The 69,294-nt window shown below is 40.8% G+C and overlaps 10 protein-coding genes and 1 non-coding gene across 31 annotated transcripts; 2 read left to right on the forward strand and 9 right to left on the reverse strand.

Moving 5' to 3' along the window:
* Positions 1–203: 203 nt before the first annotated feature.
* LOC138392377 (keratin, high-sulfur matrix protein, IIIA3-like) lies at positions 204–587 on the reverse strand. Its single transcript, XM_069483142.1, has one exon. The coding sequence runs from the start codon at positions 585–587 to the stop codon at positions 204–206; it is 384 nt and encodes a 127-aa protein (XP_069339243.1).
* Positions 588–9,363: 8,776 nt separating this feature from the next.
* LOC138391561 (keratin-associated protein 4-6) lies at positions 9,364–10,338 on the reverse strand. 8 transcript variants are annotated; one of them, XM_069481374.1, is made up of 3 exons: positions 10,141–10,338; positions 9,689–9,987; positions 9,364–9,577 (listed from the first exon to the last, which is right to left on the reverse strand). In XM_069481374.1, exons 1-3 carry the CDS (start codon positions 10,336–10,338, stop codon positions 9,418–9,420), a joined length of 657 nt encoding a protein of 218 aa, XP_069337475.1. In that variant the 3' UTR covers positions 9,364–9,417. The 8 variants fall into 8 exon arrangements, with proteins under 8 accessions (XP_069337475.1, XP_069337477.1, XP_069337479.1 ...); XM_069481376.1 differs by having other exon boundaries at positions 9,794–9,997; positions 10,073–10,338; XM_069481378.1 differs by having other exon boundaries at positions 9,364–9,778; positions 10,199–10,338.
* A 4,524-nt stretch (positions 10,339–14,862) lies between these two features.
* Positions 14,863–15,405, reverse strand: LOC138391564 (keratin-associated protein 4-12-like). Of its 2 annotated transcripts, XM_069481389.1 has the most exons (2): positions 15,018–15,405; positions 14,863–14,948 (listed from the first exon to the last, which is right to left on the reverse strand). In XM_069481389.1, the coding sequence occupies exons 1-2, from the start codon at positions 15,403–15,405 to the stop codon at positions 14,863–14,865; spliced, it is 474 nt and encodes a 157-aa protein (XP_069337490.1). The 2 variants fall into 2 exon arrangements, with proteins under 2 accessions (XP_069337490.1, XP_069337489.1); XM_069481388.1 differs by having other exon boundaries at positions 14,863–15,405.
* A 4,314-nt stretch (positions 15,406–19,719) lies between these two features.
* Positions 19,720–23,638, reverse strand: LOC138391562 (keratin-associated protein 4-12-like). Of its 7 annotated transcripts, XM_069481379.1 has the most exons (3): positions 23,501–23,638; positions 21,542–21,549; positions 19,720–20,239 (listed from the first exon to the last, which is right to left on the reverse strand). In XM_069481379.1, exons 1-3 carry the CDS (start codon positions 23,636–23,638, stop codon positions 19,720–19,722), a joined length of 666 nt encoding a protein of 221 aa, XP_069337480.1. The 7 variants fall into 7 exon arrangements, with proteins under 7 accessions (XP_069337480.1, XP_069337484.1, XP_069337481.1 ...); XM_069481383.1 differs by lacking the exon at positions 21,542–21,549 and having other exon boundaries at positions 19,720–20,196; positions 23,543–23,638; XM_069481380.1 differs by lacking the exon at positions 21,542–21,549 and having other exon boundaries at positions 23,511–23,638.
* A 1,115-nt stretch (positions 23,639–24,753) lies between these two features.
* LOC138391565 (keratin-associated protein 4-12) lies at positions 24,754–25,401 on the reverse strand. 3 transcript variants are annotated; one of them, XM_069481391.1, is made up of 2 exons: positions 25,226–25,401; positions 24,754–25,150 (listed from the first exon to the last, which is right to left on the reverse strand). In XM_069481391.1, the coding sequence occupies exons 1-2, from the start codon at positions 25,399–25,401 to the stop codon at positions 24,754–24,756; spliced, it is 573 nt and encodes a 190-aa protein (XP_069337492.1). The 3 variants fall into 3 exon arrangements, with proteins under 3 accessions (XP_069337492.1, XP_069337493.1, XP_069337491.1); XM_069481392.1 differs by having other exon boundaries at positions 24,754–24,931; positions 25,112–25,401; XM_069481390.1 differs by having other exon boundaries at positions 24,754–25,401.
* Positions 25,402–31,089: 5,688 nt separating this feature from the next.
* On the reverse strand, positions 31,090–31,662 carry LOC138391566 (keratin-associated protein 4-12-like). Of its 2 annotated transcripts, XM_069481394.1 has the most exons (2): positions 31,382–31,662; positions 31,090–31,336 (listed from the first exon to the last, which is right to left on the reverse strand). In XM_069481394.1, the coding sequence occupies exons 1-2, from the start codon at positions 31,660–31,662 to the stop codon at positions 31,090–31,092; spliced, it is 528 nt and encodes a 175-aa protein (XP_069337495.1). The 2 variants fall into 2 exon arrangements, with proteins under 2 accessions (XP_069337495.1, XP_069337494.1); XM_069481393.1 differs by having other exon boundaries at positions 31,090–31,662.
* A 7,789-nt stretch (positions 31,663–39,451) lies between these two features.
* On the reverse strand, positions 39,452–40,042 carry LOC138391567 (keratin-associated protein 4-12-like). Of its 4 annotated transcripts, XM_069481398.1 has the most exons (3): positions 39,900–40,042; positions 39,780–39,854; positions 39,452–39,743 (listed from the first exon to the last, which is right to left on the reverse strand). In XM_069481398.1, exons 1-3 carry the CDS (start codon positions 40,040–40,042, stop codon positions 39,488–39,490), a joined length of 474 nt encoding a protein of 157 aa, XP_069337499.1. In that variant the 3' UTR covers positions 39,452–39,487. The 4 variants fall into 4 exon arrangements, with proteins under 4 accessions (XP_069337499.1, XP_069337500.1, XP_069337498.1 ...); XM_069481399.1 differs by having other exon boundaries at positions 39,452–39,698; positions 39,780–40,042; XM_069481397.1 differs by having other exon boundaries at positions 39,780–40,042.
* Positions 40,043–46,104: 6,062 nt separating this feature from the next.
* LOC138391568 (keratin-associated protein 4-3-like) lies at positions 46,105–46,692 on the reverse strand. The gene has a single exon (XM_069481400.1). It carries the CDS (start codon positions 46,690–46,692, stop codon positions 46,105–46,107), a length of 588 nt encoding a protein of 195 aa, XP_069337501.1.
* Positions 46,693–53,113: 6,421 nt separating this feature from the next.
* LOC138391570 (keratin-associated protein 4-12-like) lies at positions 53,114–53,584 on the forward strand. The gene has a single exon (XM_069481402.1). The coding sequence runs from the start codon at positions 53,114–53,116 to the stop codon at positions 53,582–53,584; it is 471 nt and encodes a 156-aa protein (XP_069337503.1).
* Positions 53,585–60,510: 6,926 nt separating this feature from the next.
* Positions 60,511–61,231, reverse strand: LOC138391569 (keratin-associated protein 4-1-like). The gene has a single exon (XM_069481401.1). The coding sequence runs from the start codon at positions 61,175–61,177 to the stop codon at positions 60,563–60,565; it is 615 nt and encodes a 204-aa protein (XP_069337502.1). The 5' UTR covers positions 61,178–61,231; the 3' UTR covers positions 60,511–60,562.
* Positions 61,232–64,322: 3,091 nt separating this feature from the next.
* LOC138392814 (U1 spliceosomal RNA) lies at positions 64,323–64,486 on the forward strand. The gene has a single exon (XR_011235080.1). It is a non-coding gene; the product is annotated as a U1 spliceosomal RNA (small nuclear RNA).
* The last annotated feature ends 4,808 nt before the right edge of the window (positions 64,487–69,294 follow it).

A 69,294-nucleotide genomic window follows, 5' to 3' on the forward strand; every position in this document is an offset into this window, starting at 1 on the left:
TTTACTATATGTGATGACTTCTGCTGACTTGGCTGAGGGCGATGATGGACAGCCACTTGTATCAGACTGCATCCAGATGGTGAGATATAAAAGTAACTATTGTCACCTTGTGAAAAGGAAAATCTACCCTTCTTTGAACTTGACTAAAACATCAAATAAGTGTTTAGGCTCTGGTGTGTTGCTCTGTGGGGACAGTGGGGGTCTCAGCAGCAGGGGGAGGTCCTGCAGGTGGTGCGGCAGGGGGCCGGCTGGCAGCAGGGGGGCCGGCAGCAGGGAGACTGCACAAGGACAGGCTGGCAGCTGCTGGTGGCCCAGCAGCAGGGGCGGCAGACCACGGCCGTGCATGACGTGGGGCAGCAGGCGATGGGCCGGCAGCAGCCCTCCTGCAGGCCGCAGGGGTCACAGCACACGGGGCGGCGGCAGGGCTCACAGATGGGGCGCGTGCAGCGGGGCACGAAGGTCACTGGGCGGCACACGGTGGTCTGGCAGGACACTGGGCGGCAGCAGCAGGGGTCGCGCCAGGACTGGAAGCAGCCTCCTCCGCAGCTCAGGGAGGAGAAGCTGGGGCCACAGCAGGAGCCGGTCATGGTGGTGTGTGGGGCTGGGCTGGGGTGTTGAGAGGACCTGGGTGTGCTCAGGTGTGATGTCCTCCTCCTGCTCTGGGCCCTTTATATACCCTGGCCAGGTGTGATGACCCTCAGGACACAAGATCATTTCCTTGTTAATCTTCTGGCCAATTAAGTGAGAATTCAGCATTGACTAATGGCATTTTTGGTCACCCTTCACCTCATACATGTCCATGCGTGTACACCACAAATATTCCTTCATTTTCTTTCATCGTTCGTTCATACCAAATTTAGACCTTGGATTCAATTCTCATGAATTTGCCTTTGAACTATTCCTAACCCACAGGAGAGAAAAGAATGTGTTTTCTAAATTAGTATCTCATCACTCTAAAGTTAGCATTTTATTTCTTGTCTTCAAAGACACAATTATCACCCAAACAGTGACTTGCCTCATTAATACTCATGGACATGACAGCAGCAGGTTAATAGCATCATTCTAGCGCAGACCAGCAGTCATCTGCTTCCCAGGTATCTCTGTCCGTGACTCATTGAAGGCAGGTGTGTGGGTGTTGGTGTAAGGAGGGACCACACGGAGCCCTGTATCCCTGTCACACTGGTCTGGTCACTCTCCCCTGAGTAGGACCTGGGCTTTGCTGCCCTTATTTTGATGTCTCTGTTCACCTGGAATGCCCTCCTCATCCTTCCCACCCACACTCAACTTCTACCTGAATTGTAAAACCCTCTTCAAGGATCCATTGCAGTTTTTATCTTTGTAATTTATTTGGGATTAGTCATAGCATGTGTAGAATCTGGGAAGGGATTGTAGAGTATATAGGTCCATGCCCTCATTTTACAGCTGAGGTGGTGAGGGTTTACCAAGGTCACACGATGAGGTCACAGTAGGAGGTCTGAGGTCCAAGTCTCCTCATTCATCCCTAAGTGGCTTCTACTGTGGGTTTTATGCTTACTGGGCTCAGTAAACTGTGGCCTATGGATGGGGGAGAGAAGATGTATGAAAGTAAGTAGCAAGGTCCTTTTCTCATTTCAGCAGCATCATTAGAAGTGATATTGGAAGAGAATTAGGATAATGTTTTACCTCAATGAAAGGGTCTCAGGACTTCCATGCGGGGCCTGTGTTCCAGCTCCGTGGTTTCTCTCTGAGGATCGATAGAAGTTAACTTCTTATTGACCTGCTTGTTTCTTTGAGGTCAGTGTCAAGGTGTAGTCTGCTTTCCCTTGGTAACACATTGTGGAACTGTGAGATACGCCCTTGTCTAATTCCTTTGCTGTTATTTATTTGTACCTTCACCTATAAATTACCCTTTATGATGAGTTCCATAAATGTACCTCCTCCTTTTGAAGTAGATCTACACTTTTCCTTTGGATCTGAAAAAAAAAGAAAAAGAATCCTGTCCAACCGACCCCTACTTACTTTCTATGATCACTAAATGAAAACAGAGGACATAAAGCTTGCAAAATACTACTCAGATGCTTTTTAGGGATCATTTATCCTGGTATTACCCCTCTCAAGCTGCCAGGGGCAGGTTTTTTGTTGTTGTCATGAGGGAATTAGTCCTGTTTTTCTTCAGAGATACCATAGAAGATATCGTAGATGTGAATCTTATCAAACTCATTCTCTCTCTTTCCTCATGCCCAAGATTCCCTCTTGCTTCCTTTATAATATTAGTTTATTTTTTACTGTACAGACTAAGTAATTTTCTGAGATAATTGGCTAGTGTTACTTGCAATATTCTAGGCAAAATCATATTATGATTTGGTAAAAGAATAATATTTTCTAAATATTTGTACCCCTGTAAGATGCCGAAATAAAAAATAAATAAATAAAATATATATTCCGTAAAAAATAATATTTTCTGATTTGTTTACAAATAACCTTTGTATTTACGACCAACTTACAAAATTATCATTTATTGAGTACTTGGTATATTCCAGAGACTGTAGCTAACAGGCACTTTACATAACTTATCTGATTAATCATAATGATCAATTGAAGTAGGTATTATACCCACTTTATAGATGAGAAATCCGAAGGTTAAAGGTTAACGATGTGCCCAAGCTCACACAGCTCTTAAATAAGAGAGTCTGAATTCAAATCCATGTATGTCTAACTCGTAAGCCTGTGGTTTAACAAATATGCCTACAGAAACCAGTGAGATTCTCCTTCAATTTAATATAAATAGGCTTCGTGCTACCCATTAGAGCTTAATTTTATCTATAAAGCTAAAGATTTATTAACCTATCCCCTCCAGAAAATTTATTAGTATTTAAAATAAAACCAACCCTGTCATAAATACTTGAGTGCTCCGCATTTTTAAATTTCTTTGTAGGAAACTATGTGCTCACCTTTGCATACTGATTGGTATATCAAGCTAGTTTCTCATTGTTATTGTGGTTAAATTAGGCGGCTATTGCTGCATAACAGGCAATGACAAACCCTCAAAGCATACGACAAAAAGTATGTATTTCTTGGTCACATACCTGCAGGTCAGTTGGGGTCTTGCTGACTAAGAGTGGGCTTTGGTATCGCCACTGTCCATCTGACAGCCAAGATAGCTATTAAGTGATTAATGGGTGGATTGGTATACAGCCTGGATACACTGGACAAAGGGATGATTCTGGTCCTGGGTGGCATGAGATTTTATCACTACTCAGAATGGCATGCAATTTGAAATGTGTGAATTGTTTATTTCTGGAATTTTCCAGTTAATATTTACAGACTGCAGTTGACTGTGGGTAATGGAAACTGTGGAAAGTGAATCTGCAGATGTGGGGGGGCCGACTGTAATAACGTGAACAGAGCATTGAGGGCAATTCTGGTAAAGGCTCAGATGAGAACAGCTGTAGGAAAAGTCTGAATCTTCACAGAGATTGCTTAAGTGGTTGTGAGCAGAACGATGGTAGAAATACAACCAGTAAAGACTATTCTGAGGAGGTCTCGGGTGGAAATGAGGAACAAGGTATTGGAAACTGGAGTAAAGGTCATCCTTGCTATGAAGTAGCAAAGAATTTGCCTGAATCGTGTCCATGTCCAAGAGCTTTATGAAAGGCAGAATTTAAGAGCAATGGACTAGGATATCTGGTAGAGGAAATTTCTAAGGAAGATGTTGAAGGTGCTGAATGGCTTTGTTTCAGTGCATATAGTAAAATGCAAGAGGAGATAAATGATTTAAAGACAGAGTTTATCATTAAAAGCAAAACAGAACATAATGATTTGGAAAATTCTTAGCCTGGCCATGAAAAGAAGGAAAAAGCATGCAAAGGTGTGGCCAAGTGACCCTTTGGTGAAGGGGTTACAATGGCTAGAAGGAAGGCAGGTGCTGTACTCAAGACAGTGGGAGAATGACCCTGAAGGCATTTCGGGGATCGGGATCCTGGAGGCTGCCCCTCCCATCACAGGCTCAGAATATTAGGGCCTTGAGAACAGAAAAGTCTCATTTCTCAGGACTGCTTTGAGTCTCTGCTCCCCACATTCTAGCACAGGGACCCTTGATCGCCCCAGCTATAGCTCAAGTGGGCCCAGGTGCAGTTTGTGCCGCCACTCCAGAGGACGCAAGTGGCAAGCTTTGGCAGTGTCCATGTGGTGCTGGCTCTACGAATGCACAGAATGCAGGAGTTTTGGGGCCCTGGCGGCCTCCACCTAGATTTGAAAGGGTGTTGCAAACAGCCTGGAGACCCAGGCAGAAAACTGTCATTGGGTGGAGCCACTGCAGGGAGGCCCTACCAAGGCAATGCCCAGTGATACTGTGGGGTTGGAGCAGCCACCGAGACCACCGAGACTATCAAGACCCCAGAACTGTACCAGTGTGCAGCATCTGCCTGAGGTATGTGCAGCTGCAGGCATGACACTCCAACCTGTGGTAGCTGCTACATGGGCAGAGCCCAGCAAAGCCATGGTGGCGGGAACTGCCCAGGGCCTTGGGGGCCGAACACCTGCCCCCGTGTGTCCAGGAGGCAAAGATTGTTCTGGAGTCTTAAGATTAAATGTTCACCCTGTTGGCTTTTGGACTCACTTTGGACCAGTTATCCCTCTTTTCTCCCTTTTGGACTGGAAATGTCTATCCTATGCCTGTTCCATTATTGCATTTTGGAAGTAGATATACTGTTTAATTTCACAGGCTCACGGCTGGAGGAGAATTTGATCAGGATGAATCATGGCTTGAGTCTCACCCATATCTGATTTATGTGAGACTGTTGACTTTTGAGTTGATGCCAGAACAATTTAAGACTTTGGGGCTATTAGGATGGAATGATTGTATTTTGCATTTGAGAGGGATATGAATTTGGGAGACCAAAGGTGGAATGCTATAGTTTGTATGCATCCCCCCAAGTTCACATGTTGGAAACTTGATTCCCAATGTGGAGATTTGGGGAGATGGGGACTAATGGGAGGTATTTGGATTATGGGGACACCACCTCCTGCATCTGATTTGGCCCAACGACTTGCTGTAATCAATGGAACATGGTAGAAGTGGTGTTCGTGATGCCATATGAGTTCTGGAACAGAAGCCTCAAGCCTTGAAGCATCACCTTTGCCCTCTTGGAACAATTCTACCATCATACAAAGAGCCTAGTAAAGCCTGCTCGAAAATGAGAGGCCACATGGAAAAGAACCAAGGCACCCTGGCTGAGAACCAGTCCCAACTAGCAAACCAGTGAAGAAGACCATTTGGGACCTTTTAGCCCCAGTGGAGCTTTGAGATGATGCAGTCGCATGAGTGAGCAAGATCAGCAGAAGAATGCCCAGCCAATGCACAGAACGGTGAGAAATAGCACACTTTTATTGTTTTCAGCTATTAAGTTTTGGGGGTGGTTTTTAACATAATAATAGGCAACTGAAGCAGTCTGTTACATTTTCAGTTTATTTATACATGGGAGCAATTGCCCTTGTGGAGATGGTGACCTGGGTGTCCCCTTCACATGAACTCCTGCAGTCCAGCTTCTCTGATTAGGAAGTTGCATAGAAAAGTATTTAAATAGTTGAGAATGTGTGAGGCTGTGATACTGCTTTAACTTTCAGTTAAATTTTTTGTTTGACTATTTTTATCAATAGTTATAGAACATTATTGTAGAAAATAATTTGTGGTAGTATCCAAAGCTGTTGCAATTTCAAGTTCTATGTCAGGACTTGAGAAATGTAGACATTGTTCACTGTGTCGATTTTGATCTCCTTTGTAGAATTCTCACTTCAGTTCTTCAGTGTGGGTAGGTAGAGTCTTGCGAAGGAGTAGATTCGCAACAGATTGGGAGGGGTCAGGTCTCAGGACTCCTCAGCCTCCATAATCAGGTGACCCAATTTCTTACAATAAACCTGCCTATCTGTCTATCCATCTATCTATCTATCTCTCCTATTGATTTTTCTGGAGAAGCCTGACAAATACAGCCGTTATATAATATTGAATTATTTTTCTCTAGCTACTGATATGATCGTATAGTTTTTCTCCTTACATGTACTAATATCATAAAATTCATTTAATGATTTTGTCACTTTGAAGCATTCCTTAACTTCTAGGAAAAATTCTAGTTTTCCTAGAAAATAGGATGAGTTATTTCTTTTACATATTGCTAAATTTCATTTACTACTATTTATTAAATTTTTGCATCTAAAATCATCAAAAATATATGCCTATAATTTCCCTTTATCACACTGTTCTTGTCTGCTTTTGATATTATGGCTATACTAGCCACATAAAAATGAATTGGGCAGCTTTTCCTTTTTCTCTATTCTTTTTTTCCAGTTTGACTGGGAGAGGACTTCCTTTAAGGTTTAGTAAACTTACTTCTAAATCAATGTGGGTCTGGTTTTTTTAATATCAATGAGTGTGGAGGGTCGATTTTAGATCATAAGGTTACTTTCTTCAGGGGTTATTGATTTATTTATATTTTTTATATCTTCTGGAATTAATTTTGTTAATTTATATTTTTCTAGAAATAGTAAATTTAGTCATAATTTTCAAACATATTGGTATAAACTTGTACGTAATGTTCTAGCTGGTTTTTAAAAATCACCAGTCTTTTGGTAACAGGTTACCTCCCTTTCCAAACATATTATTTGTCTGTCAGCCTTTTAGCCTTTCTCTCTCTTTCTCTATGAGGTCAGTTTTGCCAGCCTTTTTCTATTTTATTTGGTCTCTATCTTTATTGTGTGTAGAGAGTTGATTTTATTAAACTTTCATTTAAAAATATTTTATTACTGATTTCTACATTTCCCATGGGAACTTTCCTTCCCCATTGGGTTTATGGACCGATGGGGTGGGACGGGAACGCAGTAGAAGGGGGATCTCAGAGCCTGACTCCAAAGCCTGACCTCAAGTGTGAACCCATAATGCTGAACTGCTCCGGTGTCATTGATAAGCTAAGATAAAATACAAGCTTTTCATTTTCCCAATTTGATAAACAGAAATAGTTTTGGATCTGTAAACCCCCCAGTATTGTAGTTTATAAATTCAGCCATAATTTCAGAACTTACGATGTTGTGATAATACTCCTAAATGTTCCGTGTCAAATGTAAATTATATTTCATCCAATTGTGTTCCATCTTGGTTTAAATCAGTTAAAGGCAGATTCCAAATGAGTTATATAAGGAGCGTATTTTATTATTTCAAGAAAGCCTCATGACTGTATGATTACAATCTGGGTAACATTTCTCTAAAGTCACCTGAAGAAACGTGCAGCTTATCAGTGATATCTGAAAAAATAATCTTAAACCTGATTGGTTCAATAATTTAGGGCCATTTCAAAGCTTGTTAATAGGCTAATCTCAATATAGGTAAAAAGATCAAGGGCAGGTGCGCCTACCAGAGGGCCATGCCATTTAAGATCAAACTTGACTCAAGCATAACATAAGCTATCCATGTAACCAAAACATTTGTACTCCTGTAACATTTTGAAATGATATTAAAAAAGAAATTAGGAAAATAATAATAATAATAATAAAAAGATCAAATGCAGATACCAGTCCTGGAGATTCTAATTAAGATCTAACCCCAGCTGAGAACTACTCAAGCCTATGAACTGATTCCAATTTAAAAAGTCCTTAAAAAGAGAAAATGAGTTTTGAAATGTCAGCTTTCCAGTGGTAATATATGTTAGAATGTTAAATGTGGAGATATTTGAATTATCAGGAAAATCTTAAGAGACCACACTCAGAAATATAACATATCATCCTGGTGAAATACAATTCAGTATGCATTTCTTCTCAACAGAACTAAATGGTAAATAAAGCCCACTTAGTGATGATAAATTCCAAAATATTATTTATTGAATGAAATGAACTGAGTATATTAACATTTTTATAAAATTTTTGTAGGGTATTTTTCTAGTTTCATTGGCATAAGCTTTTTATTTTAGAAATTTGGTTTTACCCTCTTTTTCCAGAATAGGGCCAATGGTATCAAGAGGTATAATGTGTTAAGGGTATGATGTTTTAACGAAGACATGAATTAAATCTGTCCTAGTTTAGGATTTTTTTTTCCAATTTCGATACATTTGTTAACTTAAGTCCATTGTTTACATTAAGTTTCACTCTTTGTATTGTACACTCTGGGGATTTGACAAATGTATAATGACATGTATCCACCATAAGAATATTATACAGAATAGTTTCACTGTCCTAAAAATCCCCTGTGATCCATTTACTCATCCCTTCCCTCTTTCTCTCCTTCCCATATGATTCCCTGGCAATGATTGTTCTTTTTACTGTCTCCATGGTTTTGACTTTTGAATAATAACATATAGTTGGAATCACACAGTATGAGACCTTTTCAGATTGGCTTCTTTCACTTAGCAATATGCTTTTAAGTTTCCTCCATGTCTTTTTGTGTCTTGATAGCTCATTCATTTTAGGTGCTGAATAATATTCCCTTTCATAAATGTATGACAGTTTGTTTATTCATTAATCTAATGAAAGACATCTTCATTGCTTCCACATCTTAGTAATTATAAATAAAGCTACTACAAACATTTATGGGCAGGTTTTTGTGTAGGCCTAAGTTTTCAACATATTTGGGTGAATACCAAGGAATGCAACTGATGGATCATATGGTAAGAGTATGTTTAGTTGTGTAAGAAACTGCCAAAATGTTCTCCAAAATCATACCATTTTATATTCCCACCAGCAATGAATGAGAGGTCTGTTGCTCCATAGTTTAGGATATTAAGACAAATACATATGCATGCACACACACACACACACACACACATACTTTTGTTCTAATATCTTAAAATTACATATAGTTGATATAGCATTTATTTTCAAAGTGATTTCAACATGGATTGCTCTTTTCTGTATTAGTATAAAATATAATTGCCTAGTTACTGAGTAGAATGATTGTGAAAACAATAGAGAACCATGCAAACAAATTTTTATGTGCAAAAAAGTTTATTAAATAGCAGAGAAGTAACAAAACTTAACAAATTCACTCTGGGAGAAAAGATAAGATATAACTGGACCCCTGATGTGAGGGTGTGAAATCCGTGCCAATGCAAGCCCTGCAGACAATGTCCACCTCTTTGGGAAGGATAATCTAGAGCCCCAAAGTGATAAGGAGAATGAGAAATTTAGAGGATTGGAATAATTTCTTAGCTAGTGGATTACAGATTAATTTACATTTGGTGCCATCATTGGAAGGGAAAGAAAGCGAGAGAGGGAGTTTAAAATGAACCAGAATGTTCTCACAGAGCCAGTGGGATGGTGATGGGCTCATTGGAAACATGAGTCCATCCCATGGAGTGACGTCAACCAGACTCCATGTGTCCTAATGGTCGGCACAAAAGAAGGGTCTATGTCTGTGGGGACAGATGTGAAGGAAGAGGTGGGCCTAGGGCAGTGGGCTCAGCAGCAAGAGGAGGCGCAGCACAGGGGGCGGGGGCAGGTGGAGATGACGCAGGTTGGGCGATAGCAAGTGGTGTGGCAGGAGACTCGGCCACAGACTGGACGCAGGCAGCAGCTGGGACGGCAGCAGGTGGGCTGGCAGCACTGGGGCTGGCAACAGCTGGAAACATAGCAGCTGGGGCGGCAGCAGGTGGGCTGGCAGCACACAGACTGGCAGCACTGGGGCCTGCAGCAGCTGGACACAGAGCAGCTGGGGCGGCAGCAGCTGGACACAGAGCAGCTGGGGCGGCAGCAGCTGGAGATGCAGCAGCTGGGGCGGCAGCAGGTGGGCTGGCAGCACACAGACTGGCAGCACTGTGGCCTGCAGCAGCTGGACACAGAGCAGCTGGGGCAGCAGCAGCTGGACACAGAGCAGCTAGGGCGGCAGCAGGTGGGCTGGCAGCACACAGACTGGCAGCACTGGGGCCTGCAGCAGCTGGACACAGAGCAGCTGGGGCGGCAGCAGCTGGAGATGCAGCAGCTGGGGCGGCAGCAGGTGGGCTGGCAGCACACAGACTGGCAGCACTGGGGCCTGCAGCAGCTGGACACAGAGCAGCTGGGGCGGCAGCAGCTGGACACAGAGCAGCTGGGGCGGCAGCAGGTGGGCTGGCAGCACACAGACTGGCAGCACTGGGGCCTGCAGCAGCTGGACACAGAGCAGCTGGGGCGGCAGCAGCTGGAGATGCAGCAGCTGGGGTGGCAGCAGGTGGGCTGGCAGCACACAGACTGGCAGCACTGTGGCCTGCAGCAGCTGGACACGCAGCAGCTGGGGCGGCAGCAGGTGGTCCTGCAGCAGGTGGTCTGGCAGCAGCTGGGTTGGCAGCAGGTCTCCTGGCCACAGCTCTGGTCAGAGCAGACGGAGCCACAACAGGAGCTGACCATGGTGTCAGAGGGTGGAGGTTCTGGATGGGTTTCCAGGAGAGTGAAGATCTTCGGGTTTGGAAGTCTTCTTGGCCATATCCCCTTTTATACCCTGCTGAAGGTCTGTTGTCACCATGTCATTATTTCCTTGTTATTATTTACCCCACTGGAAAACTTAATCATTTAATTACATAATTGTGTGTTTCTAGTTAAATACTCCAAAATAGAGAAAACAGCACATTTCCTTTTCCTGATGTGCTGCTGTGTTTCCAATTGACACACTTTAACATTTCTTCCTTAGTGGGAGGCACCTGTCTCTGGCCTATGTGTGGTCTTTGACAAAGCACTGGTCACATGACCCTCTGACGTATTGTTTTTGAGTGTGACATTTCCTCCTATCTGTACCTTGCTCCCTGCAACTCATGGAACACGGTTTTCACAATGCTAACGTATCTTTTGTTGTCAAAGAATGGTCTGGTCAGGTGAAACATTGGAAAGGAATTAGAAGGAAAGGCTCATTTGGGGGAAGATGTCCCATCTCTAGTGGGAATGGCTGTGATCCTATATGGGCATCTTGGATGGCCAGGGTGGTGGTCAGACCCCAAGGAGGTTTTACACTCTGTGCCAGATGTCATTCCATGAGCTGAAGCACTTATCAATGTCTAATTGTTTCTAAATAGCAAAAACACATTTTTCTGTATATCTTCCAGGATAGGCATTAAGAGTAGGAAGTTTTGATTTATCTTTTGATCACCAAAATCACACAATGGATATTTCACTTACAGAAGCATTTGTTATATATAAACAAGATTTAGAATGATAAGCCTTCGATAATTAATATATATCCAAGATATTCTGTTGGCTACTCTGGGTGTAGAACAAATAAACCCTCTTCTCTTTCCTATAGATACTTGAACAAGACAAATGTATAAGAAACAGAGTTTGGCAAAAATTAAAGGAATTACAATTATTTTCATTAAACAACCAAAATCAAAGTGTATAGTATGTGGATAAATTCCATATGCCTTCAGTATATATGGTATCATTTGTTAAGTGTTCACTATTTACTAGACATTGTGCTAAATATATTTATTTTGTTTTGTATCTTAATATAACTCTATGAAGTTGTATGTATTCTTACCACTCTTTTAGTGGAAGACTCAAAAGAAGCATGAAGAGCTTAGAACAAACAACCAACTTATCCAAGTTTAAAGAGAAAGTAAGCTTAGTATGTCTTAATGTAGCCAAAGAAAATGGGTGGAAAATATAACTTGCAAGCCTTGCTAACGCTGTTTCGTCTTCTTGGAATGTTTCTTTTTTCTTGGCAGTTCTGTGAACTCCTACTCATCTGTCAAAACCCAGTTAAAATGCTTCCTCCTCATTGATGATCTTCCCTGATAAACGACCCCATTTATGTATAATTATTCCCTGCATTGTGCTCCTAATTTGTCACATTCTACTGTGTCATAGTTATTTACTTCTGTCATTCCCCCCTGTGCAATGTAAATACCCCACCACTGCCAGGCTATGACATTTATTTTTGTTACCATGGTACTCAGTACAGAGCAGGGGACAGAGGGCACTGGTGATAAATGTTTGTGGAGTGAATGGAGGCTTTTGATGACATGGGGCATGTAGTCGTTCTATAAAAATATATGTCTTTTGCCTTCTGGAGAAAAAAGGGGAAGGCATTCCAAACAAAGGGATCATAGTCCCATTTGAGGAAAACTACCTTTATTTATGTAACATGTCACCTGATAAATAACATATGTGGAAAGTTGTGGAAATTAAGATTCAATTTATAGAATTAGACTTGTTTACAAATAACCATGAATACTGTGCTTAACACACACACCTATATTCACACAGAAAAAAGATAGGAAGAAGGTGAACACCAAACGGTAACCCTGGTTCTTCTTTACCTCCTGACCTCTAAGTTTTATTCTTATTGCTAGAAATAATTACTGTTGCCAGTTTGATATCAATAATCCAGAAATATTTGTGGAACATCCATTGTCTTAGCTTGAATTCTCCCCAGTGCAGACCCAGCGACAAGGACCAGATAGAGTGCAAATAGGTTACTCGAGTGGGTTGGGGTGATTCCAGGAAGCACAGGAAAGGAAGAAAACCCAAACATGTTTGCATTAATGATGGGTTAGCACTGTGGGCAACTGAGGAACAACCATGAGGACCTGCCTCAGGCCGGAGGCATTTGGCTGCCATGATTGTATGCTTAGAAAACCCTAGAGAATCAACTGAGTATTAGTATTAACTGTGAAGTCAGATAAAAGATGAATTTATAGAAATCAATAGATTTCTTATACACTAGTAGTAATCCTCTATAAATGTAATGGGAAAAAAGTGTGCTCACAATTCTCAACAATAAATATAAAATTAATGTAAATAAATCTACAAAGCAATATACGAGGCCTGCATGGAGGAAAGTAGTAAGGACATAAAATGATATTTGAATAAATGTCAGAACAAGAAATGTACAACTAATGCCAGGTTTGTGAAAAAATACACACATGTATTACATATGCATTTAATAAGGATGTATCTCAACTTGTAACAATCAGTCTTGAATGAGATTGATAAAGATTAATGATGGGAAACTCGCCATTGGTCACGTATTCTTTTGTACTGTTTAAGTTTTGAAGGGCATGGATTTGTGTATGAATGATATAAAAGTCCTTAAAAAAGAATAAATGTGATTTATGTAAACTTCACGATTTTCTCTGCAGATTATGTTAAATGTGTTTTCTGCTATTGTTACTACTCCAATTTCTGTCATGCACTAAAAGATTAAAAGTACATTTCAGTCAATCGTTTCAGCTTTAAAATTAGCTGTCATGAATTTCAAATTGGTTTTGGGGACAAGTTGGAATCCCCAGGAAGCAGACACTGAGATGGAGATCAGCGTGCAGGAGGTTTATCAAGGCATGCTCTAGAGTTTAACACTTGTGGAAGGGACGAGAAGGAAGCAGGATTGGGCATTGGGAGGAATCAAACTGGGAGGCAGTCTCCGTGGAGGTCTCAGCTGAACCTACAGGGAGTTCTGAAGATGGGATGATTCATTAAAGGCAGCCCTGGTTGGAGAAAGAAATGTGGGTCTTTGTAGTTCTATCCTGAAAAGAGGGCATTACCTTGGACACACACACACAAAAATCAGCCTCGAGCAATACCTCTGCACTTTCCCCAGTTCTCCTTCCTTCATTTACGTCATCTGCCTGGCCTGAAGGCGGCCCCTCTACAGGGCAGGATGAGCTCCCTACTGCAGCTCTGCCAGTCGGGATAAAGGGAGATCCCCTGCATGTGTGGAGAAGACTCATTGCACACGACTGAGTAGAAAATACATAGATTTTGCTAAAACATCTATTAGCTGCTTTTATTGGCAAAAAAATATGACATATGGTATTTTATTTTTATTTCAGAATATAATGGGGGTACAAGTGTTTTGGTTACATAAACTGCTTTTGTACCATTTGAGTCAAAGTTATAAGTGTGTTCATCACCTAGATAGTGTGCATTGTACCTGTTAGCTGTGAATTTATCCATCCCCTTCTCCCCACTCCCACCTGCTTGATTTCCAATGAATGTTATTTCCATATGTGCACATAAATGTTGATCGATTAGTTCCAATTTAATGGTGAGTACATGTAGTGTTTGTTTTTCCATTTTTGTGATACTTCACTTAGAAGAATGGTCTCCAGTTCCATCCAGGTTGATACAAGAGGTATTAGTTCACAATTTTTTATGGCTGAGTAGTACTCCATGCTATACATACACCACATTTTATTAATCTGCTCATGTATTGATGGGCATTTGGGTATTTTAAAAGATGATCAATTGTGTTCAATCTTTCCAAAAGTTTCTTGTAATTATATTCATGGAAACTCCATGATTTTGGTTACACTCTTTTTTTCCTAAAGACTACAAAATGATGAGTTAATTTGGCTAAGACTAAAAAGACTTTTCTAGAGAAAACTTGGCAGTGATCAATCTCCATTGACTTCTGTTGGAGGGTTGACTAATGTGTGCTGTCTGCCCTGCAGGTGTAGGCAAAATACAATTACCCAGGACCCAAATACAAAACCTTTTTAAAAAGAGAGCAAAAGTCACATTCAATTTTCAGTGCCAATAGAATAGAGGTTTATTTTGGTACATGGAAATAACAAGATACAAAAAATCTTTGCAAAGGACTATAAGGGAGAGACTTCATTGGACTTCAGTGCCAGAGGGGTTAAAATCTGCGGTCCTGCAGGTTTGGAGGCAATCTTCAAATTCCTTAAGCATGAAGAATGGTTGTCCTGAAGAGAAAGGGAAAAATGTTTTGGGGAAATTTATTAGTTTATTAGGAGATTCTCAATGAATTCATTTGGAAGGAGTTTGGGCAGAAGTTAGGATGTGGACACTGAATTACTAGGAATAAGATTTGCTTATGGGACTCAGATCAATTTTCTTGAGTGCTGCACATTTTTAAAAAGAAGATCTTCATCTGTGGGAAAGGAGGCAATAAGGAAGTGGTGTGTTCAAAGCAGAGATTCAGCAGCAAGAGGAGGCACAGCACAGGGGGCGGGGGCAGGTGGAAATGACACAGGTTGGGCGATAGCAAGTGGTGTGGCAGGAGACTCGGCCACAGACTGGACGCAGGCAGCAGCTGGGGCGGCAGCAGGTGGGCTGGCAGCACTGGGGCTGACAGCAGCTGGACACATAGCAGCTGGGGCGGCAGCAAGTGGGCTGGCAGCACTGGGGCTGGCAGCACTGGGGCTGGCAGCTGGAAACACAGCAGCTGGGGCGGCAGCAGGTGGTCCTGCAGCAGGTGGTCTGGCAGCAGGTGGGGCGGCAGCAGGTGGGCTGGCAGCAGGTGGGGCGGTAGCAACTAGAGATGCAGCAGGTGGGACGGCTGCAGGTGGGCTGGCAGCACACAGACTGGCAGCACTGGGGCCTGCAGCAGCTGGACACACAGCAGCTGGGGCGGCAGCAGGTGGTCCTGCAGCAGGTGGTCTGGCAGCAGCTGGGTTGGCAGCAGGTCTCCTGGCCACAGCCCTGGTCAGAGCAGACGGAGCCACAACAGGAGCTGACCATGGTGTCAGAGGGTGGAGGTTCTGGATGGGTTTCCAAGAGAGTGAGTATTCTGAGTTTGATCTCAGCTTGTTCTCGCTTGCCTTTTATACCCTGTGGAGGGCTCCTATGACATGTGAAGAGTCTTTTAGACAGTACTAATAGGAAATCAGTTAGTTTTAGTAAATTAGATAATTGTGTTTATCTGATAAATATTTCTATATATAGAAAAGACATCACTTCCTTTTCCTGTTGTATTATGAGCTGTCCAATTTGGTTAAGCCAAGTGAATCAGCTCCCATCTTCTTCCTTGGTCTGGTGTATCTTCTAAAGTAGACCTATTACATGGCATTGTTTTATTGGACTTTAGAGGTGTTAATTCTTCATTTACGTATTTAACTTCAGGATAATGTATAGAGAATAGGTTTTTTTTTTTTTTTTTGAGACAGAGTCTCACTCTGTTGCCCAGGCTAGAGTGAGTGCCGTGGCGTCTGCCTAGCTCACAGCAACCTCAAACTCCTGAGCTCAAGGGATCCTCCTGTCTCAGCCTCCCGAGTAGTTGGGACTACAGGCATGCACCACCATGCCCGGCTAATTTTTTCTATATATATCTTTTTAGCTGTCCATATAATTTCTTTCTATTTTTAGTAGAGATGGGGTCTCGCTCTTGCTCAGGCTGGTCTCGAACTCCTGAGCTCAAACGATCCGCCCACCTCGGCCTCCCAGAGTGCTAGGATTACAGGCGTGAGCCACCGCGCCCGGCCGAGAATAGGTTTTATGATGACTAAATCTCCTCTGCTGTCGAAGAGGTTAAAAGTAAGTCATATGGAATGCTGGTAGATAAATAGAGTGTAAGACACATCTTTGGGTGGTGGAGGGAGCTGACTTGTGTGTAAGGAGGAATACTGTGATTCCTTTGGATTTTCTGAATGGCCAGTGAGATGCGAAGGATCCCAACAAAGTTCCTATCTGTTTTGTTTTATTGAATCCATTCAATTTGAAACAGTTACTATGCAATGATTCGTTACTTTTAAATAGGAAAGACACATTGGCATGATGGGTCCTTTTATAATAAAATTACTGAATTATTATTGGCATGTTCTTCAGAGATAGAGCATCATAAGGGAGCATTTTGACCTATATTTTTTTAGGTCCACATACCCAATGAATATGCATAACTGAAGTGTTATTGAAAGTATATTTTCTCATTTTCTGAGCTATTGTCTCTCAACAACGTATGTTGGAGATATTTTGCTTGATACCCAAGGAGAAAAAAAGGGTTAAACTTTACTCTCTGTACAATAGACACTTAAACAAGACAGACAAGGCACGTGCATAGGAAAGAGTTTGGCAACTATTTAGAGTATGGTGTGATTAGTGAACAAAATAACAATTATGTATTTAAATCTGCACACCTGCCATGAAAGATGTGGTAATAGCAACAGTTACAATTTGTTGAATGCCAACTGTTTGTCATGAATTTTCTAAGTTCTCTATAGCTGTTCCTTGTTTATGCTTTATAAGGACTCTGTAAGGTAGACAACAATTTTTCTGAATTCTTTACACAGGTACTAGGAGCCCAGATAGACTGAAGTCACACAGTCAATAGGGGAGGTGGTTCCTCTCCCAGAATGTTCAGGAAGGTGTGAAGAATGATAATCCCATGTCATTTATCATGCCATTCCATTTGCCTAGAATATTGCTTTCTCCTTTGTCAGTTCAGCAAACTCTTGCTCATATGTCAATGTCTTTCTTGACATCTACTGCATTCAAAATGAATCCTTCCCTCTCCTTTGCTCCAAGATAAGCCTCTGACCCAGGGTATCATACTTTGCCATAATTGTTTTATATACCTTTTTTTGCAAACCTTTTGCAAACATGAAGTCAGATACTATGATTTATTCATATCTATATATATGGTGCCCAGCAAATGCCCTGTTAGTTGTCAGTATTGGCAATGTTATTCCAAGATTGTCATGCAAACATTATATAATAAATAAAATGAGTAATTATATTGAAGAACTGTTATTTTTGGCATGAGAGAAAGGAGATTTATAATTAAGGTATATGAGATTAAGTAAAAACTCTGGAGTTCTCGCTAGAAACTCTGATGTAGTTTATCTTTTAAATAAATACTCTTTAGCTGTGGACACTGAAAAAGCTGAGAGAAAATAAATTACTTAGTAGTGATGAACATTCTTACATTTCATTTTATGGTCTGAAGTACCATTTTTTCACTAAGAGGAACTGGAGTTCTTTGGAGAAATGGCAGATTATAAGTCTGGAGAAGAAAATGTACAAAGGTGCTTGGAAGATCTTGTTATATTGAAAAGCAAGAAAACTTTTAGAGACTATTAGATTCATGTCAAGAAGACTCAGAGGCTAACCTGAAGTTGCTTATTTGAGTGTCAACAGGGATATAACTGGAACGGACTGCTAAGTATCTTGAAATCCATGAGTTCATATTGACACGAACTTTTAAAAGGAAAAAAAAACGTTTTGTTCACCTTTGGATGATGCAAACTGGTAAATAAAGGGAAAGGATCAAGCATTTGTTTTGCTTTTCCTGTAATACTATTCCCAGGGTAACCAAACATTGATGAGGAGAAGTTTCTCTATGGAATTATTCCAGCTAATACATAGCAAAGGAATAATACAATTGCAGTATCACAATTTGCCGTGCCTAATGAGTTAGTGGTTCTAGGCAATGATGGTCAACAGCTGCCAACAGCACACAAAGAGAGAGAACTGGATGGTACGTGCCTCCCAGTGGAAAAGCTCGCCCCTGCCTATGAGGTCGTCTTTGAGTCCTGCAGCTCCCTTGGGGTACAGCCTCCTGTGAGCAGGTTCAGCCATTCTCTGGGTAAAGTGCGCCATAACTGAACTCTAGTTATTGGTATATGGTAAAGAAGAGTGTTGCGAAAAGATACTGAGGGGAGTCTGCATTGTCTTTCAAGACTGGGGCCTCTACATCAGTGGTCCCCAACCTTTTTGGCACCAGGGATCATTTTTGGGGAAGACAATTTTTCCATAGAGCAGGCGCAGGGGGATGATTTCAGGATGACTCAAGTGCATTACATTTATTGTGTACTTTATTTCTATTATTATTACATTGTAATATATAATGAAATAGTTATACAGCTCACCATAGGTGGGGAACCCCTGCTCTACATCATCTTCAAGAAAAAGGGGGAAAGGTATTAGACTTCAATAGCAAGGACTGGAACACCTCTGCAAGCCCTGTTCACAGAAATTTGGGGATTCCAAATCTTCACTTGCATCCATTCAGACATTCCCATCCCATATTTTGGGTTCCCATTCTTTTGCAATTAGGGCCTTGACCTTGGCCAGGCAGAACTGCTGAGGTTGAGAACATCCGTCTCTGGAGCTCTGCTACTCTATTCCTAAGTCCTGGCCTTGGTCCTTAGCTTTCTCTGCCCTTTGGCTGCAGGAGATGAGAGTTGATAGGTTGTCTTAAAACCTCTAGCTTTCACATCTGTCTTTTTTGTTTTGACTTATCGCCCTTTAGCCTTTCATTACATTTTCCTATATCATCAATGTCCCCCAGTTATCGACATCCAATTCCATTATCCTTATAATTACTATACGCTGCTCTTACAGATATACAATAACAAAAGATGTTGTTCATAGAATGTTGTTGACAGTTTTTCCAAAAAGTTTTTTTTCTTTGAATTCCTTCAATTTTACCAAAGGACTAAAGAGACCCCTAATGAAAGATAGACTGTTATAAATGTGGCTAGACCTCTACTATGAAATTTACAAAGCCATGTTGTCTGTCCTACAAGTATAAGTAAAATGTAATTATCTAGACTAAATAGAAAATATTAAAGAAAAGTACAATCACAATGAATTTTCTATACAGGAAAGTGGTAGTTTATTTTGGCATATGGTTATAAGAATGTTGTGGAATAAGAATTATAAAAGAACTTTCATTGGACAATTAAGAGAGAGAGAGACTATAAAAATCCATAATGCAGAAATACTGAAATCAACCTGTGGTCCCTTGAGCTTAATAACCTGGTGCCTAAAAGTTAAGAAGGAGAATTTGGGAAGAATTGGCCAGGTCATCACAACAGTTGGTATGTGGTGAGCAAATCTGTACTTGGATGGGAGGAAGAGATCCACATGGAGAAGCTGGACTGAGGCCAGGATGTGCTCACAGAGTTACTGGGCCTGTGGTGGGCTCAGTAAAATCATAAGAGCCAACTCAGTGCAGCAACATCAACCCACTGCATGTGTCCTAATGGTCGGCACAAAAGAAGGGTCTATGTCTGTGGGAACAGGGGTGAAGAAAGAGGTGGGCCTAGGGCAGCGGGCTCAGCAGCAAGAGGAGGCGCAGCACAGGGGGCGGGGACAGGTGGAGATGACACAGGTTGGGCGATAGCAAGTGGTGTGGCAGGAGACTCGGCCACAGACTGGACGCAGGCAGCAGCTGGGGCGGCAGCAGGGGCGGCAGCAGGTGGGCTGGCAGCACACAGACTGGCAGCACTGGGGCCTGCAGCAGCTGGACACATAGCAGCTGGGGCGGCAGCAGGTGGGCTGGCAGCACACAGACTGGCAGCACTGGGGCCTGCAACAGCTGGACACAGAGCAGCTGGGGCGGCAGCAGGTGGTCCTGCAGCAGGTGGTCTGGCAGCAGCTGGGGCGGCAGCAGGTGGGCTGGCAGCACACAGACTGGCAGCACTGGGGTCTGCAGCAGCTGGACACACAGCAGCTGGGGCGGCAGCAGGTGGACCTGCAGCAGGTGGTCCTGCAGCAGGTGGTCTGGCAGCAGCTGGGTTGGCAGCAGGTCTCCTGGCCACAGCCCTGGTCAGAGCAGACGGAACCACAACAGGAGCTGACCATGGTGTCAATGGAACGAGCGGAGTTCCTCAAAAGGGTTTGAGTTGGTTTCTAAGAGAGTGAGTTCTTGAGTTTGAAAGCCTCCTTTCTCCTGCCCCCTTTTATACTCCATTGGTGTTCCCATGAGCAACATTTTCATCTTGTTGTTTTTTCCTACTGGGAAGTTAATTAGTAGCGTTATGTTATAATTATGCTTATCAGGTTAAATATGCCAATATCTAAGAAAAGCATCATTTCCTTTTTCTACAGTGTTATGATTCATTGAGTCTTGTGAAACCACTTTCATGTTTCTACCTCTTTCCAAGGTGTCTTCTAAATAGATAATCTCATATGATATTCTATTACGGAGTTTTGACACATGTCACTCTTCTTTTTTTGTGTATGTCTCCAGGATGATACTTTGAGGATGGCTCTCACAATGTAAGTCTCTTTTTATGTCATAGTGGGTAAATGCATGGCACTGTCAGGTAGAGTGCTGATGAGGAAACGGGGAAAGATTCATCACTGGAATTACTTGTCTAGGACAGGGAAAGACAGCAATATCATATGTGTTTCCTGGTTGATTGGAGAGACTTGCACTTGCCAAAGACCTTCCAATTGCATTATAATGACTCTATCTAAAGACTTAGCCTTGAATCATTCCTTTTCAATAGTAAAAACTCATTTAAGAAAATGAATTTTTCCCCCAAGAATGTTTCCCAAATATATATGAAAAGTCAGTGGGTTTAATCTATCTTATGACAAATTAATGTGTGCAATAAATTCTGTATTTCATTTAAAGCATCCTTTTCTCGTGTTCTTTCAATAATATGAGTTCAAGACATTCTGCTTGAATAAAGAGGATCTAAACAGATAAGCTTTGCTCTTAAGCACCACTAGCCACTTAAGCATGATATAGTACAAGGAAAGATTTTGGCAAAAATTCAAAGTATCATAAGATTAGTGTCCAAAATAAGCATTATGCATTTAAATTACATGTACTTTCAGCGAAAAATGAGATAATACAGACAGCTACTGTTTGTAAGTGCTTGCCATGTGCCAGATCTTCTGTTGGATGTTTTGTAATTTTTGTCTTAGTTTTTCTTCTCAAAGAACCCATGAGGTACTCATTATTCTCTATGTGTTCACATAGAAGTAAGTTAAGGTTTTCGTGTCCGGTAATAGTGTACAAAGAGTAGACAATACTTATTCCACATCTTTGTGCTGTTACGTTTCATCCCCTTAGAATGTTCTTTCTTCTATGTCGACTGGGAGGGTGTGGGGTGGGAGGGGCGGTACACCCACAGCTAATGGAAACGGGGCACACTGTATGGGGGAAGGACATGCTTGTAGCCCTGGTGTGGGTGAGGCAAACGCATTTCATGTAACCAAAATGTTTGTACCCCCGTAATATCCTGAATTTAAAAAAAATAAAATTTAAATTTAAAAGAAAAAGAAAATTCTTATTCTTCCTTTAAGTTCCAGCCCAGATGCCACCTCCCCACTGATGATGTTATCAAAACCTCATCCTGTCCTCCTTTGCACTTGACACTATGCTGGTGAGCACTCTAATTTAGTGCCTCCAGCTGTCACCTGATTGTGTTTATCTGTCTGTCTGCAGTGGGGTGGTGAATACCTGAGGTGCATACTTTATCCATATGTTGTTATCATCATGCTTGGGACTAAACACATCATCAATGTTTTCTTTTTATTTCTAGAAATGATTTTTTTTAATTTAATTTTTTTGGTAATTATGTCAGTTATTTACAGTTCCAAAATAAATTTTACAAAATGAGGCATATTCAAGGAAGTTTTGCTTTTATTTCTGTTCCTTCCATGTATTCCCTCCCTTTTCCATAAATAATCTTTTTTTAATTTCAGCATATTATGGGAGCACAAAAGTTTAGGTTACGTATATTGCCCTTGCCCTCCCCCCCAACCCCGAGTCAAAGCTTCAAGCGTGTCCATCCCCTAGACGGTGCACATCACACTCATTATGTATGTATACACCCATCCCCTCCCCCCACCCCACATCTGCCCGATACCCAATTAATGTTATTCCTAAATGTGCTCTTAGGTGATGATCAGTGAAACCAATTTGATGGTGAGTACATGTGGTGCTTATTTTTCCATTCTTGGGATACTTCACTTAGTAGAATGGGTTCCAGCTCTATCCAGGAAAATACAAGAGGTGCTATATCACCATTGTTTCTTATAGCTGAGTAGTACTCCATGGTATACATATACCACATTTTATTAATCCACTCATGCATAAATAATCTTTTTTAAAATTTAAGGTTTTCTTTCACATTGTTATTTTAAATATAAGTGTATCTGTATTTACGTATTTATATGTCCTTTGTTTCTTAGATAAATGTTTGCATAATATAAACACTTTGTTTCAACTTGCTTTCTTTCACTTGTAGTGATATATTGTTCACTTCACAGTAGTGTGTGCAGGTGTTCCTCATTCCGTTTTCAGCCACAAGGTCTTCTATTTTGTGGGCATAATATAGCTTAGTGTCACAGATACCTGCATCTAAAGAGGTGCTCCAAAGCTCAATCTCATTCATATAAATGAAAGCACAAACAAAAATGCTGTGTACAAACCTGAGTATATAAATGTACAGGAAAGTATTTGAAAGGAAACACATCAGTGATTTTTGTTGACAAACCCCACTAGAATGTAGTCTCCATTAGTGCAGAGAATTTTGTACGTGTTGATTCTGGCTGTTACTCCAGTACCTATAACAGGATCTACCACATAATAAATGCTCAGCAAATACTTTTTGAATGAATGAATGAATGAAGAGATTGGCACCTGGGAGGATGGATGCAAGCAGAGTTGCTTTTCAGTGAGCCCGTATTTCCACATGGAAACAACTGACAGAGCTGAGTAGTATTTTCTCATATGGTCTTGCAGCCTGCAGTTTGCCACCGTTCCCAACAAACCAGTTGTCTTCTCTGGGACCTGCCTCACTCAACTAGGTTGCCTGTCTGTCCCCTGAGTGTATTTGGATTTGAAATATTTCTATTGGAAAGTAAGTCATGGCTGAAATCCTGTTGTGATTAGGGGCAGAATCAGTGCCCGCTTGCTGTGGACAACACCTTAATTGTTGAGTATGAGTCCGAATACCAAACATGCAAGCTGTCTGATATGGTGCATGAAGCATGTATTGTCCTCTTTTTGCTTCTGTATTCATGGAGCCCTCCAAGCATTTAGTTTTCCCCATTTTGTTCCTTTCCTAGGACAGATTCATAGGGTTAGGTGATTTGCCCAGCTGGACACGCAACAGCTGAAGCCACAGCAGAAGGTGGCCCTGCAGGAGGTGGTCTGGCAGCAGCTGGGTTGACAGCAGGTCTCCTGGCCACAGCCCTGGTCAGAGCAGACGGAGCCACAGCAGAAGCTGACCATGGTGTCAGAGGGTGGAGGTTCCAGGTGGGTTTCCAGGAAGGTAGGTTTGGAGACTTTGGAAGTCTCCTTGCCACAGGTTGCCTTTTATACCCTGCTAAGGGGCTGCTGTCATTAGATGCAGCACTCTTTCCTTGTTATTGTTTTTCCTGATAAATAGGCAATTATCAAATCAGGCAAGTTTGTTTTCCTGGTTAAATTTTCAAAGTGGATGGAAAACATTTCCTTTCCTGATGTGTGAGTTTTCCTCTAATCAGCTTTTCCTGAATCACAACTTGTGCCCTTCTTGCTTTAGCTTCCTCAAAGAGAGCCACCACATGACATTCTGCCTCTAGGTGCTATGTGCTTCAGTCTCCTACTGCTGGTACCTCATGTAAGGCCTTGGGTGATGATGCTTCTGATAGGCCCATAATTCTTTCTGGTGACTCAGGAGGATAGAGCTGTGTTGTATTCTGATGGCTCTTCCATTATGGGTTAAGTGGGTAGTGAGGATTTAAATGTGAAACAGGTGACCACTGGCATGAGACTTGAGTTGTTTTATGTTATTTTTTTTTTTTTTTACTTCAAGTCACTTGTTGAAAATTAAATCCCAAATCAAGTTGGGATTTTCCTGAAGGCAAGAGCGGGAATTGGAAAGCTTCATTCAGTTGTGTTTTGAATATAATCTCCCAGCAACCGAAGACAATCATTACAAAGCAACAGACACAAGATCAGTGTATTTCTAGGCCAGGAAAGTGGAGCTTTATTCAGAAGCAATAACAATAAGATAACAGAAACATCACCATAAAAGGAAATAGAGGATGTGACATCCTTGCCCCACAGGCCCTGCAGGAATTTCCATGTTTGGGACAGGAGGATCTAGCACCCAGAAATCAAAAGGTAGGGTGTAAAATTTGGGCAATTCTATTATTATTTTTTTTTTTTACTATAAATGACACCTAATTTCATACTTTGGGTCAACATGGGGGAAAGTCAACAAAGGAGAGAGTTTGACCTAAGGCCAGGATATGAACACATAGTTGGTAGGAACGGCCTCTCCTGACTCATCTATAAGGTGCACAAGGACTGCTTCTCTGATGAATAAGGGGAAAGGGAGAGGGTGGGTCCAGATAAGGGGCTCAGCAGCAAGAGGAGGCGCAGCACACAGGCTGGGGGCAAGTGGAGATGACGCAGGTTGGGCGATAGCAAGTGGTGTGGCAGGAGACTCGGCCACAGACTGGACGCAGGCAGCAGCAGGGGCGGCAGCAGGGGCGGCAGCAGGTGGGCCGGCAGCACACAGACTGGCAGCACTGGGGCCTGCAGCAGCTGGACACACAGCAGCTGGGGCGGCAGCAGGTGGGCTGGCAGCACTGGGGCCTGCAGCAGCTGGACACACAGCAGCTGGGGCGGCAGCAGCTGGAGATGCAGCAGCTGGGGCGGCAGCAGGTGGTCCTGCAGCAGGTGGGCTGGCAGCACACAGACTGGCAGCACTGGGGCCTGCAGCAGCTGGACACACAGCAGCTGGGGCGGCAGCAGCTGGAGATGCAGCAGCTGGGGCGGCAGCAGGTGGTCCTGCAACAGGTGGTCTGGCAGCAGCTGGGGCGGCAGCAGGTGGGCTGGCAGCACACAGACTGGCAGCACTGGGGCCTGCAGCAGCTGGACACACAGCAGCTGGGGCGGCAGCAGGTGGTCTTGCAGCAGGTGGTCTGGCAGCAGCTGGGTTGGCAGCAGGTCTCCTGGCCACAGCCCTGGTCAGAGCAGATGGAGCCACAACAGGAGTTGACCATGGTGTCAGAGGGTGGAGGTTCTGGGTGGGTTTCCAGGAGAGTGTGTTCCCTGAGTTTGGGAGTCTCCTTGCCACAGGTCCCCTTTTATACCCAGCTAAGGGGCTTTTATGATTACGAAAAGACTATATCCTTGTTTTTGTTTACATGACACAAATGCAATTAGTTATATCATGTGTCTTTCTAGCAAAAACTTCCAATATATAATTGTTTCCCTTTTCTCAAGTTCCCCAGTGTTCTCACATGAATCACTTCATGTATTTCTTCCCTTGGTTCATGGTCACATGACGTCAGTCCCTGGGTATTATGTGACATGGGAGGGTCACTGTCTCTTGTCTGTTTCTCGCCTTGAAATGATTTGGGGAGGGCTTACGATGGGGCTAGGATCCCTAGTGGAGAAATGTATGTCTCAATCAGATGGAATGCTGGTAGGAAAAAGGAAAGTAAGCGCCCGTTTTTGAGTGTGAGAAATGAGGAAGCTTATGATTCATTGTATATATTTTGGGTGGTCATTGAGCTAACAAAATTTACAGGACGTTCCAAGCTGTGTTAACCCTCATCATCCTAGCACACCTTGAAACAATTAGTATCAGCTCAATGTTTTTAAGGAGCAAAGAGTCATCTGGGATTGATCTGTGTCTATCTTTAGAAATGTCCCCCAGGCTAAGATAATTTGGATGATAATTTTTGATCTACTTTTTGAAATATCAAACTGTTTCATAGTTATGCTTTATTGGCATTTTATTAAAATATTTTTTAAATGCTGTGAGCTAAAAAGTCTAACAGTTTTTGTAGTATCACTTAGGCCTACGTTGTTTTTTAGAAGTATTGAGGGGAATATAAAAGACATACTCCTTATCTTACATGTATGTATACAAAAATTGCATCCACAGAGAGTTTTTTAATCAAAGCTTCTTGTGATTATAGTTCTAAATAAAGGGCCTTCTTTAGTGCCATAGACTTTCAGGGGGAAAAAACAGTTATTCAAGAAAAGAAAAAATGACCTTCATGATATTCTCTCTGCCTCGGAGAGAGTGGGTCTTTTAGCATTCTTTTAATCATCTGTTACTGGTGAGTTCAAATGCCATTTTTCTCCATATTTTTCTTGGCCTCATACAAAGCAAAGTCATCCTTCCATTGCTCTTCTGTTGTGCCTTATGTATGCAGGGGCTCTACCATCTCATGTTCCATCAGAAATATGTTTGTCTATTGGCTCCTTCTAGGATACAAGCTCCACTGGGGCGGGAACTATGCTTTATTCATCTTTGTATAATAAGGCCTGAAATAGAATGAGTTTTTGATGAAGGAGATTATCTGTTTAATGAACAAAAAAATTTCAGTAAGGCTTTCAAGAGGTACACACTGACCTTTGAGAAAACAAACCATTCGAATAGGTGGAGAGAAAGAGGATGCAAATGAAGGAGCACACGCTGGAAACCGGTCATAACCCTGGCTTGTGATGATGAAGGGACATGCTGGAAGGTGTGTTTTGAGAAGCAATGAGAGAGAAGTTGAGATTGATAGAATGCGGGAGAGATTGCTGGTAGCCTTGAATCCTGGAAGAAAGGGTGGGGAGCTATGAAAAGGCTTCAGACAGGAACGTAATGCAATTTCTTTGCTATCTACAATTTATTTTAATTTTTGATCTGCCTTTAGAGATTGCAAAACACTCTTGGATTTCTGGGGAGAGATGGTGTTTACAAGATTGAGGCGAGTAAGAGATGAACTCTCAGCATCAGGTGATGGCCATGAGCATAGTAAAGATAAGTTGTTATATTTATTATGAAATAACAAATTTATTTATTGTAAAATAATAAAATTCTTTCTTTCTTTCAAAAAAAAGAAGAGTTGTAACAAATTGAAAATAGATGTATAAGAAGGGTTTTTGGTAGAAGTTATGGATGATATCCCGATTTGGCTGTTTACATATCCTCCAAATGTCAGTGTGTGCAATTTATGCCCCCTAGCTCCTTGAAGCCAGTAATTTAAAATTTTAAAGGATAAATAAATCAGAAAGGGTAAATTGTGCCTAAAAAAAGACCCCAAAAAGAAGAAGCCATTTAGAAATAAGGAAGAAATATTTTCATCAAAAGACAAGAATGAGATATTTGGCACAATTATGCACTAACTATACCCATTCTCCCAGAAACTTAAGCAGAATAAAACACAATGGGTCATGGAATTCCTGTTCTTTCTTGCCTTCTCCAGGCCTTGAGTGTTGTATGCTGAGTACTTTGCTTGATGCTGGCGTAACAACATAACAACTGGCATGTTTGCAATTGTTCTAGTGCTTTTATAACACAAGTTCATTTACTAGTCCCAACAATCCACTGTGGAAAATCTCATTACAATCTCCACTTTACAGATGAGGAAACTGAGGCACGGGGAGGCTTAAAGCTGGTTAGTAGGGGAGCTATGATTTGATCCCAGCCAGCCCAGCACTGAATCCATGTTTTAACCACACTGCCTCTCTGCAAAATCAGATGGGAAAGAAATTTTCTTTACCCTCATGTTGCTTTTGATGCAAATTTATTAATTTTTTTCTTTTATGGCTTCTGAGGTCTATGTCATATTTTGAAAGGCCTTTCTAGTCACATATTTACACAAACATCATCTCATAATTTCAAAGTTTCATGTTTTGTATTTTTAAATATTTGATCCATTAAGAATTTATGCAGAATAAGATATGGAGTTTAAATGTTTTTTAATCAGATATGATCATAGCTCAACACCATTTATTAAACTATACACCTTTCCCTTACTCATTTAAAGCATCACCTTTTCATATACTAAATTCCTTTATTTTCAATTCACTAATGATTTTTAATGCACTAGTACCACCATCATCAGTGTGTGATATTAGTATACTCTTAATGGTTGTCAAGTCTAAGTCTGCCTCACGAGATTATGGCAATATGCTAGTGAACTCAAACATCTCTGTAGCAACCGTTTATGTACCCTGGGTTCTTTGCCAGGGAATATAAATTAGTGTACCCAGACTCTGAAACCGGCACTGGGAAGCACGCACTATCTGAGTCTATAATGGTGCATCAGTCTTGCTAGGTTTGTTGAGCTTTCTGTAAAGTTCTAACGTATTAGGTAAGTACAGCCAAAGCAATCAGAGGAGCCACTTTGTTTAATCACCAAGAGTCCACTGTTAACCTCCAGGAACTGTCTTCCTTGTATACTGGTCAGACAGGATTGTTAAAAGCAAGTTGATGGGAAATAAAACTCCTGCTTCAGCTATTTCCTTCATCAGAACAGTCATCTCTTGTTGTCCCTCTGGAATTCTATATTGCTTAGTATTTACTACCAAGAGGAGCTTGTGAAATTCCCAAGGTATATTTAGCATGGCCAAATACAACTGAGTGAAGGGCAGACTTAGTCCATGTTTCATTCCCTTAAAATCCATCCCCACTATGCACTTAGGTAGCTGCTGTGATCCCAGAATAGTCACTCCAGTGACACTTTCCCATTTATAACTTTATATCCGCCTTAGTTTTCTCTACCACAAGGTCTCCAGGATCACTTGGGGACCTTTTAGAGCACCATAACTCTCTCTGAAGGCAGCCACTGTACCTGACTGCCTGTGTGTACTAATCCTAAGAAGTTCCCCAAGCCACCCGCTGGCCACTTCACCCAAATCACTGCGCAGTCCTTCAGACCTGGGATACCTGTTCCTTGTTATGTGCCCTGGGCACTGAGATTTCCCTGGCTGCTTTCCCTAAACTCTATCTATACCCTTGCAAATAGCCCTTGTATTAAATATTGCACAGTGTGCCCTCTCATTCCTGCTGTGGTCCAGTTCTTGTAAAAACAGGAAATTATAAGCCTCGTCTACTTTAATACTGAAAAAAAAAACACATAAAACCTATATTCTTTGATTCACTCTAGCTAATAAAGCATAATGTTAAAACCAGAGCCTGTATCCTGTAATTAGCCATTGTCAAAGAAGAACATATGAGAGAATAAAAGATTTGTTAATCTTTTATGGGGTATGAAATCACAAGTCTGTAAATTGAGAGTAAGTGGAAAAGGATGAAGCCGAAAGTTTCTGCAAGACATTTCTATGATATACTAAGAATATAAGCACCCACCCTATGCTGGGATGAAGCTACTTTATGTTAATGTCTATTCTGTTGTTTCTTGACAACTTAAAACTTCTCTTTTTTGAATTTTAAACATAATAGTCAACTCTTAGTTATATCTGTTATTTGGAAATATAACACTGCTAATAGATAGAACTGATGTATAGAAATTTTGGATTTAAAATATTTCAATGTATTTTGGATTATAGGCCAAAACTTATAAGCTCTTATATTTGTATAAATATGATATATTGTACCTATTGTGAGACATTTTCATAGCTAAATAGGATCATAATTCTCTGGGTTTTCGGAATAAGAAGACTGAGCCTCAAAGAAGTGTCCCCTTCATGTTCTCATAAGACCAAGCAAAGTGATGAAAGCCCAAAATGGGAGAGTAAAACCATCAAGAAGATGGAAAAATCTCAATAACATGAGAGGCTAAACTTATGAAGACATTTCAGTCTAGAAAAACCAAGATTATGAGCATCTATTAATTAAAAGATTTAAAATGTTTGTGGGAAATTAACAATGGATGTCATAAATTTGCAGAAATATTAACTTAGAAGATACACTTTGTACTCAGAAAGAGAGTTTTGTGTACAGAGAGGAGGGAAGGAAGGAAGGCAGGCAAGCAGCTTAGAAGGGAGGGAGGGAGGGAGGGAGGAAGGAAAGGGCACGTGAGTTAGGTAGAACACTCAAAATTTACACGACTAATGAAGAAACATACTGAAAGTAGAAATATAATGAGGTGAAATTTAGACGATTTCATGATGCCCAACTCACTGAAGTTTTTAAGGGACATTTGAAGCATTTACCAAAACTTAATTTTGAGTTATAGAGGACAGTGAAACCATCGTACAAATTTTCTGGCTGTTCTGTCAAAGAGAACACTAGGCTAAGATATTATTCTAGCCCAGGGTAGTGTTTCAATAATGATAACAATAAAAATTATATTTGCTGAGAGCCGTACTGTATTATGTGCCAGGCCCTGAGATAAGTATATGACATGGATTATGTCTTTAAACCTTTGAAGAACATAATGTATTGTCCCTATTCACAGAAAAAAAACCTGAGGCCTGAAGAAGTTAAATAATTTGCCTCATGCCACACAACAAATGCTTAGTCCGGTCTTGATTCCAATAGAGATAATGTGAATCAAGAGCCCGGGCTGTTAAGCATGCCCTCCTGCATTTGAAGATAGAAAGCCCTCGGTGTGAAGTGAAAGGTAAAGACACACAAACACACCAAACACACACACACAAACAAGCAAATCATTAACAAATCAGAAGATTTCAATATCAGGGGAAATGGCTGTTTATTAATAACATGGAAACAACATTATATGAGATCATCGTAATTAGTGTTCATGTAGAATGAAGACATTGCTTGTCTAAACACAGCGGCATTGGGTTCTGGGTAAACATCTTTTAATGAATGTGTCTACATCTGCCATTTCGTAGAAGAATTGAATGCCGACTCTGAATGCCCCATGAGAAGAGAAGCTGGCAGTAAGAGTTCATGTCTCCAGTCACTGGTTGCCTGCAATGTGTTTTGTATGTCTAGTGAAGATGTCCATAGTGTGACGAAGATTATAGGTGGAGAATCAGCAGCAAGAGGAGGCGCAGCACAAGGGCTGGGGGCAGGTGGAGATGACGCAGGTTGGGCGATAGCAAGTGGTGTGGCAGGAGACTCGGCCACAGACTGGACGCAGGCAGCAGTAGGGGCGGCAGCAGGGGCGGCAGCAGGTGGGCTGGCAGCACTGGGGCTGGCAGCAGCTGGACACACAGCAGCTGGGACGGCAGCAGGTGGGCTGGCAGCACTGGGGCTGGCAGCACTGGGGCTGGCAGCAGCTGGAAACATAGCAGCTGGGGCGGCAGCAGGTGGGCTGGCAGCACACAGACTGGCAGCACTGGGGCCTGCAACAGCTGGACACAGAGCAGCTGGGGCGGCAGCAGGTGGTCCTGCAGCAGGTGGTCTGGGAGCAGCTGGGGCGGCAGCAGGTGGGCTGGCAGCACACAGACTGGCAGCACTGGGGCTGGCAGCAGCTGGACACACAGCAGCTGGGGCGGCAGCAGGTGGTCCTGCAGCAGGTGGTCTGGCAGCAGCTGGGTTGGCAGCAGGTCTCCTGGCCACAGCCCTGGTCAGAGCAGACGGAGCCACAACAGGAGTTGACCATGGTGTCAGAGGGTGGAGGTTCTGGGTGGGTTTCCAGGAGAATCAGGTTCTGGAGTTTGGAAGTCTCATTGGGCCACATCCTCTTATATACTGTCCCATTTTCCTGTTGCCAACACATTTTCCTTGTTTTTGTTTACTCAACAGCTAAGTAATTATCAAATTACACAATAATGTCTGTCCATTTAATGGCTTAAATTTGTTGTAAAGAAAATTTTCTTGTCCAGATGTAAGAACTTCTCTCCCATCTGCCTATCCTCCTGATTCACACCTTGATGGCATCTTCTAGACCACATTTCCTCCATCTTCCTCCACAGAGGGCTCTCATGTGACCCTCTGCATTTGGAATTATATCTGTCACTCTTCCCTCCTGCTCTCCCTACCAGGATATGGTTGGTCATCACACTTCTGGTTCTGCATTTCTTCAATGAGCATGGGAGGAAAACCCATCTGCTTAGTGGGACATCTGGCCTGGGACAAGAGGAAAAGGGCCTATTCTGTGGCTCATTTTTGATCAATGAGACAGGAATCAGCTCTATGTGTGTGTGATCGTGGTGACCTCTGTACTGTTGCAATGGCTTTCCCTGGATATTTCAAACTTTGGGTCATGTTCTATATCCTGAAACCCTGGCAGGCAACTTACCTGTATAGTGGGGGTAACTACAGGCTCCACAGTTTCTTACATTGCTATTTTGCTGTCTTGTATATTTGTATCATGTCTCTCCAGCTGTCTCTCCAGCTGGTCACTTAGTTTCTGGGTGACCTAGCCACATTTGCAATCTTTAATGCAATTAAAAATATTTCATTAATATAGCAAAAAAAAATGTTGAATAATAACAATATGCCTCTCTACTCCTTCCTTATCATGTCATTTATAAAAAAAAAGTAGAATTTGCTTCTCATCAGAACCTACTTCCAGAGCTGAGATATCTATGGCATTTCGAATGTCAGTGGATCTTATTAAATTCTACCTTCCTGAATTACTATTTCTACTTTTCCTCTTATTCTCTGTGCAGTGGTCTAACTTAAGTGTGCATCAGAATCATCTGCAGGGCTTACTAAAACCCAGATTGCTGCATCTACTCCCAGAGTTTCTGATTGCTGGGTAGAACCTCAGTTCTAACTAGAGCCCAGATGATGTTGTTGCTAAAGGTTCAATGACCCCACTTAGAGACCTCCTGCTTCATTCTGTTAATTCAAGCTTTGCAGAAGCACCTACATGAAGGTCCTGCCTTGTTTACGAAACAGATTTATTGAATGGATACCGTGAGAGACACAGGTTGCCAGCCATTGGGATGACAACTATGGTTTAGAGTCTCCCCTGGGGAGTCACAGTTTACTGGGAAGACCACACACATGTAGTTACTGCACACACATAATTGTAATATAGCATGGTAAAGTGACATCAAAGGAGCTCACACTATGTCACGTAATTGAACTAAAAGAATTGTGCTTGGAGCAAATTAGCTAACATGACACGTTGGTAGATTTATTAATAAAATTTTAATCAGTTTTTATTTACTTTTTATGATGCAGTAAAACTTACATTGAAATGTGCAAATCCTAAGTGCACTATCTAATGAGTTTTGATAAGTGGATACCTCCATGGAACCCCCACACCCATCAAGATAAAGAGCATTTTCGTTAAACCAGAAAGTTCCCAGATGTCACTTCAGTAACATAAGGCAGGCACTGTCCTAGTATTTCTTCACCATAGATTTGTTTTGTTCTAGAATTTCAAATAAATGACATAAAATGTAATTTTTTTTTCTGTTTGGCATCTTTAGCTTGCCCTATGTCTGTGAGAGTCACTGATGTTCGTGCATGTATCTCTAGTTCATTCAGAGCCATACTAACGAATGCCAATGGCTCATTCAACTATTACCAACCAATGTCATGGCAGGGTGACCAACTGTCCCTGTTTGCCCAGGACTGAGGGAGTACACAGAGCTCAGGACTTTCATAGCTAGAACCAGGGAAGTCCCAGACAAACAGACTAGTTGGTCGCCTTGTGATGGCATCCTTAAAGGTCTGAATTCAAGCCATTTAAAGACCAAGCCCCTTTTTTAATATTTTTATCACATTAGCATGCTTAAACACTTGATTTACATGTTTTTATTTAATAGGTATGTGTTTCAGAGGCTGGAGAACATGAAAGATTTAAAGTATTCTCTTGTGAGTGGATAAGATGTCCTGAGAGGGGAGGTTTTCACTTGATCTCCTGTGTAGGAGAGGATGAGGAGAAAATAAAAACATAAAAGAAAAAGATTTTGATTATGAGGGGAGAGGTTTCTATTTAAATTTGTGGAGATTAAGAGAACCCTATTGCCACAGCTACAAAGGCAGGGTATATTCCCTTGTAGAGAAATGTATAGAGCATCATAGCGTAGCCTCTAAAGAAGGAGTTCTCAAAGTTGGCTGCATGCTGAAATCACACGAGGAATGTTAAAAACTGTGGATGCCTGGCTCTTGCCCAGAAAAAGTTCTGACTTAACTGGTCTGGGTTATGGCCTGGGCATTGGAATTTTTTAAAGCTCCTCAGGTAATTCTAATGGGCAGCCAAGCTTGAGACCAACCTCCTTAAGCTGTCTGTATTATAGTCATTTGTTTAATATTAAATTGGGAACAGAAGTAGCTAAAATGATTAAAATACAATTGATAGTATCTATATAATATAGAAAATGGTCCTGGATTTGAAACATTGAACTTTGAACATTGCAGAATGAAACACTGATAATTCTCTTTACTATTTTAGATCATCCTAATAGCACAGCCAACAGTTCCATATGGATGAGAATGGAATGTTAGGGCAAGAACCATATGGGAAATTCCTGCAGATAGCACCCTGGGTTTTTTAAAAAACAAAACTCAAAAGCACAAGAGGCATCACTCTATGTACTTCTTGCTAAAGTTGACCCATAGTCTGGTGAAGTAGAATTGATAATTAACAGGAGGACCATACACACAAATTATATAAAGTCTACCTATACTGTACCTCGTTTATTACACAGAGTAGTAAAGTGCTTTTTCTTTTATGTACTTTTTTCTTTTTAAACTAATTTTTTTTAGAATTCAATGATATAAGACCTCAGTCAGGTAAACATCAAGGAAATTTGTATGAAGTAAACCCAATTGATATTTTTAATCACCATCGAGGTAACCTGAACTTACCATATTAATATACCTTTTAAAGAATGGCATGAGAAAAAGCTTTTCTTGTCAAGTATCACATATATTATGTTACTACTCAATTGTTTTAAAAATAAATATCCTGTATGCATTTTGTCTGGAACTAAAAATTAATTACCATTAGGTGAATTATAGTGACATAGTTAATATATCATGATCTAAATATAGATGCCCTGAATAGACATGTCTAAGTGATGGGGAAATTAACATATTTCCAATTCAATTATATTCCTATTTATAATAAAAATCAAACTCTATTATATATTCAAGAATAGGTTGGGTGTGATGGCTCACACCTGTATTCCCTGCACTTTGGGATACCAAAACAGGAAGATTGCTTGAGGCCAGGAATTTGAAACCAGCCCAGGCAACATAGCAAGATCTCATCTCTACAAAAAATTAGCTGGTGTGGTGGTGCATGCCTATAGTTCCAGCTACTTGTGAGGCTAAGGCAGAAGGATCGCTTGAGCCCAGGAATTTGAGGTTACAGTGAGCTATGATTGTGCCACTGCATTCCAGACTGGGCAACAGAGAGAGATCCTATCTCTAAATATTTGTTTTGAATCTTTAAAAATTATTTAAGAATAAGCATTAAGCAATATTACCAGTCTTGATATGAAGTGGTGTATGTAATCAGAGCAACATTTAAAGTAATCTAAATACCCATGTACCATTGATGGAAATATCTCCTTGCTCTAAATTTTCTTCAATCGTTGCTTGCTCTAATCTTGATTTTTTTCCTCTTTCAACCACGGAATTCCAGGATATAATATTACTTTTTATTTTTTTATATTTTTTATTATTTCAGCATATTGTGGGAGTACAAAAGCTTAGGTTACATATTTTGCCCTTGCTGCCCCTCCCCCCCAAATCAGAGCTTCAAGCATGTCCATCCCCTAGACAGTGTGCATCACACTGATTATGTATGTATAAGAAACATCTTCACTATTGGTATAAAAACAGAGATTTTAACAGCTTAGCCTCTAGAGAGTTACTGTACATTGTTGCCTTGAGAATGTAATAGAACTGAAGCTAGAATGACTGGTTACTTCAATTGAATGGGGGAACAGCTGCTATAAAGCTTCCTGAAGGTATCTCCATCTTGAAAAAAATGCAGAGGAGGTGAATACCATCTTCATCTAATTAACTAGTTCAGACCCCACAAAATCCAGGTAGATCATGGCAGATGACAGTGCATGAATGCAAACCCTAGCAAATAAATTGTGGTTGATGCGATGGATACAGCATCTTTGCTGGAGCAGATGAACACAGGCTCTGGTACAGGGTATGTAACAACTGAACTGGCAAATGCATCCTTTTCCATACCCATCAGGAAGGACAACCAGAAATGAAACCAGTTCACTTGAAACAGACAGCAGTGTAAATTCACTCTGCTGGCACAGGGCTACGTCACTTCTCCTGTCTTTGTCACAATATACCCTAAAGGTTTGAAGACCTTTGGAACATCCTACAGAATATCATGTTGATCCACAGTATGGATGTTATCATGTTAATCAGACCTAATAAACAAGAAAGATGAACAGTTATGGATTCCTCAGTAAGATTCATTGCTCCAGAAGATGAGAGATAAATCTGACAAAGATTCCTGAAGCTGCCACTTGGTAATATTTTCAGAAAGTGTTCTATCTAGAGAACACCAGGACATCTCCTGCTGATTATCTGACCTGCCAGCAAGAGAGCATCATTGAGCCCCTGATAAGGTGCCATCTGTGAGGAGACCAGCCAGTGACTTGCTCCTGATGGGGACTGACATGCATCCTGGGTGTGGTTTGCATTTTCTATTTGCTGTGCCTCAGCCAGCACCATTATACAAGGGCCCAAGAGCACGTGAGGTAGCAGCAAAGAATCCACCATAACTTCATCTTTGACCAAAGAACAGCAATATGATGGGTGGTAGTGGTCAATGACTGCGGGATCGACTGATCCTACTTTATACTGCACCATCCAGAAACAGCTGAACAGATAGATAGTGTGATGCAACCACCTTTTGAGGCCATAGCTGAGGTGCCAGCGCAAATGTGACACCCTGTGGGGATGGAGCACTAGCCTCCAGGATGCAGTACACACTGTAAACCAAGGACCCCATGTGGCACTGTGTCCCCAGTAGCTAAATTACATTAATACAGAAAACCAGGGGGTGGAAAGAGGAGCTGCCCCACATACCTTCACTCCCAGTGACCACTTGGGGGAATGTTTGCTTCCCTCCCATACAAAGTTAGGTTCTGTGCATCTGGAGGTCCTGGCTCCAAGAGGGGAAGAGCCACCTCCAGGAGATATAGTAAGGGTCTGACTGGAATTAAAGCTATAGCTGTCACCTTATCACTTTGGGCTTTTAGTGCCAGAGGATCAGCATGTAACTAAAGGAGCTAGTCACACTGGCATTTGACCATGTCCTCATGAGGAAGGAGGACTGCACAATGGCGGCAGGGAGGCATATGTTTAGCACTTAGGTGAGCCACTAAATTCTCACTGCATTTCCAAATTCAGTTCTCACTGCAAATGAGCAAGTACAAGGGCTACAGCCTGATAAGGACATAGTAACCAGGGCTCAGAACGCTCAGGATGAGGACCGAGGTTAGTTACTCCACCAGGCATGTCACTTACACCAGCCCAAGTGCTGCCCACTAACCCTCCTCTTATAAGTTGCTCTAGAAATTGTGACCAGTTGCAGTGAGCTCAATGAGAGAAATAAGTGGAGCCGAGCAGTGCCGGGTGGACTGTACGATGCCCTATCCAGATCCCTTTCACCAGGAAGGTTCCCCCACCCCCCACTAGTGTGAGTGCTGACTGCCAATGGCTCACTGGCAGGTGGTTGTCCTCAGCTCATAGGAGCCACCATGTCTGGAGGTTTCTGCCTTCTCTGCACCCCCTTCTATTCCCACAGGGTGGGGCCCACAGCTACTGATAACTGATGTTGGAGTACAAAGGTCCAACCACCTTGCCTCTTGGAGCAGCAATTCCAGAATACCATTCACACACTAGAGCTTCCTGTGGAGTCAGAATAGAACTCAAACTACATTTTGTCTCAGCTTCTTCTACTACTTTATCCTGTCCCCCAGAGTGTCCTACAGATTTATCCCGAGATCATTTTCTTATAAATCACATGCGCAAAAATCCCTTTTTTATGATCTGATTTTTGCAAATCCAACTTAGCACACAGAGCTTAGGGTGCAACCTTTCCGATCACAACCTTCACTAGGATGAGAGTTACTAATATGGTGATTTTACCCTATCCCTCAGGTATAATGCTGTGAAAGAAAAAAGATTGAAAATAATTAAATCTAAAAAAAGCCTGTGAAAATTTGAAAGGAAGAAATAGCTAAATATTCAGGAGATAGACCAGTTTAGATGACAGTAAACTCAAGAATTGACCATAACACTGTGGTGAGCGTTCTTACTGTACAAAAATGTTTTGAATGGCACTGAAACTGAGATTAGGAGCACTGATGTCTTAGATTGGGTTTCCTCAGGAGCAACCCAGAAAAGGAATTTGAGTTCAAGTGGCCGAGGCGGGTGGATCATTTGAGCTCAGGAGTTCGAGACGAGCCTGAGCAAAAGCAAGACCCCGTCTCTACTAAAAATAGAAGGAAATTAGCTGGACAACTAAAAATATATATAGAAAAAATTAGCCGGGCATGGTGGTGCATGCCTGTAGTCCCAGCTACTCGGGAGGCTGAGGCAGAAGGATTGCTTAAACCCGGGAGTTTGAGGTTGCTGTGAGCTAGGCTGACGCCACGGCACGCTAGCCTGGGCAACAGAGCGAGACTCTGTCTCAAAATAAATAAATAAATAAATAAAATAACAAAAGGAAAAAAAAAAAAAGAAAATCAATCAGGGAAGAAAAGAAAGTCAATATACAGTGAGTTAATGAGCAGAATAGTCCTGTAGGCAGCTGCGGTTCACTCCTACTGATGACCTCTGGAAGACAGGGATGACATAGCCCCTACTAGATGAGAAACAAGCTAGGCTGCTAGGGCATTTATCCACCAGCTCCCATTCACTGGGTGAATGCTGTTCCTAGAGACTTAAACTCTCCAGCCCAGAGCATGCTCCATTACTCAGAGAAAGTCTCAGACACAGAGCTCCAGGTGCTTGCTCTAAGAAACCATCTTCCTATATTAGAATGAAGAGTGTTGGGGGAATGGAGGTAAGCCCCTGAAATCATCTGCTATAGTCTTCTCCCTCTGCAGGGAAGAACAGGGAAATGGACAAGTGGACGACAATTCAAGAAGGAAAGATAATGAGACATGATGCCCGTACATTTGTATGCTTGGAAAATTAAGATTTATTGAAGGTGCAGGAATATCTCCATATGAGAAATTACAGCAAAAAGCAAATATTTCAATTGGGGTGACATGGTAGTTGGAAGATTTCAGAAAAAATTCAAACTCGTGTTCATTTGGTAGAGTAATAGTAACAGGGTCGGTGGGGGAAGTATATCTGGAGGCCAAATTGAATCTAAAAATTAGTTGGAACTGAACTTTTGCAATTGGCCTCACATGATTTATCTCACGGATGCACTACATCAAGAGTGTTGGTTGATGAGGAATAGATGAATGCAGCTCAGAGTGCTCAGCAGCAAGAACCACTAGAGCAGTTGGGCAGCAGCAGCGGGTGGTCTAGCAGCAGCTGGGGCGGCAGCAGGTGGTTCTGCAGCAGGTGGTCTGGCAGCAGGTTGGGCGGCAACAACTGGAGCTACAGCAAGAAGGCCTGTAGCAGCTGGAGATGCAGCAGCTGGGCTGGCAGCACACAGACTGGGGTCTGCAGCAGCTGGAGATGCAGCAGCTGGGGCGGCAGCAGGTGGTTCTGCAGCAGGTGGTCTGGCAGCAGCTGGGGCGGCAGCAGCTGGGGCGGCAGCAACTGGAGATGCAGCAGCTGGGGCGGCAGCAGCTGGGCTGGCAGCACACAGACTGGGGTCTGCAGCAACTGGAGATGCAGCAGCTGGGGCGGCAGCAGGTGGTCCTGCAGCAGGTGGTCTGGCAGCAGCTGGGGCGGGAGCAGGTGGGCTGGCAGCACACAGACTGGCAGCACTGGGGCCTGCAGCAGCTGGACACACAGCAGCTGGGGCGGCAGCAGGTGGTCTTGCAACAGGTGGTCTGGCAGCAGCTGGGTTGGCAGCAGGTCTCCTGGCCACAGCCCTGGTCAGAGCAGACAGAGCCACAAGAGTTAACCATGGTGTCAGAGGGTGGAGGTTCCGGGTGGGTTTCCAGGAAGGTAGGTTTGGAGGGTTTGGAAGTCTCCTTACCCCAGGTTGCCTTTTATACCCTGCTAAGGGGCTGCTGTCATTAGATGCAGCACTCTTTCCTTGTTATTGTTTTTCATAATAAATAGGCAATTATCAAATCAGGCAAGTTTGTTTTCCTGGTTAAATTTTCAACATGGATGGAAAACATTTCCTTTCCTGATGTGTTAGAATTCCTCTGGTCAGCTCCTCCTGAATCACGTCTTGTGTCTTGCTTTAGCTTCCTCAAAGACAGCCACCACATGACATTCTACCTCTAGGTGCTATGTGCTTCAGTCTCAGACTGCTGGTACCTCAAGTCAGCCCTTGGGTGATGATGCTTCTGATAGGCCCACAATTCTTTCTGGTGACTCAGGAGGATAGAGCAGTGTTGTATTCCGATCGCTCTTTCTTTATGGGGTAAGTGGGCAGTGACAATTTGAATGTGAAACAGGTGACCACTGGCATGAGACCAGATGACTCTTAGGACATATCTCCTTCTCTACTTTCTCCACTGTGAATCATGACCCATTTTCTAGACTTTTTTAATGGGAAAAACAGGACTGTTTAAAGGTGGATGGCTAAGTCATGGAATTTTGATGTTTCTTTTTCTCCAGAGTCAAACTTCCAGCACTCAGTTTTAGGGCCTTTTGGGGATGTTGGCTGCAGAGATCAGGCGTGCTAAAGGGTTAAGGTCCCCCAACTCTCTGCTCTGTGGGGCTGATTTTCCTTCTGACTTTGCCTTTTTGTCTTTCTGGCTTTAACAGCACACACTGACTCATCCTCTGTGTTTCCAAGATTTACTTGCCAATCTAAGATAGATGACCCAGTGTCTTTGCCATATACATTTCCCTGAACCTGGAGGTTAAGGAAACCCATAGAAAGAGGTAGTAACATTCTGTGTTTATGCCATATTCTCCCAAATCTGCGTCATTTTCCACTTTAGGGTAGTCTTGGAGTAGCAGTTTCTGTGTAGACTCTTTAAGCTGTCTGACAGCTGTGAACATGTCGACTTTGCTGAGAGTCTTTCCATAAAATATGTTCATCAAAATATTTGGGGCCATGAAGTCAGGGAAGAGTGAATATGCTGAGTGGCAGAATCACGGTTCCACATGCTTTAGATGTGCTTGCACAGGAAACCAAACCTAACAGGATGAAATATTGGAGCCAATATTAGATCTATAGGAGTGGTTATTAATATAGAATGACACGTGAGATTGACTAGGAGTACATATATCTAAATTTCTTGGGAGAATTTATATAAACTATTCATATGCCCTAAGCTCGTATCCACTTGAAGCATTCCTTCACCAGGTATAATATTGCAGGTTGAGTATCCCTTATCTGAAAATCCAAAATCCCAAACTTTTTGACTACTGACATGACACCCAAAGCAAACGTTCAATGGAGCATTTTGGATTTTTGGATTATGATTACTCAACCAGTATAATGTAAATATTCCAAAATCTGAAAAAAATTCAAAATTTGAAACACTTCTGCTGCCAAGCACTTCAGATAAGGGTCACTCAACCTGTGTCACCACAATGAGCCTGTGATTCTGGGTGTCTGGAAGAAAGCCAGGTTGAGAACTGCTGGTCTACAAACAACCCGTGTATGTCTATAAGGAGAAACTGAAGCAGTTTGTAGTGAAGAAGACTTAGGTGCATCACACTCTAGCAACCTCAGCATTAGTCCGCAGTTATTTCCCTTACTCCTGAGTTAAGCTCTGCGTGCAAACCTTGATGCAAAGTGTGTGGTATTTACTGAGAAACAGGAGGCAGTTCTACTCCTTTCTGAATGTTCAGAACACATGTGGAAAATGCAGTTCATGTTGGGCTACATAAAAAGAATAGAGATAAATTGGGTTTTATGAAAAGCAAAGTGGCTATGATGGCTACATCATGATCAAGGAGGAACGAGTAGAAAAGCTTTGGAAATTTAGGCTAAAAAGGAGGAAACAGAGGCAAAGCAATGGCAGCGCAGCCTGCAGTGGCTCAGGGTGGGAGATCAGACTTGCCCTGATGCTGCAATGGGCTGACACAGGGTACGTGGGCAGCTCACAGAGAGAAGCAAATCTGACCCACCATGGGAAGGTGTTTTACGGAATAGGCCCTTTCTGAGATGATCCGGGAGGGGTTTAAGTGTGAGCTGGTGTTGCTGAGACACATTCACGAAGACCTTGTATTCTGGGAAAAGAATGATGTCCATGAGGAGTCCTGATGACTGGTGCCCACTGATGGCTCAGTAGAGATCACTTTTATTTATATTAATTGACTGTTTTTTTCTTATTGATGTGAATGTGTGTGTTTGTATATGTTGCTCAGGATATGTTTAGATTATGTTGATAAATATGTCATAATTTCTTCTAGTATGTTAACACTTTTATTTCCTTCCAGATTTATTGAGTCATAATTGACAAATCAAATCATATGTATCTTAGGCATACAACATGATACTTTGATATATATTGTGAAATGATTACCAGAGTCAAGTTAGTTAACACCTCTAACAACTCACACAGTTATCATTTGTGTGTGTGTGTGTGTGTGTGTGTGTGTGTGTAGTGAGAACATTGAAGATATACTCTTTTAGCAAATTTAAAGTATACAGTATAGTATTATTAACTATGGTCATCATGCTGTGCATTGGATCCCTGGAACTTATTCATCTTATAACTGAAAGTTTGTACTCTTTGACCAACCTCTCCTCGTTTTGTCTACCCTTGACCTCTGGCAACCATTATTATACCCCCTGTTTCTATGTGTTCAACTTTTTTAGATTACACATATAAGTGAGATCATAAAGTATTTTTTTCTCTGCTTGACTTATTTCACTTACCGTAATATCCTCAAGGTTTATCCATGTTGTCTCAAATGACAAGAATTTCTTCATTTCATGACCAATATTTCATTGTGTATTTGTGTGTGCGCACGCATGTGTGTGTGTATGTGTGCACATGTATGATCCTTACAACCTTGCAATTTGCCTGTCTATGTCTTTGGGGATGAAGTCACCTCTTTCTGGCTTTATAGGTGTGCTTCATCATGGAAAGACTTTCACAGGTCAACCCAGCCTCTAGACAGGGTAGCTGGCAGCATCTGTGGACAGGTGGGTCTTATTGTTGGGGTCTCTAGCATGGGTAAAGCTTCTGCCCATGCTCTGAAGTCAGTGGGACTGCTGTCTGGCTGTGTGTTCAGGTGTGGCTGGAATCCACGGGCAGGTACAACAACTGAATAGTTTCATTTTTATATTGAAGTTTTTATCTAGATGAAATTTGGTTTGATTTAATGAATGAAGTTCTCTCTCTCTCTCTTTTTCCCTCATTTCTTCTTCTTTCATTTTATTCTTCCTTTTGCTTTTCCTTCCTTTATTTCTGAAGTTAGCTAGCTATACTATATCAATTTAACAATAATCCTTCCTTTCTGTACTACCTTTACGCCAGCACTTTTATACTATAATCAAGTCCTATAGGCTGTTAGGTCTATTTCTGGACTCTATCAGTAGAAAACTGTACTATCTGAAAATCTCTGGGTTAAAGGTCTTAAAAGAGTGATATAGAACTCTTAGAGGCCGGGCGCAGTGGCTCACGCCTATAATCCTAGCACTCTGGGAGGCCGAGGCGGGTGGATCGCTCAAGGTCAGGAGCTCGAGACCAGCCTGAGCAAGAGCAAGACCCCGTCTCTACTAAAAATAGAAAGAAATTATCTGGCCAACTAAAATATATATATAGAAAAAATTAGCCGGGCATGGTGGCGCATGCCTATAGTCCCAGCTACTCAGGAGGCTGAGGCAGTAGGATCACTTAAGCCCAGGAGTTTGAGGTTGCTGTGAGCTAGGCTGACGCCACGGCACTCACTCTAGCCAGGGCAACAAAGCGACACTCTGTCTCAAAAAAAAAAAAAAGAACTCTTAGAAATTTATTTTTCCCTACAGCTGTGCTCCCTGGTGAGTGCTAAATCTGCCAACGTCCCCTAAATATTGGGCATAATTAGGTGGGTCACAAAAATAAATGCAGTGTGCAGTTTATATTTCTAGCAACATGTTTTCCCTTTTTTTGTGCCTGTCTGCCTTTCAAAATTTAACAGAGACATAAGCTGATGAGTATCCCAAAAAGTGCTTTTAGATTCTCAGAAGAAGAGTAATACCCTGGGAAGTAAAGACTAGAATATTAGAACTTTTTAGTCCAGGAGAAAATAGATAGGTTTGTTACAAAACTTTTAAGAGGCTTAAAACAAAGAGATAAAGAAAATAAAGACAAATTTGGTAAATCCAAGAATACTGCAATTCAATAGTGTGCCTTGCAACTGAAAAGTGACAAATTTCACCTGCAAGTAGAAAGCCCTAATACATTTTAATAAATAAGTGAAGAAATAAATCTGACCTTGAAACAGCCAAGATGTCCTTCAAGAGGTAAATGGTGGAACAAACCAAACTGTGGTGCATCCTCATCATGGAATACTACTCAGCAAACAAATGATGCACTCAATAATTCGCATGATATCAGGGATTTATGCTGAGCACAAGAAGCCAATAACCAAAAGTGACACAATATAAGATTCCATATATAGAACATTTTTGAAATAGAATCACAGAGATGGAGAACATCTCTGGTTGCCAGACATTGGGGATGATGAGTGGGAGGCAGTGGTGTGGCCTTTCAGAGACAGAATGGTTCTGTATCTTGATCATGACGATGGTTACACAAATCTATGCACGTGATAAGATTGTGTAGAACTACACACACACACACATGAGGGCATGTGATACTGGTAAAATCTGGCCAGGTGTAGTGGGTCACACCTATAATCCTAGCACTTTGGGAGGCCATGGTGGAAGGATTGCTTGAGACCGGGAGTTCAAGACCAGCCTGAGCAACATAGACTCCGTCTCTCTCTATATATATAAAAAAAATTGGCAAGATCTGAACAAGTTCTATGGATTGTACCAATGTCAATTTCCGGGATTTGACATGTATTGTAGTTATGCAAGCTGTAACCATTGGAGAAAACTGAGTGAAGTGTACATGGGACTCTGTCATATTTTTTTCAACTTTCTGTTAATCTATAATAAGTTCAAAATAAGAAGAAAAAAAAAACTAAGGCTAATTGAAGGTAAAGGGAGCATGCTTTTATTTGTCTACCAGGCACTTTTGTCTCACTGAATTTTTGTGACCTTAACAGGTGGATATTGTGATCCTCTGTTTAGCGCAAAGCCATCCTAGGTCAAGAGAGTTTAAGTGACGTGTCCATGATCACACTGGTGTGCAGCACAGTCAGAATTCAGCCTGGACTGTGTCTAATTCCCAAGTCCATGTTCTATACTCTACACCGAGCTTCCTCTGTTTAAATAGGTTTAAATCAACTCAGGGAATATAGTTTATTGAGCACTTTTTAAAAAAATGGCAGTTAAAACAGGTGGCAGTTGCAATCTATAGCTCTCATGTTATAGATGTTAGGTTCAATGATGCCTCTCTTTAGACATTTTGCTATTCCTGCTATTAGATAGAATTTGGGTTTTGATAAAAATCACATTGGAGAATGCAAATTTAATTTTTCAATTTCATGATCCCCTGATAATATGTACTTCAGTATTGTGCAGAAAAAGACAGAAATATACATAGACCGTTTCATTAATAAGAAATAATGAGAGATGAGCAGTTTTGGTGCCTTTGAATGCTAAGAAGTTTTATTGAGGAACATCAGGCAATTCCACATGGAAAATGGATTTGACAGAAAAACATTAGAAAGAAAAAAATCTAGAAGGGGAAATTTGAAGACTCCTGCATTTTGAATCAGAATTAGGAATTCTAAAGCAATTTGATGCAGAATCTGACTGCAAATGCTGATTCACTAATAATTAAATGTATCTAGGGAAGAGAGTAAATAATAATATAGAGACTGGGGTTTTCCAAATCAGGCCATGGTTGTGTTTGTAAGTCCACATGTTCTGGGAATAGATCCTCTCTTCCTGGACCAAGGAAGGGGCAAGAAGGTTCATGGATCCAGAGCAGGACACTCAGCAGCAAGAACTGCCACAGCAGCTGGGGTGGCAGCAGGTTGTTCTACAGCAGGTGGTCTGGCAGCAGGTGGGGCGGCAGCAGCTAGACACACAGCAGCTGGGGCGGCAGCAGGTGGTCTGGCAGCAGGTGGGGCGGCAGCAGCTGGAGATACAGCAAGAAGGCCTGTAGCAACTAGAAATGCAGCAGCTGGGGCGGCAGCAGGTGGGCTGGCAGCACACAGACTGACAGCACTGGGGCCTGCAGCAGCTGGAGATGCAGCAGCTGGGACGGCAGCACACAGACTGACAGCACTGGGGCCTGCAGCAGCTGGAGATGCAGCAGCTGGGACGGCAGCAGGTGGGGCGGTAGCAACTGGAGATGCAGCAGCTGGGGCGACAGCAGGTGGTCCTGCAACAGGTGGTCTGGCAGCAGCTGGGGCGGCAGCAGGTAGGCTGGCAGCACACAGACTGGCAGCACTGGGGCCTGCAGCAGCTGGGGCGGCAGCAGGTGGTCCTGCAGCAGGTGGTCTGGCAGCAGCTGGGTTGGCAGCAGGTCTCCTGGCCACAGCTCTGGTCAGAGCAGACAGAGCCACAAGAGTTAACCATAGTGTCAGAGGGTGGAGGTTCCAGGTGGGTTTCCAGGAAGGTAGGTTTGGAAGGTTTGGAAGTCTCCTTACCCCAGGTTGCCTTTTATACCCTGCTAAGGGCCTGCTGTCATTAGATGCAGCACTCTTTCCTTGTTATTGTTTTTCATAATAAATAGGCAATTATCAAATTAGGCAAGTTTGTTTTCCTGGTTAATTTTATCAACATGGATGGAAAGCAATTTTTTTTCCCTGATGTGTTAGAATTCCTCTGGTCAGCTCTTCCTGAATCACCTCTTGTGTCTCTCTTGCTTTCACTCCCTCAGAGAGAGCCACCACATGACATTCTGCCTCTAGGTGCTATGTGCTTCAGTCTCATACTGCTGGTACCTCATGTCAGCCCTTGGGTGATGATGCTTCTGATCGTCCCATAATTCTTTCTGGTGACTCAGGAGGATAAAGCTGTGTTTTATTCTGATGGCTCTTCCATTATGGGGTCAGATGGTTAAATCTATTCCTCAGTATTTTATTTCTTTGGATGCTATTGTAAATGGGATTGTTTTCTTTCCTGTTTTACCAAATAGTTCGTTATTTTTGCAACTTTACTGAATTTATTTATTACTTTTATGACTTTTAATTATAGTCTTTAAGGTGTTTGTTTCATATAACCAAGTTATCTCTAAATACAGACAATTTTACTTCTTCCTTTTTGGTTTGGATGCTTTTTATTTCTTTTTCTCGCCTTGTTGCTCTGGCTAGGACATCCAGTACAATGCTGAATAAAAGCAGTGAAAGTGGGCGAGCCTGTCTTCTTCCTGATTTGGGGGAAAAGGGTTTTAGCCTTTTTTTCTTCATTGAGTATAGCGTTAGCAGTAGATTTATTATATACTTTTTATTGTGCTGAGGGATGTTCCTTCTATACCTAATTTGTTGAGAGTTTTTATCAGGAAAGGATCTTGAATTTACTCAATTGCTTTTCTTGCTTCTATTGAAATGATCATATGGTTTTTATTCTTCATTCTTTTAATGTGGTTTATTACATTTATTAATCTGTGGATGTTTAATCATCCTTGCATCCCAGTAATAAATTTCACTGGATTGTGACATAGGATTCTTGTAATGTGTTGTTGAATTTGGCTTACTAATATTTTGTTAAGGATTTTTGCCTCTATGTTCATCATGCATATTGGCCTGCAATTTTCTTTTCTTGTAGTGTCCCTAATTAGTTTTGGTATAAGGGTAATGCTGGCATCACAAACAATGTTTAGAAATACTCTCTCCTCTTCTAAATTTTGAACGAGTTTGAGAAGAATTGGCATTAATGTTTCTTTGAATGCTTGATAGAACTCCCCCATGAAGTCCTGAGGTTTTTGTTTTGTCTGGAGATTTTTTATTGCTACTTCAATCCTTTTTTTTTTTTTTTCTTTTTTTTGAGACAGAGTCTCACTCTGTTGCCCGGGCTAGAGTGAGTGCCGTGGCATCAGCCTAGTTCACAGCAACCTCAAACTCCTGGGCTCAAGCGATCCTCCTGTCTCAGCCTCCCGAGTAGCTGGGACTACAGGCATGCACCACCATGCCCGGCTAATTTTTGTCTATATATATTTTTAGCTGTCCATATAATTTCTTTCTATTTTTAGTAGAGATGGGGTCTCGCTCTTGCTCAGGCTGGTCTCGAACTCCTGAGCTCAAACGATCCGCCCACCTCGGCCTCCCAGAGAGCTAGGATTACAGGCGTGAGCCACCGCGCCCGGCCCTACTTCAATCCTTTTACTCATTTTTGGTCTGTTCAGATTTTCTATTTCTTCATGACTCTTAGACAAATTATTTGTTTCTGGGAATTCATCCATTCCTCCTCAGTTGTCCAGTTTGTAGGCATGTAATTGTTCTTAGTAGTCTTTTATGATACTTTGTATTTCTGTAGCATCAGTTGGAATGTCTTTTTTAATTTTTGATTTTATTTATTTGAGTCTTTGCTCTGTTTCTCAAGGTTAGTCTATCTAAAGTCTTGTCAATTTTACTTATTTTTTCAAAAATGGACCCAGTTTTGATCTTTTTTATGGTTTTTCTATTCTCTATTTTATTTTTTTGTGCTCTAATCCTTATCATTTCCTTCCTTCTCCTAACTTTGGGCTTAATTTTTTTTTCTAGTTCCTTGAGGTGTAAATTTGGGTATTATTTGAGACTTTTCTTTTTAATGTAAACATTTATTATTATAAACTTTTTCTTAGAATTACTTTTGCTATATCCCATAAGCTTTGGTAAATTGTGTTTTTTTATTTCATTTCTCTCAAGGTATCTTTTATTTCTCTTTTGACTTCTTCTTCGAACCATTGGTTGTTCATGAATGTGTTGTTTAAATTTTTACCTTTTTTTATTTTCCAATTTTCCTCCTATTATTGATTTCAAGTTTCATGCAGTTGTAGTTGGAAAAAATACTTCATATGATTTTAATCTTTTCAAATTTGTTAAGATTTGTTTTGTGGCTTAACATATTATCTATTCTAGAGAATATCTCATGAGCACCTAAGAAGAATGTATATTCTGCTCCTGTTGGATGGAGTGTTCTGTATATGTTAGGTCTGTTTGGTCTACATTATTGTTCAAATTAATTGTTTTCTTATTGATTTTCTGCATGGATGATCTGTCCATTGTTGGAAATAAAGTATTGAAGTCCTCTACTGTTATTGCATTGCCATTTATTTCTCTTTTCAGTTACATGAGGGCTGTCTGGAAAGTATCCAGTCATTGTTAATATATTTTTCATATTACATCTCTGGATACTTTCCTACAGCCTTTGTATATTTTATATATATATTGAGTTCTGTTAGTTTATAAATTTAGATGCTCCCATGTTGGGTGCATAAATATTTATATTATTGTAGCTTCTTGATATACTGATCTCTTTATCATTATATAATGATCTTCATTGTCTCCTGTGATAGTTTTTAACTTAAAGTCTGCTTTGTCTGATGTAAGTATAGCCACCTCCGCTCTCTTTTGGTTACCATTTATGTAAAATATATTTTTCCACCTCTTCACTTTTAGCCTATGTATGTTCTTAGAGCTAAAGTGAGTCTCTTGTAGACAGCATATTATTGTCCTTGCCTTTTATCCATTCAACCATTCTATGACTTTGGATTAGAGACTTTAATCCATTTATATTCAAGGTAATTACTGACAGATAAGGACTTAATAATGCCATTTTATTAACTGTTTTTTGTTGTTTTATTGATATTTTTTCCTTCCTTTCTTGCTTGCTGTCTTCCTTTGTGATATGATGACTTTTTCAATGGTACGCTTTGATTTCTTTATCTTAATCTTTTATGTATCTGCAACAGGTTTTCCTTTTGTATTTACCATGAAGCTTACACAGAATATTTTATAGTTATAAAATTTCATTTTAAGATAACAAATTAACTTCAATTGCATTCAAAAGTTTTCTACTTTTATGTCTCTCCTACCCTCACATTTTAAGTTATTCATGTTATAATTTACATCTTTTTATATTGTGTATCCAATAACAAATTATTGTAGTTATAGTTATTTTTAATATGTTTGCTTTTTTAACTTTTATACTAGAATTGAAAGTGACTTATGTATCACCAACACAATATCAGAGAATTCTCACTTTGACTATATATATTTACTTTATGACAACCTTAATAAGTGGAAATTATGATCTGTTCTCTGGAGAAAAACCAACCTAGATTGAAACAGGACCCATATCATTCACCATTCACAAAAATTAATTCAAGATGGATAACAGATTTAAATCTAAGACATGAAATCATAAGAATTCTAGAAGAAAATGTTGAAAAAACTCTTCTAGATATCAGCCTAGGCAAAGAATTTATGAAGAAGACCCAAGGGCAATGATAGGAACAACAAAAATAAATAAATGGGACTTGATTAAATTAAAAAGCTTCTGCATAGCCAAGGAAACAATCAATAGAGAAAATAAACAGCCTACAGAATGGGAGAAAATATTTGCATACTATACATCTGATATAGTGCTAATAACCAGAATCTACAAAGAACTCAAGCAAATCAGCAAGAAAACATCAAACAACCCCATTAAAAAAGTGGACAAAAGACATGAACAGAAGCTTTTCAAAAGAAGATAGGCTAATGGCCAATAAACATATGAAAAAATGCTCAGTGTCACTAATCATAAAAGAAATGCAAATCAAAACCACAATGAGATATCACCTACCTCTAGTAAGAATGGCTTTTATCAAAAAGCCCCCAAATAAAAGATGCTGGTGTGGTTGTGGAGAGAAAGGAACACTTATACACTGTTGGTAGGACTGCAAACTAGTGCAGCCTCTATGGAAAATAGTTTGGAGATTCTTCAAAGAACTAAAAGTAGACCTACCATTCGATCCAGCAATCCCACTACTGGGTATTTACCCAAAGGGAAAAAATGTCATTTTATCAAAAAGACACTTGCCCTACAATGTTTATTGCAGCAAAATTTACAATTGCAAACATGTAGAAACAACCCTAATGCCCACCAATACATGAATGGATTAATAAAATGTGGTATATGTATAGCATGGAATACTACTAAACTACAAAAAACAATGGTGATCTAGCACCTCTTATATTATCCTGGATAGAGATTGAGCCCATCCTTTGAAGTGAGCTATCACAAGGATGGAAAAACATGCACCACATGCACTCGCCATCAAACTGGTACTAATTGATCAACACTAAGGTGCTCACATGGTAGTAATACTCACTGGGTGCCAGTTAGGTAGGGGATGGGGGGGTTGGCAGTAGAGGGAGTGGGGTGGGTAAACCCACAGCTAATGGAGACAGGGCACACTGTATAGGGGAAGGACATGCTTGTGGCCCTGGCTTGAGGGAGGCAAATGTATTTTATGTAACCAAAATGTTCATAATATCCTGAATTAAAAAAAACACACACATACCCAGTGTGGAATACCTTTAAACATTAAAAAAAATAATAATAAATAAAAAGATACTTTAGGGAAAAAAAGAAAGAAAATGCAACTTAAAATGGTCAAATACTATTTTCTCTGATGGGCAAAAATAAAAAGTAAGACGGATCATTAGCCTGAACTAATGACTGTGTAGAAATCAGAAGATTTATATTAATAAATGTATAGTGAGAGTATAAACCTATGGTACTCCTTGGAGGATCAGTTGACAGTAGTTAAGATTATAAAGGCCAATCTGTGACCCAGTGATCCCACTGGCAGATTCTAAAGGCTGCCCTTACTCATTCTCCTTTGCTGCACCGTTGTTTCCTCTCTTGGCATTTATTTAAATGTTGAGGTAGCCCCATAGCTCTACACGTTGCCCTGTTTACCCACACACCCCTCCAGTGCAATTTCACCCAGCCCCCTGACGACCAAGAACACCATGTTCACCACCCTGTTCCATCCCTGATTTTTTCACTGAGTCACAGACTTTCTACTCAATATCTTCATTTAAAGTGAGTAATATCCACCTCCAAGGTGACATCATCAGAACAGAACTATTGGTCTCCCTCTTCTCCGTATTAACTTTTTTATTTCTTCTTCATATCAGTAAATGGCACTATGATAGGCTCAGTTATTAATCTAAAATTCTAGGTGACCCATGATTAATCCCTTTCTCTGCCACTTCACGTCTAGGCCATGAATGAGTCTCCACTGCGTCTCCACTATCCGCCATGTCTCCAAAACATTTCTCAACACGTTCACTTCTCTCTGTTTCCATTGACACTATCCTTGTCTAGCAACTATGTTCTCTCACTTGTATTAATGTTTTTCTATTTAAAAGCAGTGAGTCATTGCTAAGTGCTTCAGCTTGAGACTGTGGAATGAGATCTGACACCGAGTTTAGAACCTCCTTGAGGTCTGATCATCTCTCTGAGCAACCAAGATGCCCACACAGGATCACAGCCATCCCCACTAGAGATGGGACATCTTCCCCCACATGAGTCTTTCCTTCTAATTCCTTTCCAACGTTTCACCTGACTAGATCATTCTTTGGAAACAAAAGATACATTAGCATTGCGGAAAACCGTGTTCCATGATTTGCAGGGAGCAATGTACAGATAGCAGGAAATGTCACAATAAAAAACAATATGTCAGAGTCACATGACCAGTGCTTTGTAAAAGACCACTCATAGGCCAGAGACAAAGGTGCCTCCCACTAAGGAAGAGATGTAAAAGTGTGTCAATCGGAAACACAGCAGCACACCAGGAAAAGGAAATGTGTTGTTTTCTCTATTTGGGAGTATTTAACTTGAAACACAGAATTATGTAATTAAATGATTAAGTTTTCCAGGGGGTAAATTATAACAAGGAAATCATGACATGGTGACAACAGGCCTTCAGCAGGGTATAAAAGGGGATACGGCCAAGAAGACTTCCAAATCCAAGATCTTCACTCTCCTAGAAACCCATCCAAAACCTCCACCCTCTGACACCATGGTCAACTCCTGTTGTGGCTCCATCTGCTCTGACCAGGGCTGTGGCCAGGAGACCTGCTGCCAACCCAGCTGCTGCCAGACCACCTGCTGCAGGACCACCTGCTGCCGCCCCAGCTGCTGCGTGTCCAGCTGCTACAGACCCCAGTGCTGCCAGTCTGTGTGCTGCCAGCCCACCTGCTGCCGCCCCAGCTGCTGCCAGACCACCTGCTGCAGGACCACCTGCTGCCGCCCCAGCTGCTCTGTGTCCAGCTGTTGCAGGCCCCAGTGCTGCCAGTCTGTGTGCTGCCAGCCCACCTGCTGCCGCCCCAGCTGCTATGTTTCCAGCTGCTGCCAGCCCACCTGCTGCCGCCCCAGCTGCTGCCTGCGTCCAGTCTGTGGCCGAGTCTCCTGCCACACCACTTGCTATCGCCCAACCTGCGTCATCTCCACCTGCCCCCGCCCTCTGTGCTGTGCTTCCTCTTGCTGCTGAGCCTGCTGCCCTAGGCCCACCTCTTCCTTCACATCTGTCCCCACAGACATAGACCCTTCTTTTGTGCCGACCATTAGGACACATGGAGTCTGGTTGATGTCACTCCATGGAATGGACTCATGTTTCCAATGAGCCCATCACCATCCCACTGGCTCTGTGAGAACATTCTGGTTCATCTTAAACTCCCTCTTTTGCTTTCTTTCCCTTCCAATGATGGCACCAAATGTAAATTAATCTGTAATCCACTAGCTAAGAAATTATTCCAATCCTCTAAATTTCTCATTCTCCTTATCACTTTGGGGCTCTAGATTATCCTTCCCAAAGAGGTGGACATTGTCTACAGGGCTTGCATTGGTACAGATTTCACACCCTCACACCAGGGGTCCAGTTACGTCTTATATTTTCTCCTAGAGTGAATTTCTTAGGTTTTGTTACTTCTCTGCTTTTTAATAAACTTTTCTGCACATAAAAATTTGTTTGCATGGTTCTCTATTGTTTTCACAATCATTCTACTCAGTAACTAGGCAATTATATTTTACACTAATACAAGAAAGAGCAATCCATGTTGAAACCACTTTGAAAATAAATGCTATATCAAATATAGATAAGATATTAGAACAAAAGTTATTTGTGTGTGTGCGTATGTATGTCTTAATATCCTAAATTTTAAAATATTTAATTCATGTCTTAGCTCTTAATTAAAACACATTACACCTTTAACACATTATACCTCTTAATACCATTGACCTTATTTTGGAGAAAAGGGTGAACCGAATTTCTAAAAATAAGCGTATGCCAATGAAAGACAAAAAATCTCCTATGAAGAATTTAAAGTACTCAATTCATTTAATCCAATAAACAATATTTCAGAATTTATCACCACAATGTGGGTTTTATTTCCTATTGAGTTCTGCTGAGAAGAAATGCATATTGAATTTTATTTCACCTGGATGGTATGGTATATTTCTGAGAGTGCTCTTAGAATTTTTCTTATAATTCAAATATCTCCACATTTAACATTCTAACATATATAGATCCTGGAAGGCTGAAATTTTAAAACTCATTTTCTCTTTTTAAGGATTTTTGAAATTGAAATTAGTTCATAGCCTTGAGTAGTTCTCAGCTGTGGTGAATATCTTAATTAGAATCTCCAGGATTGGTGTCTGCATTTGAATTTGAAAATATGCTACAAGTAATCATGACATGGCCCTCTGGTGGGAGCACTTGCTCTTGATATTTTTACCTATATTGAGATGAGCCATTTACCAGGCTCTGAAATGGCCCTGAACTATTGAACCAATCAGGTTTAAGATTATTTGTGCAGACCCCACTGACAGGCTCCACGTTTCTTCAGATGCCTTTAGAGAAATGTTGCCCAGATCTTAATCATAGATTATGATAACTTCTTGAAATAATAATAAAATATCCTTATTATAGAAACGTTTGGAATCTGCCTTAACTGATTTAATCAAGATGGAACACAGTAAAATGAAATATACTTTAAATTAGACATGGAAGAGCTAGGAGTATTATCATGATACAATAAGTTCTGACAGAAAGCATTTTCCCCTTCTATAGTATATTTTAGTCTAATCGTTTTTTCTTTCCAAATCAACTCTTGTATTCCTTCCTTGTATGTATCACCTAATTTTCAAGCCTCTAATTGGCTGTCATGGGACTGACAACTTGTTACTAGGTGTCCATACATTCCTCTTTCAACCATGACTCAACCTAAGCCTATGCTATAAGTCTCATGAGTCCAGGACACACAGCATATGGGGCAGCAGCTCAGGAAAGCAAATTGAAATGAAATAGCTCCCACTTTACATTGCTGGCATGAGGGCTTATAAGGAGGAGGAGAGGGCCCCCCCCCCCCACTGTGAGTCACTTTGAGCAATGAGGAAGAGAATGGCTCCGGGTGCATGTTGGGGATGAGCAATTTGGGGAAAGGAATTCCAAGCAATGCATTTGGCGTATATCGTCATGCCGTTAACTTATTCTAATAGGCAGTATCACTCTATCTAGGAGTCAAAGTTGCGAATGAAATTATCCTATCTTTCTTTCTGAAGTAACCAAGTGATACTAAATACCCAGTAGTGCAGCCTAGAACTCAGTATTTTTAAAGAGCTTCCTAGGAAGTTCTGGGAAGATGGTCAGGAGAGTCCAAGGCCATGATCTTCTCTTCAACTCATTGCTGGTGTAAATCTGTCTATAAGAATATGGCCTAAAGTCTGGTACACCTGAGACTTTGTCTTCTCAAGAAAATGGATCAAGAGTAGGGCTTTGTCCAATATGGCATACAAGGCCATACTTTTTACAAGGTGGGAAAGACCAAGGACTTAGTGACTTGAGAGGAAATCAGGGTTTCTGTTGCAGCTCATGTGGCTCAAAGACCACTGGCCTTGCTGCTGGTTGAGGTGGGTACTTCCCTGGGCCATATGGAGACCAGCACATGGGAAGAAGTGTCTCTGCTTGTTGTCCACAATTCTTGGAAAGCGCACTGATTTAGAGTACCCTTGAAGGGAGGTGCACTGACGGATACACCTGCTTCCCTTCCACTCAGTTAAACGACTAAGCCTCCCTGATCACACTAAGCTAAACCTTGTTCTCTGTGGAGCAAAATCTCATCACCTCCATCCCATCTTGCTCATAGAGAAGGGGCTCCATGTCACGAGGGGCAAACTGACAGGGTAAGGTCTGGGGGCCCATCTGTGTGCCCACTAGTAGAGTTGAGGGGTCACTTTGGAATAAGTGTACTCTCATCCTAGTGCCATTGCAGTAGCACAGGGATTCTGCCCAGAGGGAAAGGCAGACCATGAACACTAAGGGGTTACTTCTTCCTATGGAGATTGATGTTATCTGGAACAGAGCATGGAAAACACCATGTCTAGGGGCATTGTCAAAAACAATGGAGATTATGAGGCTGGTAGCTCTGCGATAGAAGCATGATACGAGCAGAGAATCCATAAGTTTAATGCAGACAACCAGGGAAAGGTAGCCAAAGATCTCTCATGCAATGGTAGTCAACTCTGGAGGTCAGGATGGCTGTGAAGTAAAATTGTATACATTTGCATATTTCTTCTCCTTTCCTCTCTTAACTAATTTAAAAAGCTATTGCATAAAAACAGTATGGAAATAATTGTATTGTTGGGTCTGTAACAACTGGAGATGTAAACTCAAAGGAAACAGGTGGGAACAAAGCTATTGGGGTAAGGTGATTACATGAGATGTCCATGAATGTATGGGAAGAAGTGAAGAGAACCAGAAAGGTTAAATCATAAGGCTAATATAACTCTACAAATACATGCCTGTTCTTCATTCTTTGCTCAGCTTGTTTAATTATTACATAAAGTAATAATTATAATATATTGTTAGGTTTTTACATATATAGATGTAATGTATATGTAATAGTAATAGCACAAAAATAGGGAGGGACTGGAGCTACATAAGAATAAAGTTTCTACATTTTGCTGGAACTTGGTATAAATCTGAAATACATTCTGATAAATTAAGGTTTGTATCTTATGCCTTATAACACACACACACTCACTCAAAGGAATTAATACATTACACTGGAAAATATCCATTTAACACAATAGAAAGAAATAGAGAAGAAATAAGGATAAGGGATATACGTGCAGAATATATAAAGAACTCGTACAACTCAATAACAAAAGACAAATAACCAAAAAGGAACTAAAATATAAAGTTGTGGCAGATGTTCATAGCAGCATTATTATAATAGTCAAAAAGTCAAAACAATCCAAATGCTCATCAATTGATGAGTGAATAAATAAAATGTATTATATCCATATAATGGAATATTATTCATCAATAAAAAGGAATGAACTACCACTACGTGTGACAATGTGGATGAACCTTGAGAATAATATTCAAATGAAAGAAGTCAGACACAAAAAAAACACATGTTGTATGATTATGGACTCATTTATGTGGAATGTCCAGAAAGTAAATTTATAGAGACAAAAAGTAGATTAGTGGTTACCTACAGCTGGAGTGGAGAGAGGAGGGGCTGAGAGTGACTGCTAATAACTATGAAGTTTGTTTTGGGGAAGATAAAAATGTTGTAACCTTAAATTGTAGGTAATGGTTGTACAACACTGTGCATATAAAAACAAAACAAATGTAGACTTTAAATGGTGAATTGAATGGTATGTGAATTATATATCAATACAGTAGTTTTAAAACTTGAGGGTAGTTAGAATAAATATGACAGGGATAAAATCACCAATTAAGAGACAACAACAATTGAGATCTATACAAATATGCCCAACTGATTTTTTTGACAAATGTGAAAAAGAAATTCAATAAAGGAATACAATCTTTTCAACAAATGGCACTGGAGCAATTGGAGATTCACAGACCAAAAACCAAAAAGAAAAAAAGAAAAGTTCTACCTAAGTCTCACTCGCCTTATTAAAAAAAAAAAAAATTAACTCAAAATGCACCATGGACTTAAATGTAAAATGTAAAACTATAGTTTTATAAAAACTTTTAGAACAAAACACATAGGAGAACATCTTTGGGATGTAGGGCTTGGCAAAGAGTTCTTACTCTTGACATGGACACGCTTGAAACTCTGACTCGGGGCAGGGGGTGGGCAAGGGCAATATATGTAACCTAAACATTTGTACCCCCATAATATGCTGAAATAAAAAAAAGACAACACAAGAGATATTGGTGGTGATGAAAATGTTCTGTATTTTGATTGATTCAATAAGCATAAGGAGTAACAAAACAAAAATAAAAGTAAACGAAACAAATGGGGACTTTTTAAATATACTCCAAAACTATTAATGATAAAGAAACAAAATCACAATGTATTAGGTTTGCTGCGACAGATTTCTCAGTCCTTGCCACTTTACACAGATATGTGTGCACTCGTGTGTATTGAGAGAAAAGTGCTGCCATGAGAATCACAATGAGACAGCAATTACTGTCTTAAATAACTAACAATGTTAAGTTTAAGGGCATGATTTTCTTTATGCTATGAATTCCATATTGCTCTCCTGATAGCTGACAGTGTTGTTTACTTTTTTGCTTTTTATTTTATTTTGCAACTAAATTTTGCTTCTAACTAGAGTCCTTGACTCTTAGACATATTGATATTATCGGCTATGGAATGGAAATTCTCTCAAAGACCTGAGAAGTTGTCATAAAACCTGTACTTCCAAAACAAAAGGTAGCTGTGAAAGAACAGAGGTAAAGCAATCTAATGGCCACCTTGGTGCCAGGCTGTGTTGGGTGAGACCATGAATCTTAGCTTCACTTGTCATGGTGAGAAGACCAATCTAAACACTGCAGCACGAGCTGAGTGGAGCCAGAATGGATGACAGTTCTTGACAATGTGTGTTGTCAAGAACAAATGTGGACAGTAATTAGTATTTAACTGTAAATGCATTTCCATGGCAATCAAGCCCCTCAAAATGAGAAGCCTGCCAGTCTTTGTAGCCTTAACTTCCTACTGCCCTACCCGTAAGCTGTGTGGCTCCCAGCCATTCCCAGTGGTTTTGCGCTTCAACTCAAAATGCCAGCATCACTGCTCATGGCACTCCTCTCTATATCTTATGATCCCTCATAATTATTATTATTGCTAAAAAGGGTAGGATTTCTCCATCTTAAAATATCTACAGGAAGGACCAAGAAAACAGAAAGACAATTTCTTTATTCTATTGACCCCTGTATTTTGCTTAAGTCTCTTTTTTCATGGGTTAAGTGGCATCAGACAGGACAAGTAAAGCCAAGTGGGTGCAGGAGACATTTGGTTCACTTTCCTGAATATGTCCAAGTCTGTGCAATATCTAGGGATACCCCAAGGGTGCAGGCTGAGCACGCAGCTTACAAGCACAGCCTGAGTCCTTCCGCTGTACGATCTCACACTTGCCTACCATTCCAACTCTTCCCCAACTCCTCCCCAGACCTTCCCCAGAGGGAGTGTTTCCTTGCCCACGTGTGATTCCACCTGTGACTAAGAGCTTCCTCATTTGCTTATGGCTGTTTTAGTATAGTGTCATTAACATGAAGGGCATGGGGTGAGGCCAGCAAGGTTTAATGTCTGCCACGTTTGGTTGACAGCAACTGATTTCTTGGCTCATCTCACTCTTGTCATCCACAAGAATGCAAAAGCTTCCCTGTCTCCTCCTCCTCCCCTTCATCTCATGGGTTTGGGACCTGTACATTTTTCCTAAATGTAGTGACTTAACTCGTTCTATTATAAAAATTATTCCTTCTGTCTCACCTGTCTCTAAGACAAAAACTCCGCCCTCTGATCAATCCTACCTGATGGATTCTACCTACATTGGTCCTTCCTCTTATCCCCAAGATTAGATTGTGAGCTCCCTGTAGGAAGCTCCTGCACCTCACACATCTTGATATCATCCCCAGAGTCCAACAGTGCAATGAACATGCCAGCTGATCAATCGTTGTATTGACTGAATAAGAAAACTATTGTTAGTCAAATAAAATGAGTTATCTTATTTTTAAAAATATATTTCAAAAGTCCTTTCTATAACACAAGCATTAGATAATATTTGCAAAAATTCGTTTTCTTTCCTAGCCATAGAAACCCAAACTTCTCTTCATTTTGAGAAAAATGATGCTAAAAAATAAACTGATAATCAATTCTCAAAAATAACTGAAGAAAGATAAAGAATTTCTGATATCAAGATGATATTTATTGAAGAACAGTTAACATGTAATTTTGAAGGTCAAGGCAAGCATAATAGGCTCTGGAGCTTGGTCTAACTGCATCCTGTATCTGAGGTCTGGATGCAGGGAAGAGATCCATGGGAGACGTGAGTGGTATTCAATGTAGACGGATGCCCTTTCCCAGTTGCCTAGTGGGATAATAGGATAATAAAGCTGGTGGCTATTTAACACATAGATAAGTTGGTATGAATGACACTTTCACGTTGATGTAATGGTGGATGGATTATAGTTGGTAGCCAGATATGAGGTTCAACAAGAGGTTTCACAGCAACTGGGGCGACAGCAAGTTGTACCACAGCTGGTGGTCTGAAAGACTGGGCGGCAGCAGCTGGACACACCACAGCTGGGGCGGCAGGTGGTCTGACAGCAGACTGGGCGGCAGCAGCTGGACACGCCACAGCTGGGGCGGCAGGTGGTCTGACAGACTGGGCGGCAGCAGCTGGACACGCCACAGCTGGGGCGGCAGGTGGTCTGACAGCAGACTGGGCGGCAGCAGCTGGACACGCCACAGCTGGGGCGGCAGGTGGTCTGACAGCAGACTGGGCGGCAGCAGGTGGACACGCCACAGCTGGGGCGGCAGGTGGTCTGACAGCAGACTGGGCGGCAGCAGGTGGACACGCCACAGCTGGGGCGGCAGGTGGTCTGACAGCAGACTGGGCGGCAGCAGGTGGACACGCCACAGCTGGGGCGGCAGGTGGTCTGACAGACTGGGCGGCAGCAGGTGGGGCGGCTGCAAGAGGTCTTGCAGCAGGTGGTCTGGCAGCAGCTGGGTTGGCAGCAGGTGGGCTGGCAGCAGGTCTCCTGGCAGAGGCCTTGGCCACAGCCCTCGTCAGAACAGACGGAGCCACAACGAGAGTTGACCATGGTGTCAGAGGATGGAGGTTCTAGGTGAATTTCCAAGAGAGCGAATTTCCCAAATGTGTGAGTCCTCTTACCCTATGCCCACTTTTATACCCAGCTGAGAGGCTGCTGTCACCATGTTAAGGACTATTTCCTTGTTATTGTTTATCTTAATTGATGAACAATTATCAAATTAGTTAATTGTGGGACAATCTGTGTAAAAGATAAAATGCATTTTTTTCTTTCTTTGTGTTAGGGTTTATCCAATCCAGTCTTTCTTCCTGAGTCTTCTCTTGTCTTATTCCTTATGTGTATCATCAGTTTCAAAGACTCCTAAGATTACTCATCCAATTGATTGTCATGTGATTGATCATTTGAAACTCAACATTCTATGTGTCATCCTGAAAGCTTTGTGTCTCACTCCAGTCCTCAAGTGGGACAGTGTTTCCTGTTTTCTGAAGACTCTTCAGGGAAAAATAAACTGTGAAAGTACTAGTAGAAAACTTGGAGGAGATTTTCTTAAAATCTCCTGAGGTGGAATGGCTTTTCTAAGACAGAAAACTTAATAGCAATAAAGAAAAAGATCATAATGAGTACTATGCACACCGTCTAGGGGATGGACATGCTTGAAGTCCTGATTTGGGGTGGGGAGGCAAGGGCAATATATGCAACCTAAACTTTTGTACCCCCATAATATGCTGAAATAAAAATAAATGAATAAAATTTCTGAAATCTGGAAAAAAAGAAAAAGATTGAAAAAATTTACAACAGAAAAAATTTAACTACTTGATTAAAAAAAAAAAAAAAAAAAAAAAACCTTAAATAAAACCAAAAGGTTGAAGGGGGATCTGGAAATATATAATAAATATATTAATCAATCTATTAAAAAGTAACTAATTTCCTTAATGCATGAATACTTCTTACAATCTAACAAGAAAAAAAGGCTAATAACCAAATAGAAAATTGAGTAAAAGATAATAATGGGCATTTCACTAAAAAAAAAAAAAAATTAAATGCTTTTTGAACTTTTTGAAAGTGTTCAGTCTCATTCATAATTTAAAACATTTTAATTGAACAATTTTTTCATTCATCAAGCCATCTACTGAACACCTAATGTGTGTCAAGTTCTACTGTATGCTCTGGAGTTACAGCAGTGAATAGTTGCTGTTTATAATGACAAATATAAAATATTTAAGTTTAAAGACTTTAATAAATTAGTGAAGTTATAAGAAAATATATTTTCATATACAGATGGCAGAGTTTTACATTTAAGTATCTTCTTTAGATGGTAATTTAGCAGTATCTTAAATTTGATAATATTAATAGTATCAAATTATATTTACTAATATCAAATTAATTTGTCAGCTGTGGAAATGTGCATGTGTTTTTATTGAGCAAATTCACTTCTAGAAACATATTCAACAGATACACCTTTACGTGTGCTGCAAGGTGTAAGTTCCAGAATGTTCTTTGCAGCATTGTTTGCAAGAGTAAAAGCCTGGTTTTAAATTCCACTGTGGTTATGGAGGAGAATGAATGCCCTTGATGTAAGGAAACACACACTGATGTTTAGAGGTGATAAAGCATCATTTTGTCATAAAGAAAAAAATTCTTTGAACTATTCTTGAATTTTTTTCTATAAGTTTAAGATTATTTTAATTAAAAAAAAAAGAAATGAAGTATGCTATTTCTTTAGACCACCCCTATCCCATGCACACACTCACTTTCTATTTAGGCTAAATTACTCAGGAAAGAGGGAAGAAGAGATGGAAAGAAGGCTACAAGAACATGTTTAGAACATATTTTTATGAATATATTTTGTAAATATTCTGGATTATATATGAAAATAATAGAAATAATTTTGGGCACATAAGATGGCATATAACTATAAATATCCATTGTTCTCTGCCAGGTTACAAAACTTTCCAACAGAGGGAATGTATGGGTGAATTGCTAACATATACTGAAAGCCTGCTATATACTAGGTATTGAACTCATTGCTTCATCTACACTATCTCTCATTCTCATACAATCCTGAAAGGTGGATTACTATTGCCTCCGTATTAGAGCTGAGAAAATCAGTGTTGAGGGAGGTAAAGTAACTTGCATGAAATTGCATAAATAGTACAACATTTTTCTGGCTTCAAAAACAAAGCTATTTGGGGGAGTATTGGGGATATGATAGAGATACAGACCAATGGAACAAAATTGAGAGTCTAGAAATAGATTTATACATATTATCCATTGATTTTTGAAAAAGGTGTCAAGTTAATATGTGGAGAAAATGTGGTCTTTGGAACAAATGGTGCTGGAACAACTAAACACCCATGTACAAAAAAAAAAAAAAAGGACTTCAACTCTTAGTTCACATCGTGTAAAAAAATCAACTCAAAATGAATCATAGACCTAAATGTAAAACCTAAAGCTACAAAATTTCTAGAAGGAAACATAGGAAAAAGCTTTTGACTTTAGGTTAGGCATATATTTCTTAGATGAATACAAAAGCCATGAATAATAAAATGAAAAAAATGATAAAGTGAACTTATCAAAATTTTAAACTTTTGGTTTTTGAAAGACAGTGTTTAAAAAAATGAAAAGAAAGGCCTAGACTGGGAAAAAATATTTGCAAAACACATATCTGATAAAGATATTTTATGTGGAGCATATAAAGATAAAGAACCCTTGCAGCTCAATAAGAAGACAAATAACCCAATTTTTTTAATGAACAAAAGAATTGATCAGAAACTTCACCTAAGAAATTATATGAAAGGTAAATCACAGGCAGACTGTGCTAGATTTTCAGCTGTGTGTCACAGGAGCAAACCCACCCTCTACGTTCTACTCTGTGGTGCTGAGGCTGGAACTCTGCAAAACACATCTCTCTTAGTCGATGGCTCACTATTTAGGCTCTGTCATGGGACAGAGCTAGAAGATGACAGGGGCACTTCTCATTTGCTGCCTTTGCTGCTACTTTCTCCCAGCAGCAGTTCTTCATCAACAGACCCAGTGACTGCTGGGTCCAGTAAGCAGAAGTGAATCCCAGTTGGCAGTCGTTTTTCACACTTGGAGCATTGATTTTGCCACACCCTTCATTCATGAAGTATATTTGCACTGAGTAAAGGATTCTGGGCTGACAGTCCTTTCTTTCAGCACTTAAAAAATATTGTGCATACTCACCTGGCAGGGGAGATACCATGATCATGAAGGTGGTTTTGCCAGGGCGAGGCTTATCCATTGCACTACAGATGTTCTGACCTCTGTGATTTCCCCAAATGTGGGACACTCAACTGCATAATCTTTGGTAGTCGGGGACTGTGTTCATGCTCTCCCCTGATACTGATACTATATATATGTATATATACACACACACATACATACTGATATTATATGTATATTATATTATATATACTATATATAAATACATTTCATATATAAATTTTATATATGTGTGCATATATATAAGCTTTATATATATATATATATATATATACACACACACACACACACACACACACACAATTTCTTCTTCTTGCCTCCATGGTTTATAATGAGAAATCCACTGTAATCTTAATTGTTTTCCCCTATGAGTAAGGCATTGTTTTTCTCTGGCTGCAATCATAATTACTCATAATTTTTTCTCTGTCTTTAGTTTTCAGAAGTTTATCTACTATGTGTCTTGGCACAGATTTCTTTGAGTTTATCCTGATTGGGATTCACTCACTTTCTTGAATTTGTAGGTTTATTTCTTGTGTCAAATTGGGGGAATTTTCAGCTATAATTTTTTAGTACTTTTTCAGCCCTGTCATCTTTATTCTCTCTCTAAGACTCTGTTAATAGGAATTTCAGATATATATATATATTTTTTAGTCCACAAGTCCCTTAAGCTCTGTTAATTTTTTTTTCAGTCTATTTTCACTGTTGTTCAGGTGGGTAATTTCTATTGTTCTATCTTCCAGTTCACTGGTACTTTCATTGTCACTGCAGTTCTGCTGTTGAACCATCCACTGAGCTTTCTATTTTGGTTATTGTATTTTTCAGTTCCAAAATTTACATTTAGTTCTTTGTTATAGCTTCTATTTCTTTGCTGACACTTTCTATATTTTCATTTGTTTAAGTGTATTTATAATTGCTCATTGAATTATTATTGTCATGACCGCTTCAAAATCTTTACCAGGTAATTCTAACATCTCTAGCATCTCAGCATGGCCATTGATTGTCTTTTTTCATCCAGTGACAGATTTTCCTGGTTCTTGTATGTTAAGTGATTTTTGTTGTTGTTGTTAGTACCAGGACATGCTTGTATTATATTATGAGACTCTGGATCTTATATAAATCTTCTGTTTGGGATAGATTTCTCTGATATTGTTCCAGCAGGAAAATGGGACGGGGGTGGGGGGCTGCCTCATTACCATCACATGAAGGTAGAAGCCCAGTTCCCCTATTCAGGCTGTGTTGATTCCCATGTGGGGAAGCTCCTGTTCCTGCTGAGCAGAGGTGGGAGCTCTGGCTCCCACACTGTCTTCACAGACACTGTGTGCAGGGTGGGGGCTTATTACTGGCTGGCAGAGGTGAAAGTTTCAAAGCTCTACTTGGCCTTCTCTAACACCATCCCAGTGGGGGAGTACGGCAACTCATTATAGCTTCTCAGGGATGGAAGTCTCGGCTCCTCCCTTGGCTTTTGCTGGTGTGGCTGGCAGTGAAGCCCCAGTTTTTTCTGGAGCAGAGCAGGTATCACTTAAAATTTTTTCTTCTTGCTATGCCACCACTTTTCTGATCTTTCAGGTAATGACAGAAAGCTTTTATTGAGATTTTTGTGTGTGGGTTCACTGGAGTTTCAGAGTTGCAGGCATCTTAAGCTCCAAGTCTGGGACTAAAGTCTGGGGTACATGCAGCAAAAAGAAAACTTAGGAAACTCCACCTTATTGTTCCTAACCTGCCTGCCTTCTTCTCTCCACCTTTCAGAGTCCTCTTGTGTCTGCTTTATATATAATGTCCAGAGTTTTTAGTTGTATTTAGCAGGAAGAATATAGAAAATTATGTCCAATCCATCTTCTAGGAAGTCTTCAACTGGGTTTTAACTAAATATCATAGATACATATAAAAAGATAAGGGAAGCTATTAGCAATATACACAAATACAAGAAAACATTAATAAGAACCAAGCAGAGATAATATCCTATGCCAGTGTTAATACCTTGGTTTTTATCTTTGGGCTATTTGATTAAAGAAATACACACATATATACATATTTTATATGTATATAATAATGTGAAAGAAAACATAGTAAAGTGTTAACATTTAAGAATTCAAATGAAAGCATATGGGAAGCCTTTGTATCATTTTTGCAACTTTCTCTAAGTCTGAACTTACTTGAAAATTAAAATTTAATAAAAATAAGCATGTATAATGGGAGGAGGTGATAGAACCAAGCATAACATTAGTTACAAAATATAATAGAACATATAGTCATGAAAGTACACAATAGATGAGATAAATTGCAGAAGATATACTGACTTGGAAGACCAAAACTTAAGAATTCACAATGTGAAGGAAAGAATGTGTAACTGACTTATAATGAAAGTATTACATATTAAAACTTGTGGAGTGCTATAAAAATGGTGATTTAACTAACTTTATAGCCTTAAATGCTTACATTAAACCAGAAGAAAACCTCGAAATAAGTAAACTGTTTATCTTAGTGAATAAGAAAAAGAAAAATAGAATTAGCCAAAAAAGCATAAATTAAAATGTAAAGTAATAAAATAGTTAACAAAGATACAATGGAGAAGACTAACGAAGCCAAAATTTGTTTTAAAAAAAAATACTAAGAAATGATAAGCCACTGTCAAGATTGATCAAGAAAGAGAGAGAAGACACAAATAAATAATATTCTGGATGAAAATGGGGACATATCTAGCAATCAAACAGAGAGTGTTCCCTAATCAAAGCTGGAAGAAAGTATCTACATGGAAAAGATGAACTTGGATTCCAATCACTCATAATTTACCAAAAAAAATTGCAGGTATATTAATAGCTTGAAGATCAAAAAATCTTAAAACCCTTCCTAGATAATTTATGTTCATAATTTTTGCATCATGAAGTAGACAAATATCTCCTGAGCAAGACAACAATAGTATTATTTTAAAAGAAATGGTTGATAATTTCAACTAGATCAAACTTAAGAAAATTTAGTCATAAAAAATCATATTTTGAGCTGAGCAAATGAACTATAATAAACCCATTCAGCACCTGTCCCTTTCTTCTCTGCTCTCTGCTTAGACTCTATTCCTGCTGGCACTGCAGTTTGGGAAGAACATAAGGGGAGAAACCTGGGATAAGTTGGGCCTCACACCATGTTTCTTTCCTTTAATATTATAGCCCAAAGTTGATTGCGGTTCAATATCTGCAAACAGTTGTTTTATATATTTACCTACCGTTCATCATTGTTTACAGCAGGAAGATCAATCTTATGCTGGCTTCTATGTTACAGGAGGTATAAGAAGCCTCCCTAAACTTCATTTTAACTCATCACCATGACTCAACAACACTCTTTCTTCAGAGGTACTTTGCAAAATAAATAGCACCCAGGGAAAATAGAAGACTGACAACTGTCTTCACCTCTCACCAGGCTAAGCTGGACCTGTTAGATGAGCAAATACTGTATTCAACTTAAAAATGAGGATTAATGCTTAATTGATTTGGAGAATGACTTATTTCTCATTTCAGGAAAATAGCTCTGATTGTTTATTTGTCAATTAGAAAAGCAAACAAATCAACTACCCAAAGAAAATTCATAAAACAACATCCCCCTTGGGGCATTTCCCAATGACCTAGAGAAATTAACATAATATCAAAGACAAGTTCTGCTCATTGGTCCAAACTTTGAGGTACCAGGTATAAAAGGTCCAGATTGGAAAGACTCCTCAGATTCTGGGAAACTCACCTCTGAACAGGAGCCGACCCTCCACCCCAACACCATGACCCACTGCTCCTCCCCTTGCTGCCAGCCCACCTGCTGCAGGACCATCTGCTACAGGACCACCTGCTGCCAGCCCAGCTGCTGTGAGTCCAGCTGCTGCCAGCCTTGCTGCCGCCCAACCTGCTGTCCAACCACCTGCTGCAGGACCACCTGCTGCAGGACCACCTGCTGGCAACCTACCTGTGAGACCACCTGCTGCAGCACACCCTCCTGCCAGCCCAGCTGCTGTGAGTCCAGCTGCTGCCAGCCTTCCTGCCAACCAACTTGCTGTCCAACCACCTGCTGCAGGACCACCTGCTGGAAACCTACCTCTGTGACCACCTGCTGCAGCACACCCTGCTGCCAGCCCAGCTGCTGTGTGTCCAGCTGCTGCCAGCCTTGCTGCCGCCCCACTTGCTGCAGCACACCCTGCTGCCAGCCCAGCAGCTGTGCGCCCGTGTACTGCACCAGGACCTGCTACCACCCCACCTCCGTCTGCCTGCCTGGTTGCCTCACCCAGAGCTGCGGATCCAGCTGCTGCCAGCCTTCCTGCTGCTGATCCGCTCCCCAAAGGACCATCATCATCACACAACAGTCTTCCGTCAACTGACTTATCTGTTCAGGGACAAAGTCACTCTCAACCTTTGCTCGAGACCACCATGCTCTAACCAAAATGTGTTACCTGTCTACATGTTTGCAACCCTGTGAATCAGCTTGAGCAACTACAGACAACTTCATCGTGATTATTTCTTCCTTTTATCTTATGGATTGTGTGCCAGTTTCATGTATCCTGGGTTTCAAATTATGGTCTTGACTTTGACTCTAACATCAAGATCTTCATTCTCTTTTCTTTAAGACCTTAGGAAAACAAATCCTCTTGGCTTTTCATAGGCTTCTGCAACCGATCAGTAATTATCATAATCATGCTTTCCTTTCCAATTTACTCATGTTTCTAGTATCCTGCTTTCTTCTTTTCATGATCAGAGATTCTTACCTAAATATTTCTTAATAAATTCTGAACCCTTATTCATCCCATGTTGTGTTTTGTTCTATTCTGCAGAATTCACGATACAGGGATGTGCATACATGTTGCATTCCACATGTAATTCTAATATTGTTCTTAAAGCAGACAACCCTCTATTATTACCTCCATTTTCAGATGAGAAAACCTCATACTATAATGT

The sequence above is a fragment of the Eulemur rufifrons genome, chromosome 9 (genome assembly GCF_041146395.1).
Source record: "Eulemur rufifrons isolate Redbay chromosome 9, OSU_ERuf_1, whole genome shotgun sequence".
Classification (NCBI taxonomy): domain Eukaryota; kingdom Metazoa; phylum Chordata; class Mammalia; order Primates; family Lemuridae; genus Eulemur; species Eulemur rufifrons.

What these genes read in the sequence shown, in the direction of transcription:
- LOC138391562 (XM_069481379.1), bottom strand. Translation starts at nt 23,638, where the DNA reads ATGGTCAGCTTCTGCTGTGGCTCCGTCTGCTCTGACCAGGGCTGTGGC.
- LOC138391567 (XM_069481395.1), bottom strand. Translation starts at nt 40,042, where the DNA reads ATGGTTAACTCTTGTGGCTCTGTCTGCTCTGACCAGGGCTGTGGCCAG.
- LOC138392377 (XM_069483142.1), bottom strand. Translation starts at nt 587, where the DNA reads ATGACCGGCTCCTGCTGTGGCCCCAGCTTCTCCTCCCTGAGCTGCGGA.
- LOC138391569 (XM_069481401.1), bottom strand. Translation starts at nt 61,177, where the DNA reads ATGGTCAACTCTCGTTGTGGCTCCGTCTGTTCTGACGAGGGCTGTGGC.
- LOC138391566 (XM_069481393.1), bottom strand. Translation starts at nt 31,662, where the DNA reads ATGGTCAACTCCTGTTGTGGCTCCGTCTGCTCTGACCAGGGCTGTGGC.
- LOC138391568 (XM_069481400.1), bottom strand. Translation starts at nt 46,692, where the DNA reads ATGGTTAACTCTTGTGGCTCTGTCTGCTCTGACCAGAGCTGTGGCCAG.
- LOC138391564 (XM_069481388.1), bottom strand. Translation starts at nt 15,405, where the DNA reads ATGGTCAGCTCCTGTTGTGGCTCCGTCTGCTCTGACCAGGGCTGTGGC.
- LOC138391570 (XM_069481402.1), top strand. Translation starts at nt 53,114, where the DNA reads ATGGTCAACTCCTGTTGTGGCTCCATCTGCTCTGACCAGGGCTGTGGC.
- LOC138391565 (XM_069481390.1), bottom strand. Translation starts at nt 25,401, where the DNA reads ATGGTCAACTCCTGTTGTGGCTCCATCTGCTCTGACCAGGGCTGTGGC.
- LOC138391561 (XM_069481370.1), bottom strand. Translation starts at nt 10,338, where the DNA reads ATGGTCAGCTCCTGTTGTGGCTCCGTCTGCTCTGACCAGAGCTGTGGC. An exon ending in TCCAGCTGCTGCAGGCCACA is followed by an intron (nt 10,148 to 10,192) that starts GTGCTGCCAGTC and finishes CTGCCACCCCAG; the next exon opens with CTGCTGCATCTCCAGCTGCT.